Source organism: Humulus lupulus, chromosome 7, assembly GCF_963169125.1.
Source record: "Humulus lupulus chromosome 7, drHumLupu1.1, whole genome shotgun sequence".
In the NCBI taxonomy this organism is placed as follows: domain Eukaryota; kingdom Viridiplantae; phylum Streptophyta; class Magnoliopsida; order Rosales; family Cannabaceae; genus Humulus; species Humulus lupulus.
This window is the reverse complement of record NC_084799.1, coordinates 4,554,739-4,626,827: the sequence shown is the minus strand read 5'-3', so window position 1 is coordinate 4,626,827 and position 72,089 is coordinate 4,554,739. Positions and strand designations below refer to the sequence as shown.

The following is a 72,089-nucleotide window of genomic DNA, read 5'->3' as shown; positions in this document are numbered from 1 at the left end:
AGCATTCTTTAAACCTTTAATAACTCATTATTAAATATTTTGTCTATCTTCAAAATATTTTAACAAATTCCAATTTTAATTGTGATTTTAGGAAAAATTCATTTATCCAGAAGACAATCCAGTAATCAACGATGCCATGGTAAGACAAATGCAAAAACATCTGACTGATTGGCGCCACACGATGAAGAAACACTGGGTAGATGTTGGAGGAGAGGTGGACAATGAGAGAGCGAAGTCAAAACCTTTTGTGTCGATCACTTCTTCTGATTGGGCAGTTCTGTGTGATTTTTGGGTTTCTGATTCTCACCAGGTATGCCGTACATTTTACATTAATTTTTAATTATAAAATTACAATTTAGATTAATGAGTACTATTTTCTTTTTGAAGCGTATATCGAAGAAAAATAAAGAAGCTCGAGCTAAAATGACCATACCAGGAGGACACGGTTCCAAATCCATCGTTGCCCATGTTTATGATCACGTAAATTATAATAACTTATATCCTTACATTTACGAAAATATTATAAATGTCACAATGTTTAAATAATTTGCTTTTTTAGATGGACCCATCTACTGGCCAGCTCCCGAGCATGATCGACACATTCGAGCACCTGCACAAGAAGAAGGATAAGTGGATTAGTGATGCAGCGGCGAAAAAACATGTAAGTTGCATAACCTTAACTAATTTATGATCATTTAACTTTAAAAAAGTTTAGTAAATAATTAATAAATATTAATTATTAATTGTTGTTGTCAATTAGTAATTATTTATTAATTATTAATTAAATTTTTAACAATGAAATCTTTATAATCTATGTGCCAATATTTTTATGATTAATGATTGTGGACTAAGATAAAAAAAGAATGTAATTAATGTTGTCCCCGTATCAGGGAGCTTGTGGACTAAAGTAAATTTGGTCATGAAAATCCATATCTGAATCAAAAACATGTAAATATAGTTGATGTATATGTTTGGAGACGTAAATTCCTCATTAATGGAATTAACTGCACTTACCGTATATATCAACAACATCTTCATGATTTTGATTCAGATATGGATTTTCATGACCAAATTTACTTTAGCCCACTTGCTCCCTGATACGGGAACAAAATTAATTACATTCTTTTTCAGTCACTGGTCTGCAGTCATTAATGATAGGATGTTGGCAGATAGATAATAAAGTTATATTTTATATGTTGTTATATTAAAAATTTATAAGTTAGGTTTTCAAATAATGTTATATTGGAATTCGAAATACGTGCTTTTTATTGTGCAGAATGAGATGACCGAACGTCGAGCATCGCAGAGTACGGCCCCTGCATCATCTGCTGCTTCTTGTGTCGGCGATAATGTCGACGGTCATTTCCCGCCTGATATGGATATTGTCACGGATGTCCTTGGACCCCGCTCGCGTTATAAGAAAGGGTTTGGGGGGTTGCCTAGGTTGAAGGCAATTGGCGCAAAGAGGGCAGCATCTTCGTCAACTTCTCAAATGTCCGGGCAATTGCCACCTGAAGTGGACACCATTTTGCAGCAAAATCAGGACATTATGCTAGAAAATCAGAACCTAAAGAAGCATACGACTAAACTTGAGAGTCGTCAACGGCGTCAAGATCTCCTGCTCAGTGCTTTGTTGAAGCAGGTTGGTCAATTGGCTCCTGGTTTTACTGTTGACTTACCAGACCAGGATTCGGACGAGGACGATGATGCTGATGGGGGCGGGAATGATGAGGCGGCCAGTACTCATTTGTAGAACTTTTTTTCTATTTATTTAAAATTTAATTTATGAGACATTTATTTTACTAAATTACTTTTATATTTTAATGTTTGGTGGAGACAATAAATATTAATAGTTGTAATTTTTTGTTTATTTATTTATAAAATTTTAATTTTATTTTTATTTCTAATTAAATAATATTACTAAAAAATTAAATAATTATTAATATATTAAAATTGAAAATTATTAATTAATATTAATATATTGAAAATAATATTAATAATTTAATAAAAATTATTATTTTAAAAATACTTTTACCGGCGCAAAATTACGTCGGCAAAGAGTTTCAATCTTACCTTCACATATACACTTTTACCGGCGCAAAAATGCGCCACTAAAAAATTAAACTATTGCCGGCGCATTATTGCGCCGCTAAAAGTGTTTTCCACAATATCGTGACAGATTTTTTTACCGGCGCATTTATATTTTCACCGGCGTATTTTTTCGTCGCCAAAAAAGTCCATTGCCGGCGCATTATATTTGCGTCGGCAAAAGTGACATTAGCGACGGAGATACGACGCAATTCTTTGCCGGCGCAAAACCATACTTTTGCCGGCGCAAATTTGCGCCGGCAAAAGTCTCCTTTTTTGTAGTGTTTATTGCTTGTATTATGATGTTGATTGAACTGGTTGATCTAAGTTCACTATGCATATATTGTTGCTTTCTATGCTTGTTGAGTTTAGTTTTTCTGATGGGTCTTGGCTCACGGGTGCTACATGGTGCAGGTAAAGGCAAGGAAAAAATGGATCAGCCATGAGTTTGAGACTTTAGGGGTTGTGTGTACATCGACAGCTGCTCAACTGCCACTGCCGAGGAATTTACAGAGACTCGAACCAAAACTATATTTTGCATTTAGGCTGACTTCAATTGTAATTAACCTTCGAGGGTTGTAACCACCTTGTAAACATTACTTTTTGGATCATGTGTACCAAACTCTTATTTTAATGAAAGTCAACGATTTTACGGTCAAACTCTTTTAACCCTAACCTGTCAGTTGACTTTAGAAATACATTTATGTCCAAATGACTTGATTAGCAAGTCTTGTATTATTTAAAATACACCGTGTAACGGTCTTGGTTACCCAGGACGTTACACAACTTATATTTTCCTAACAATTTGTTTAATCAACAAAACATGTTGGAGTTATTAGAAACTTTCAGTTTGATTAATGGAAAAGCCATCAGGACGTATGAGAACGTTAATTTTTTTAATTGTAGCAATACAAATTATAACATGGATATCATATATATATATATGACTTATATTATATAAATCAATTTTTATAAGTCAATATAGGCAATGGGGAAAATAATTTTATTGATATTATGAACCATATATGAAAAGAAAAGAGAAGAGTTTTTGTCGCCCTGCTCCAGTCAATACTAATTTGTTCTTATATAATTTAATTTATTTAAGCTGTATGAGGAATCTATATATTTCATAGCTCGTTCATGAAATCATCCATGGTGGTACTCCTTGATTTAATCATTTAGCTAGCTTTGCTGTGATAAGCTAGCATAACCATACAATATTACTATCTCAATATACTCTATCATGAGTCATTTGCACTCACCTTAATTGGTTTGAGTACAAGTTGCCTATGGATATATAAAATTTATGGAGAAACGTTGGTGTTCGTAATTCGTAATATAATTCGATAATTCATTTACTAACTATATTTTGTTTTTAAAAGTTAATTATCAGATTCATTATTCATTTTTAGAAGAGTACGTATGCATGCTAACTTTGTTTAGTATAATGGGGAAAATATATTATATTATCATTGTCTTTTTTTAATGCGTATATTAAATAGTATAGTGTTAAAGAAACGACAACAAGTGAGACAAGAAATCATAAACATCAAATATTAGTGGTTTCATTCCATAAAAGAAATAATAAAATTTATAAAACTTCCCTAAAAGGAACTCACACCTTTAATTATTGCCAACAAAAAGTATATAAAATGAACGAAATTATTAGATACGCAAACAAATGCTGCAAATTCTTCAAACCCGAACATGCATAAAAGAATGCAAAGTTATTGGAGCTCTAGGTTTGAAGTTATAACCATAGCGAACTTAGTAGTATTTAGGAGGTGGAGCTGAACTGTAGACGTATGGCTTGTGAGACGGCGGTGGTGGTGATTTATAGTCATACTTGGGAGTTGGGGGTGGAGGAGATTTGTAAGAGTGTGAAGGACGATGTACTATCTTTGATGGAGGTGGAGGAGTACTTTAAATGTAAGGAGGTGGCGGTGAGTGAACTGGTGGAGGTGGGGACTTATAAATGTATGGAGGAGGTGGTGACGGTGATGGTGGAGGTGGAGATTTGTAGATGTAGGGAGGTGGGGGAGAGTGAACTGGTGGGGGTGGAGACTTGTAGATGTAAGGAGGTGGTGGTGAGTGAACTGGTGGTGGTGGGGATTTATAGATGTATGGAGGTGGTGGGGGTGGGGGTGGGGGTGGAAACTTGTAAATGTACAGAGGTGGAGGAGAGTGTACTGGTGGAGGTGGAGACTTGTAAATGTATGGGGGTGGTGGTGAGTGGACTGGTAGGGGTGGAGATTTGTAAATGTAAGGAGGTGGTGGTGAGTGGACTGGAGGTGGTGGGGACTTGTAAATGTATGGAGGTGGTGGTGAGTGAACTGGTGGAGGAGGGGACTTGTAGATATATGGAGGGGGTGGTGATGGAGAAGGTGGAGGTTTAGATATATGGAGGGGGTGGTGATGGAGAAGGTGGATGTGGAGACTTGTAAACATATGGTGGGTGGCTTATTTCCTTAGGTGGTGGTGGAGATTTATAGATGTAGGGAGGTGGGGGTGACTGGATTGGTGGTGGTGGGGATTTGTAGATGTAAGGAGGTGGAGGTGAGTGCACTGGTGGAGGTGGGGACTTGTAAATGTATGGAGGTGGGGGTGAGTGGACTGGTGGAGGAGGGGACTTGTAGATATATGGAGGAGGTGGTGACGGAGATGGTGGAGGTGGAGACTTGTAAACATAGGGTGGGTGGCTTATTTCCTTAGGTGGTGGTGGAGATTTATAGATGTAGGGAGGTGGTGGTGAGTGCACTGGTGGAGGTGGGGACTTGTAAATGTATGGAGGTGGTGGCGAGTGGACTAGTGGGGGTGGGGATTTGTAGATGTAAGGAGGTGGTGGCGAGTGAACTGGTGGAGGGGGAGACTTGTAAATGTAAGGAGGTGGTGGCGAGTGAACTGGTGGTGGAGGGGACTTGTAGACATAAGGAGGAGGCGGTGAAGGAGATGGAGGAGGTGGAGACTTATAGATATAAGGAGGTGGAGGCGAGTGGACTGGTGGAGGAGGAGACTTATAGACGTAAGGAGGTGGTGGTGATGGGGATGGTGGAGGAGACTTGTAGACATAAGGTGGGTGGCTAACATGCTTTGGTGGAGGTGGAGACTTGTAAACATAAGGAGGTGGTGGTGAAGGAGATGGTGGAGGTGGGGAGTTGTATTGATATGGTGGGTGGATTACGTGCTTTGGTGGTGGTGGAGGAGACTTGTAAACATAGGGAGGAGAGTGTTCAACCTTCTTTGGTGGTGGTGGAGAAGCATAAATATAAGGGTTGTTGTAATCAGCAACTACACTAGTTGCTATGAGACAAATTGCCATAGCAAAAACTAGTCGAGGCCAATGCCTCGGCTATCCTTGGCATGATTGTAAACATGATTTAAACTTAAATGAAATTAAATAAATAAATAATTAAACAAATTAAAATATTATATTTTTGAGATATTTTACAATAATAATTATTTAAAAATAATAAAACCATATATTTTATAACTTAAATAAAATTTAATTAAACTTAAACTTAATATTATATTAAACATATAATATAATTTTTTTTTGTCACGACTAAATTCAAAAACTAGAACAAACATAAATAAATAAATTAATTAAAATAGGGTATTTTTAAGATATTTTATGATAATATAAACAATTAAATCATATTTATTTAAAAATAATAAAGACATACATATCATTTTTTTTATCTTATAAATTTGTGTAATAGTTTGTTTTTTATCAAGTGATTGAAGCTTTGTTTTCTTCATCAAATTTATCAAAAGACATTGTAAGATACATTAGAAACTAAAAATAATTTATGCATGTAAACTATTGTCTACACTATGACTTTTTCTATTCTTATTTTATTTCTAGTATTAATTTATTTTTAAATATTATTGTATTTTGTATATATGTTATGTAGTCGTGTAAATATATATACACGTTTTGTTTAGACGTTATAAATATAGAGAACTATAATTCTAGAACTATTGACATAAATATTTATATATATTATAGAACTATAATTCTTTTTATTATATATACTTTAAAATAGTGAACTAGTTTTTATTAAAATTATGGACAATGTTTACAACTTTAAAACTAAACAAACGTGTAATACACATTATTTTTACCCAGTATATATATAATAATAACTTGTTAATTTTCCATATACACTATAAATATAGACTAATTTGGGAGAATGAAAGTCCTGATTTTTTATATATCTATGGATAAATTATTAATTACTTCAAAAATGTTCTTACGTACAATTATAAAAAGAAAGGAGATAAATATATAAGTGAATGTTGATTAATTGTTGTAGCTTTACAGTAATAACTAAAGCCCAAAAGTAATTAATTAGTATGAGCGTAATTTAAAGATATATATAAACATTTCAACTAGATTTCAACTAAGAACAAATTAGATTGGCTCATTAGTTCTATGCATACGAAAGCCACGAACTGGTGTAATACCATAGATATTTATGATTGACCAACATCCCATTGTGGTACGGATGGTGCCAATAATTTCATGATAATCCCATAATTAATTATATTTTTATATGTAATAATTAATAAACTTGTTCCTGTTTTTCTGCAACAAACTTGTTCCTGTTTTATATATATATATATATATATATTGTAAAATAATGTATGTGTGTGTCAATTTTCAGACTTGCCCCCACTTTAAAAAGGGCCGCCTGCTTTTTCTCTATATAGGACAATTTTGGGTGACAAATTTCGAGCTAATTAATTTGATTCAAATCTTTATTAATTGTAATTAATACTGTATATAATATATATATATGTATATATTATAGGTTATTATGCGAGGTGACATCTTGTCCTCAAAAAGTGCATAAAATGATAATTAAAATCAATTATAAAATCAATTATCAGATGCGCAAATAATGCTTGAATTTTCTTCAAACGTTAACGTGCATAAAAGAGTTCATATAATAACCACGGCAAAGCTAGGGGGACTAGGCCATGGTCCTCTAATTTGTTTTTCTATATTTTTGTATAGTTTATTTTTGAAAAATATTATTATAAATATATGTGAAAATATATATTAGCGAAAAAAAATTATACAGTTATATATATTGTATATATTTAGTATAATTTTATTAAAAAAAATTGGTTCATATTTATGTTTTAGTCCTGGCTATTTCATTGATGGGGTGGGACGAGACAACCTGCTAGGATAGCGGTGAACTAACGAACTCCGACCTGTGGACCCGCTTTTTTTTTTTTTTAAATAAATAAATCATTTATACTAGTACTAACATAAAAAGAACATCATGTAAGCTATATATTATTATTGCTAAATGGTCCTAACTCTGATTATCAATAATATATAACTTTTGAACACCATAAACGAAACTCACCCAACAGATATATGTATGGAGAAGCAAATTGAATTATTAATCTATAATAATTATCTCCAAAAATTTTGGAACATGATTATGGCAACATTGAACTTGTTCAAGTACTTCATTAATTATTCAAGTCTGTACTTTCAGAGTCAAAAGCTTACGAAAAGAAGAAAATTGAGATTATTATTTATTACTAACCCACCCACTGATGACCCGTTTTGACATCCCTAGATGGGTGGAAGTGATGATAAAAGTTGAGGATTCTTAATAATATATATATATATATAAATACTTTAGCAGTGGTGGAGCTATGTGGCAAAATAATGCCATGGCATAATAAACCAGTAGTACCAGCCTGATCTCATCATATTCGGCCAACTCAACTCTTAATCTTTCTTAATTAAATATATCTACTACTGTGTATAGTGATCGATATAATTGAATGATAAGGGCTGAGGGAGTAGCCTCTTCATATAATGGTCTCTATGATTAGGCATGGCAAAATGGGGCGGTAAGGCATGGCGGAGTTGGGCTCCGACCCTATAAGAACCAATATTTACAGTATGACATGCAAATTAAGTCCAGTTGTGTCTGGAATGGTCTTATGTTATGTCTGGAGTTTGTTCGTTTTTAGTAAGTGTCCACATCAGCATGTGTGTACAACAAGGTTGTTAGTGATTAACATATGTTGGTTGTTTCTGATTTATACCTAATTGCAGCTAAGTATATATATTTGCCTGGTTAATTAGTTATAACCAACTCTCTTAGATCAGACGATTGGATATTGTGCTTTGTATTTTCTCTTCTCTTTCTTCTATTGATTTTTGCAGGTTCTTGCAAGAAACTCCATTGATGGTGGTTGAAGATTTCTGTGCAAGTTCTAATGAAGTCAAGCCGTGATTGCTGAAGGAGTTAATCTGGCTCTGATACCAATGGAAAAACCTAAGTTTTTGCCTATCTTTCCAATTCTACAATATTCATCTAGATTTTTATCTTGATTTATGCTTGAACATTAACAACAAAATCATAAGAGTCAACACACGAAATTACAAGCTTCGTCTGTACTGAAAACTTATTCCAGCTGACTAGTGCTTGGGTTCCCCGAACCAGGGTAATAACTCTCACTATATCAAGAAGTAATTTTACAATAACCAATTCAAGAATCAATCTGTCTATTGATCTTTCTACTCTCATCTATGATCGAATTTTTGATGTGGCTTCCTCCACGGGTACTCGTAACAAGTTGTCTTATTAAAGCCTGATTCAGAAGATTATTCAGCCTGCCAAACCGCCATTGACCACACATGACTTCCAGGTTGCGAATCCTGTTTTGTCTAAAAGTTTTTCTGGCAGTTCTCAACAAGAAGGTTTCTTCCACCGCTCCCTCTTCTTTGAAGTCGTCTATGCTCAAAGCTCCTTTGTTTAAAGGTTTGTCTGATTCTAGTTGGCAAGTATAGTTGTATACCGAGTTCAAGGACTTCACTAAGAGTTATAAGAAAGATCAGAAGCGGCAATTAGCATTTGAAGCATCTATGTACAAGCTTGTTCAGGTTGTCAAAGCTATGGTTGTTCATACTGAGTATGGCTCTCAGTTATCACCTTCGATTGATGTCTCTCCACCTGCATTTCATCGAGACTCCTTTGGCGAGTTTCTGTTGCTCCTGAGTCTTCTGTTCCTATTCAGGGGGAGTCTACTAGTCCTGATCAGGTTTAATCTCAGGTGCCCCCAGTCTCATCTACAGTGCCTCCTGCTGACACAGAGTTGGACACATCAGTTCCACCAAAGCTTTCTGATGCCCTTCCTCAGGCTCCTGATTCAACTGCACCTCTCCAGGGGGAGCAATATGATGCAATTGTCAATTGATTGTGGTCAAAGATTATGCTCAATGAAGGGGGAGATGATCTTATATTACTTCTCTTGTTGTTTTGTTCACGTGTTGTTCTTTGTTATTTTGGTCGTTTAAAAATTTGTTTACTGTTTCTACAGACTCTTTCATATTTTGTTCATATTTTGGCTGTTTATTAATACTATGTTTACTGTTTGTCCAGACTATTGTTGGTTGCGTGGTTAATATTTTGATTTACATTGATTTTTTTGTCATTGACCATAATTTGTCAAGGGGGAGATTGTAAGGACCAATATTTTCAGTATGACAAATTAGGTCCAGTCGTGTCTGGAATGGTCTTATGTTATGTCTTGAGTTTGTTCGTTTTTAGTAAGTGTCTACGTCAGCCTGTGTGTACAAGGTTGTTAGTGATTAACAGTTGTTGGTTGTTTCTGGTTTATACCTAATTGCAACTAAGTATATATATTGACCTGGTTAATTAGTTATAACCAACTCTCTTAGATCGGATGATTGGATATTGTGCTTTTTATTTTCTCTTCTCTTTCTTCTATTGATTTGTGCAGGTTCTTGCAAGAAACTCCATTGATGGTGGTTGAATTTTTCTGTGCAAGTTCTGAAGTCAAGCCGTGATTGCTGAAGGAGTTCAGCTAGGTCTTGATGCCATAGATCCAAAGGTGTTTAGATATGAGATATTGTTGAAGGGAGTTCAACATTGAAGCAAGGGGATCTTGCATCTATAACCAATGGATTTGGTTATTTAGGGTAAAAAGCTTCACTGTATTTTGAGATAGATTGTATAGTTTTACAGGTTGATTCTTGAACTGGTTATTGTAAAATTACTTCTTGATATAGTGAGAGTTATTACCCTGGTTTAAGGAACCCAAGCACTAGTCGGCTGGAATAGGAAAAGATATGGATAGACCTAGACGTTACTTGAAGAAAGAGGTATGTATATATATAAATTTATAAAAAGTTTACGATTTATTTATTATTAAAGTAGATATAATCAAATAATAATAATTAAATAATATATTGTACTTTATATTTTTTGTAGCTGAACACTCCGCCATATACACCAGCACAGATTAATGAAATGTGACAACAGCGGGCGAACGATATGGTGCCGATAGTTCAAAGTCATCATCCCGAAAAATAGGTTTTTATTGTTTATTTTTTGTATCTTACTATATGTCTAGCTAGCTACTGTAACATTTGTTAATTTTGTATGTTTAACAACAAATATTATAATTTTGTATATTTAGCTAGCAAAAACATATTAGATACACATTTCGGTTTTATTAATGAAAATTCAAATTTTAAATTTGCATATAATTTAGATTTTTTAATTAATATATTTAATTCTATTTAAAAAAAATTAATATATTTAATTCTATTAATTAATATACTGAAAATAATTAATTTTTTAAAAAAAAAATACAAAAATCAATGATGACTTGTTATATGAGTCATTGAATGTCTACAAAGTCTCCCCATGGGAGACGTTGTCCCATGGGAGACGTCATAGGTACCTACAACGTCTCCCATGGGGAGACTTTGTAGACATCCAATGTCCCCCCTGGGAGACGTCATTATATATATACAACATTATCATAGGCTTTAGGCCCGTGAAATTTTCCATTTGATTATAAGACCGTTGAACTTAAAATCAAGGTCTGCATTATTTTCTATTGATTTAATTAATTAAATAATTATATAAATCATTTGTGAAATTAATTATTTATAATTTGAACCTTGATTTAAACTTATTTATTAATTTAGATATCAATTTATCTTAATTAATAAATCTGTCATAATTTTTCTTTTCTTCTCTAAATTACGAAACTCTGTGAAACTATCCAAAATTGACATAGTCAACATTGATAATTCTAATTGATAATTAAATCAATTAATTGAGACTATCTAGATGATTTTATCCAAGGTACAGTGGGGACCATGGGCCTATGAAATCAAGCTTCAATAAGTTATCATAAATCTAACAAATAAATTTAGTAACTTATAAATTACTCATGACTCTACTAAATACTTGGAATTGCACTCTTGAATTCATAGAACGCTCTATAACAAATATAGATACGCTATTAATTATCCATTGTTACAACCATAATTGTCACTCAATCCTCTATAGACAGTCTACAATGAGATGTGACTAAAATCCTGTTTTACCCCTCATTGTATATTATCCTTAAAACACTTAGTTCCTTGTAAATGATATTTCAGTAGACTAATACTAATTACTGAAATGAGATCTCAATCATTTAACACCTTGAGCCAAACTAAAAGAAAACCATCATTTCACTTCTTCATCAGAAGCTATAGATGTTCATATCTATGATTAACACTCTCACTCAATTATACTACCAAGTTCCCAAGATGTAAGTATGGGCTAGTCTGTAGGGTAAGCTGGTAACAAACAAGTCAAAGAACTCAAATAATACAATCAGTTAGAATACTAACCACTCAGAATTGAGATTGAATTGACCTATGGTCAACTATATGATATGACTAGAATAGATAATAACGGTATGTTTACTTATCCTATCAACTGTCAATATCGGTCCAGTTTGATGTAACAAATACACCCGATCTTATCTACTTTGCTAATGTTCTGGAAAGAACATAACACTACAATGTGTAAGTAGATCATATCGTAGATTGGCAAGTCAGTGTAAATCATGTGCATTGACTAATCTTAGGACTAACTTATTTTGAACATATAATCATATTTATATTCCACTGTGATTACATCACTATAAATACAATTAGCTATATGTTCGGGATTTAATAGAAGTTTATATCAAACAAATAATCATGAAAATAAAACATGTGAGCAAAGTGATTGACCAAGTCAAAAAATAATTTCTATTCTTTTATTGATAATAAATGAGATTACAAAGAAATTGAGTTTTAATTAGGGCATAAAACCCTAACACATCAAGGGTCTCCGCCTGCGCAAAATGAGCAGATTGGGTCCAATGTGGAAGAACGGGGCTGGAGAAGATGGTGGAAGGTGGCGGTGGTGGCTGTTGAGAACACTGGGATTGAAAGAGATGAAATTGGAGAAATGATAGAAAAATTAGGGTTTTGAATTAACCATTTCAGTAATTTTTTTAACTTCCATTTTTTCTTATATTACAAAAATAGAGAATAAAATAGGTTTTAGTTTTTATAAATTTTATATAAAATTTTTATTAATTTTTAATTAAGTGATATTTTTTAAATTATTTTTATTTTAAAATCTATTTAAGATTATTTAATCAATTCAATAGTTAAAATACATTAGGGCATTTTGGTCATATTAAAAAATATTTTGATCAAAATTGGTTTCAGGGTCCAAATTGTACCGTTTTGCAAAACACATAATCTGAATTATCATTTAACAAAATATAAGAGTCAATCGAGTATTCGGGCAAAATACAGGAACCAAACTGGTATTTTCCTTATGAATTATACAAGGGTGTGCCTGAGATGGGTGAAGCCCAAGACAAATAAAGAAAAAATGTTATTTTTCTAATTTTTACTCATAAAATGATTTTTTTCTAAAATTTGGGAGTCTTTTATAGTGGGGGCCCAAGGTGTGGGTCTAGCCAGCCTATACTGACTATTAGTAAAGAAGAGAGGTCATGTCGCCTGATTCTATTTTTTTCTTTTTTTCTTTTTTTTTTTCGTGAGAAATTTTTATTTCATGTAACACGCTCTTGAAGGTACCCATTTAACCCTTGCTTTAATCATTTAGCTAGTTTTGGTTTTTTAAGAGTAATTAATTTCATTATTCATTTTTGGAGTATGTGGACTTGTTTAGTAAAGAGGTCATCGCGTACGTAATCAAGTGACAACATATTTAATTGTTATCAGTGTCTTTTTTAATGAGTATATATTTTGTGATCAGTAGTGCAAAGAAACTACAACGACAGAGACAAGGGCTCATAATAATAAGACCAAATTATCATTGGTTTCATTCCATAAAAAAAATTAATACAATCAGTCATGCCTTTCTCAAAGGAACTCACACTATTAGATAATAGATACGCAATTACAAACGTTGAAAATTTCTTCAAACTCGAACGTGCATAAAAGAAAGCATAGTTGTTAAAGTTCTAAGTTTGAAATTACAACCATAGTGAACTCAGTAATATTTAGGAGGTGGAGGTGAACTTTAGAGAGATAGCTTGCGAGATGGCGGTGGCGGTGATCTATAATAATACCTGTTAACTGGGAGTGGAGGAGATTTGTTTGAGTGTGAAGGAGGTGGCGTGTAGATGTAAGGAGGTGGGGGTGAGTGGACTGGCAGAGGAGGGTACTTGTAGACATAAGGTGGGTGGCTTACATGCTTTGGTGGTGGTGGTGACTTGTAGACATAAGCGGGTGGTGGCGAAGGAGATGGTGGAGGTGGGGTTTTGTAGCGGTAATGAGGTGACAGTGAAGTAGATGGTGGAGGTGGTGGGGATTTGTAGTGGTACGGTGGGTGGATAACGTGCTTTGGTGGCAGAGGAGGAGACTTAAAAAGATGAGGAGAGTGTGCAACCTTCTTTGGTGGTGGAGGAGAAGCATAAACATAAGGCTTGTTGTAATCGGCGACAACACTTGTGGCTATGAAGCAAATTGCCATAGCAAAAACTAGTCGAGGCCAATGCCTCGGCTGTCCTTGGTCTCTCATTTCCAGCAACTCTTAGCTTCTTTAGATCTACAACTTATTGGTGTGTAGTGACTTGCATGGTAAAGATGATAGAAGCTCATTTATATAGTAACTCTCCACAATCACGGTTGACTGTTGACTAGGAAATATATGTTTAATAACCAAGGTTCACGGCATATTTTAATTGCCATGGTTCTCTATTTTGTTTAAATAATAATTAATAGATCCAACTCTCTTCTAGTGAATTGTAATTCTCTTCATTTATTTTGTGCTTTCACAGTCAAAATGTCTTCATGGAGGCCACGAGCATTTAACAATGCCAAGTTGGTATGAAGAAGTGGGCTGAATAAGTCAAAGCGTGTTTTAAGTAATAAATCACTGCTGCTCGTGACTTTTGTTTTTCTTTTCCAAAAATAAAAATTAAAAAATAAAATGGAAAGAGCAAGGGAAACTTCTAAACTACCATTTGTTGCATAGCATATGGAGAGTTAGAAGAGATTGTTTTTGTCACGACCCGAGCCCTAGGCCGTGGCAGATTTGTAATATCCATAACTTGGGTGGTCAAAGGTCAAACTTTGACCCTCGTTAAAAAGTAGTATTTATAAATGATCATTTAATTTATATTAAATCATACTATAATTATAAGTTAAAATAATGAAATGACTCCTGTAATTATATATAAAAATATTATTAATAAAAGTATGATCATTTATCATTATACATAAAACAATAATATTCCCACAGTTATGTAATCACCAAATAGTTAAATTTAATAAGTCATAAACACCCAAAATAATACTTAGCATCCACCATTCCTCATCCTTAACTATTTCATAGCTCATTTAGATATACCGATCATTAGATTCGAAGTCGAATACTTAAATAATGCTCAAAAGATAAGACAATGACCTGAAATAGAAATAGGCTAAACACACTGGCTTCATCGATAATTCATCTTGTTATCCAAAAAGCAGGCACGGATGACATGGCAGGCGATTTTTGAACACGTGGCTGACACCTGACAGAGTTCTATTAGAGTATCGATCAGTAAGACATTACAGGCGCGGCAGTTGAGTTTTTATCACGACCAGCATGGTCGTACATTCCGGATATTTCAAGATAATCTTGTAGAGATCATAACTAATTCTGAGATTATCTCCAATGATTCCTGATTATCCGATTAATTAGGAGAGAATATCTATAACAAATTCATGTAATCCTCCTTGAGCCTATAAATAGAGAAAGATAGCTCAAGGGAGGGACTTTTGGGCTTTTGCTTAATTAAAATTACATATTTACGAGAGAATTAGAGCTATTGTATTACGATTGTACTGTTTATCTCTCTCATGTTTGTGAAACTCGGAGAACCCTATCTCTTTGATCACCCCCTTGAGATCTCACATCAATAATAGCTTAAGTGGACGTAGGTCATTACTAGTTCTTGGGGCCGAACCACTATAATTTCTTGTGTCCTTTACTGTTTTTATCATTATATTCATTCCAACACATCTATCCACATCAAGCTTTTTGACTCCGTGTCAGTTGACCAAAACAAGGGTCAACATTATGGTGCTTTCATTGAGAGCTTGACACGAAATCGTTGATACAGTAATGGTGAAAACAACAAAGAAGAATGGACAGGCGGCTAGCGCGACACCATCTCAACCGCCTCCTCCTCCTCCAAACATGGCTGAAAATGAGCCACATTTGGAATTTGATGAGGAAGAATTGGATTCTGAGACGCTGAGAAATATCCTGGGGGTATTGCAGGATGAACTGGCCAATCTGAGGGCCAGCCAAGAAAATGTTGTTGAGATTATGGCGCGGCAGCAACAAGAGATTGAGCGACAGCGCCAGGAACTGAGTGAAAGACAGGCAGAGATGGACCGTCGTCAGAGGGAGGCCATGGCAGCCCTCCAGTTGGCTAGGAATCAGGCTGCACTTGCCTCACAGCCTGATCAACCTGCAAATGGGCCACCCCAAAGGGGTCCCAATCCTAGCCTGCCGATCCAACCCTTGAGCCCACAAAGGCCCAAGAAGCCACCAATGCCTCAGGATGATGTCCCACCAAGGGATCCTGAAGCGCAGCCTCCATCCCAGGCTGGTCGAGGCAATCCCCCGCAGCCAAGGCAGAATAGGGCCGGGCAGCAGCCCTGTAGTCCTAGACGCCACAAAGGCGAAGAGCCGAACCCACCGAGTAGGGGGCAGCATCTTTCTGGCAACAGAAGGAACTCAGAGATAAGCTCTGTGGTCTGGGGCCCCCCACGGCATGATAATGCACGGGGACCTACCGACCAACGCAGGCCACCCTCTAACGCTCGGGAAGTTCCGGCCCGAGGAGGCAACCGAGGGGACAGTCGATCCCACCATAGCCAGTCAAGGTTTAGAGATGGCCATGGTTACAATGAGGCCGACTCAGGCAGAGGAAATGCGGGTCAGAGAAATGGAGAGAGAGGAAGGGGCAGAAGCCCACCACCTAGGGAAGACCAACCCGAGAGACGTGACGTTGGGGGGCAGCCCAGGCAAAATAACGTCTTTAACCAGCTCGGAGCAAGCGAGCAACGGCGAAGAGATGAAGATTTAAGAGATGTACTCAACGATCGCCGGGAACGGCCTGACGAGTACATTCCCCCAGCAGCAGAGGCCCCGACGATTCCTGACGTCGTGCAAGCCCAAATAGATGCCCTGAACCAGGCAGTACAACAGCTGGTCGGGGGAAGAACGTCTCATATCGAGTACGACAGGAGAAGGGGCACTCCTTTCGTTCAGAGGATAGCTGTGGCAGAAACTCCCAGCAAGTTTAAGATGCCCACGCTTCCAAAATTTGACGGGTATGGTGACCCAGTATCTCATGTTAACAAGTTTGAGATACAGATGGACATTCAAAAAGTATCCGAAGACACTCAGTGCAGGATCTTTCCTGCAACACTTTCTGATGCTGCACAGGAGTGGTTTTTCAAATTCCCTCCTACAAGTATTGTTTCTTGGGAGATGTTCGTAAAAGAATTTTACGGGCAATTCTATGCAGGTCGTGTGCACCCAACCGAGGTGAATCAGCTGGTGGAGATACGCCAACAAGAGGGAGAGCCACTGAAGGATTACGTCCAGCGCTTTATGCAAGCAGTAGCTGGAGCCAAAACAGTGGGTGATGAGGGCAAGATGATGGCCCTAACTACGGGAGTTAGGCGATGCACACCTTTGAGGAGTAGCCTTAGAAAGCATGGAGTTAAGACTACTCAAGAATTTTTGGATAGAGCTGATCGATACATCAAGCTCGAGGATGCCATCACCAGCGAAGGGAAATCCCCAGGCAAGGATAAGGGGACTGCCGAGCCCGCGAAAGCCGCTAATGGGTCAAAACCCAACAACAACGGCAATGGCAATGGCAAGAATGGGGGGAAACGGCCCCATAATGAGCCTTCCACCTCTGAAAATAAACACGCCAAGGGCAATCGTTATGATTTTTTAGCACAAAAAATGCGATGTTTTTCCAAACGGTTCCAAACCCTCCCAAATGATTTTTTAACTCCCAAAACAGATTATTGGGGTTAAAATCATATCTCTAACAGCCATATCACATATGGCTTTATGAAATTCATCTCAATATTGTGTAACAACAAATTTACACATTATAGGGTAATATTTGGAAGTTACAAATTTGTAACACCAAATATGTTACATTATTTGGATATATCTTATATATCTAAATATTGTAACTCTCTATAATATGTTACAATATGTGACATACTTTGTCACATTTATTTAATCTAAAACATTATATTATAATATAATATAATATTACATTATATTATAAAATAATATAACATTCCCCCACTAGATTAAATAGTTATCTATTGTAACACTTATTTGATCAATCATTATATTTTGAAATATAACATATCCCCCACTTGATTAAATAAGAACTCTCTCTTATAGGAGTCATTGCATTAGTGCATAAAGCAAAGTGTTTTTCAACTTGAACTTTACTATAGTGTAATTATCACAAAATTTGTCGAAAATTAGGTTGCACTAGGCATTGAACCATCGTTTCATGATGACAAATCGGTGATAACACACACACCTTTGCGATGTTCACTTGAGACCTCTATGTCTCGCTTTGCACCGTTAATGGCCATGTGCACTTTCCATTCATGGACGTTCTTGAGAATACTCCCAATTCTCATGAGAGGCGGCACCACCCTTAGGTCCATATAGGTAGAATTCTTACAGTATTTCGTTACCAAAAATACTTGTCTTTACAAGACTGAATTCTATTAAAAATTCTTTCGGTTTTAACCCTCCGCTTGGTAACACACAAGTACTCAATATCTCAGATGGGACTTGTTTTGAGTACAACTAATATTCACTTGATTGACTTGTCGTTACCTATTGAACCTAACACTAGTTGAATAACTAGTGTTAAGATAGGTTACCATCAATCGTGAATCTCTTTAGGGAGTTTAAGTCCCATCCCTCCAGATGATGCAACCACTAAATCCCTCGTTAGTGGCTTAGTGAAAGGATCCGCCAGATTTTCACTTGTTCTCACATAGGATATTGAGATGACTCCTCTTTGAATCAATTCTCTTACATATCCATGTCTTAGACTAATGTGTCTAGACTTCCCATTATACATTCCGCTGTATGCTCTAGCCAATGTCGCTTGGCTATCACAATGTATCGATATAGTAGATACATTATCTTTGATTAGGGGAATCTCTATCAACAGATCCCTTAACCATTCGGCCTCTTTGCCGGTAGCAGCTAGAGCTATGAACTTTGCTTCCATAGTGGAATGAGATATACAGGTTTGTTTCTTGGAACCCCAAGAAATTGCACCTCCACCAAGTGTAAATACCCAACCAGTTGTGGACAAGTTGTCCCCAAGATTGGATATCCATCTTGCATCTGTATATCCTTCTAAAATCGAAGGAAATTTGGAGTAGTGAAGGCTTAGTCCTTTGGTTTTCTTAAGATAACCTACGACTCTTCCAATTGCCTTCCAGTGATCCACACTTGGATTACTTGTAAACCTACTAAGTTTACTTACCGCAAATGTTATATCAGGTCTAGTACACTGGGCAGCGTATATTAGACTCCCTATAGAACTAGCGTACTCCAATTGAGCCACTGCTCTTCCTTCATTCTTCTCTAGTTTTACACTATGATCGAATGGAGTATTGGCATCTTTAACCTTGTGATGGTTAAATTTGTTCAATACTTTCTCAACATAGTGGGCTTGCCCTAACGCAAAACCCCCACTATGTTTCTTTACTTTGATACCGAGTATGGTATCAACTTCTCCAAGATATTTCATCTTGAAGGTTGATGATAGAAACCTCTTCGTTTCTTCTATCCCTTTCATGCTCTTACTTAGAATAAGCATGTCATCCACATATAAGCAAACAATGATCACATATCCCTTACAAGTTTTGGAATACAAACACTTGTCTCCATTGTTATGTCTAAACCCATTAGACATGATGGCTTGATTAAATTTCTCATGCCATTGCTTAGGAGCTTGTTTCAATCCATATAAGGATTTTACAAGTCTACAAACTTTATGTTCATATTTTGGTAGGACAAACCCTTCAGGTTGTTCCATATAGACCTCCTCATTGAGGACACCATTAAGGAATGCCATTTTGACATCCATTTGATGAAAATACAAGTTGTGTATAGAAGCTAAAGCGAACAAAATTCTTATAGAAATTGTTCTTGCAACAGGCGCATAGGTATCGAAATAATCGATACCCTCTTTTTTCCTAAACCCTTTAGCTACTAATCTAGCTTTAAAGGTTTGGATAGTGTCGTCAGTGTGATATTTTCTCCTAAATACCCACTTACATTGTAGAGTCCAAGAACTTTACTTAGCTAGTTAGATAGTAGTATTATAGTATTAATAGTATTATCTTTATGACTGTGGATTTTTGGTTCAGACCGAGATTTATTTGGACGCTCATAGTAGTACTTGTAGATTTTCTAAGTTTAACCTATAGTTTAAGAATATTAATTTTAACATATGGTTTGATTAATATGACTGATATTGAGGATAATATTTATTATACTATAAGGTTTAGATAAGAACCAATAGGATTTTAAGCACATGTTATGTATGGGTTATTAATGATTAAGTATTTTGAGGATTAAATTTATTAAGGGTAAAATTTGAATGCTCTAAGGTCAGTCAGCAGCTTTGAAAACGTAAAAGGGCTTAGTCAAGGCTGTTTACTCAATTTGAATTAAGCTAAAAATGTGTAATTTCGTGTTTAAATAATCAGCGTATGCCGATATATCGCAGCTATAGGGGGCGATATATCGCAGTACGAAGATACGAAAAACACAAAACGATGCACGTTTGTCTCGGGCATAATGCTCCAGGCGATATATCGCCTCCTTCAGCATATTTTGAATGTTTTCAAAATCGTTTCCCATTCAAACCTTCAACCTCTTGATAAGTCCAGCACCTTTCTGAACGAGTCTTCAGCCTCTGTTGAACGATGATTCAAATTATTTTCACTTAAAAAAGCCATTATTTTTATTCAAGTTAAATTAAGATCCCTTCATTCCTAAACTCTATAAATAGGACCTAGTACCCAGCCATTATTCATCTTTTACTCTAAGTTCAGAGGCTGCAAGTTGCTAGGTGAGTGTGAGAGTGTAAACACTTGGGTTGGGAATCATAAGCTTGATCATCATAAGCTTATCAAACACTTGGGAAGTAAGATTTTATAGCATTTCGGTTCAAGGTTTAGATTGGTCTTATAAGTCTTCAAGGTATCCCAAACTCTAGTTCGTTTCTGTACTTTTTCTTTAAAAGCTCTCATAGTCTTCTACTCATTCTAACCTTATTCTTATTTTGGTTAGGAAATCTAAGTTCTTGAGCCAAAAGATTTTGGTAAGTATATTTTAAAAGTATAGTTCCTTCATCTCTTTCATCTCTTTTTCTTCAGTAGACTCACCCCTTTCATAAATGGTTTTTAGGAGTGTTCCAAAGTCCCAACTCTGTCCTCATATCCCGGTATTTTGGTAAGGAAAATAGGATAGAATTTATATGTTATATGCTTTTATATGTTATCTTATGTTTTTATGTTATGAGATATGTTATGTTATGTATGTTTGTAGGCTTGGGCATATGACCCATATGACTAACAAGCCCCAAATGGATTATGGGCATATGACCTGCTTAGCTAATAGGACCCCACTAATCTCATGGGCATATGACTTGTTTAGTCTATGGGACCCCAAGTAATAATGGCCATTATAGTATGTGTATGATATAAGTGTTATGTTATGTTTTTATGTTTCTTATGAAATTTATGTATATGAACTATGTGTAAGATTTTTCCTTGCTGGGCATTAGGCTCATTCCTTTTTTGTTTATATGTGCAGGAAAATAAGTCTTAGAGGCGGGAAAGGTTCTTGGAAGCTTGGAGAATTTGTATTGAGGCGGAATGGATTCAAGAGCCGAGCGTTTCGATTCGAGGATGTAGTTTTGTTTTTATGGTTTTTACATGTATTTCTCTGCACTTGTTATGTAATTCCTTTTTATTTTAAATTATGTTTTGTTTTTAAAACAATGGGATCCCATATCCTAATTTGAATTTTATGTAAGTTTAACATTTATTTTTACAAGTTTCTTAATAAAGTTATGGTATTTTCATTTGTAAGTTTTTTTAAGGATTAGTATGTATAGTTTTCGTTAATGGTCCAAAAGTCTAGAGTAGTTGGGTCATTACATACACCCAATTGGCTTAGACCCCGGTGGGAGGTCTACCAATTCCCAAGTGTTATTGGAAAGAATGGAATCCATCTCATCATTGATGGCTTCTTTCCAAAATGCACTATCTCTCGATTGCATAGCTTCTCTATAAGTCTTAGGATCATCCTCAACGAGAAGTACAATAGGAATTTTCCTAATGATTTCCTCTCTATTTCCTTTTACCATGTAGAATGAAATTCGTTGAGAATCTATCTTATCCACTACTAGACTTTTATGATTTTTAAGCCTTTGACTTCTTCTAGGTTCAAAGGGCTGCTTTACATCCTTTTGAGAATTCTTCTCTTGAGAATCAACTTTGGATGTAGAAGCTTGAGAATTGTTCTCATATAAAAAATTCTCCTTTAGAGATGTTGAAGCTTGAGAATTGTTGTCACATAACATATTCTCAAAGAATTCAACTTCTCTAGATTCAATCATAATATTAGACTCTAAGTCTAATAGCCTATAAGCTTTACTATTATTGGCATAACCAACAAAAGCACACTTTATGGCTCTTGAACCTAACTTTGTTCTATTAGGTTCGTTTTTCTTGCAATATGCAAGACACCCCCACACTTTGAAGTACCCTATGTTGGGTTTTCTTCCTTTCTGTTGACTGTGTTTTTAGCCAACGACGTGAGAACGTCAAAAACGATGAACCTTCAAGAGAATGTAAACGACATAGACGGTTTATGAACAAGAAGTAAATAACACAAGAGATTTTTATAGTGGTTCAGCCCCGATTGTCGGTAATAGCCTAATCCACTTAGAGTTGTGATTTATAGATCTGTACTCAAGATCAGATGGACTGAGCCAACTGAGTTTCTTCAGTACAGATTGCAAAAATACAAGAATTCTTTCAAGTGCCAGCACTTTCTCTCTCTAGAATACTCAGACCCAAGTTTCTCTCTCTAGAAAGAATAATCAGAAGAAGCCCCTCTCTCATCCCATAAGCCCTCTATTTATAGGCTTAGGGTCATACATACGGTATCCCTTAGAACCGGGATATTTTATTATATTTATTACATTTAAATTACAAAGAAACATACAAAATTCAAAATGTAACAAACCCCCCATTTGTGGGAAGAATGAGAGATTCCCGCATATCTTGTTGAAGTTGTTTCTAGGAATCTTGAATTAGTCTCCTCTAGCTAGTTGATCCACCTCCTACTGACCACTCATGCAAGTGTTGGTCGGATGTGCATGGTGGTAGGTCATGCATGGTGGTAGGACATGTTTTTGTGGGTCGAACATGCATGGTGGTAGGACATGCACTTCTCTCCTCTAACATGGCACTCTCCTCTAGCATGCCATGTTTCTCCTTAAACCAATATCCTTGCCTTCTCACCTTGGATAGGTCCGAGGCAACCTCCTTGAAGCTTCTTACCTCGGATAGGTTCGAGGCAATCTCCTTGAAGCTTCTCACCTCAGATAGGTCCGAGGCAACCTCCTTGGCATCTCATCCTTGGGGTCTCCTAGGATCACTCTCTTGGGGTCTCCTAGGACCACATCCTCCTTGGGGTCTCCTAGGACCACTTTCTTGAGTTCTCCTCTGACCTCATCCTTGGGGTCTCCTAGGATCACTCTCTTGGGGTCTCCTAGGACCACATCCTCCTTGAGGTCTCCTAGGACCACTTTCTTAGCTCTCCTAGGATGCATTCTCCTTAGCCTCCTAGGATGCACTTTCCTTAGCTTTCCTCGGACCAAGGTGCACTTGGCTTGGTTATGACATCTTTCAAGCAGTCCAAATTCTTCGTCAGTCTACCGGGTCCCTTTATCACAACTCTGATGAGTCAACGTATTAATTGACTATTAAAGTGTCTTTTACTGACCATGCACTGCCACTTGTCACCTTTATTGCCTCATCATTGATCTCCAATTTTTGGGTATAACACTTTCCATAACTCATATGGAGATATCTCATTTTTCTTCATCGGTATTCGATTAAGAATGTGACAAGCGGTTAAAAGCGCTTCACCCCATAAGTTGAAGTTCAACTTAGAAAACACCAACATAGAATTTATCATCTCTAGATAAGTCCTATTTTTCCTTTCGGCAACACCATTGTGTTGTGGTGTATAAGGTGCAGTGCACTCATGAATTATACCATTTTCTTCACAAAATGTATTGAATTCATTAGAGAAGTACTCTCCTCCTCTATCACTTCTTAGCACCTTAATCTTTTTATTTTGTTGATTTTCAACTTCTAATTTATACAATTTAAAAGCATCAAAAGTTTCATCTTTATGCTTTAAAAGAAACACATAGGTATATCTACTAAAATCATCTATAAAAGTAAGAAAATACCTTTTACCACCTCTAGCTAAAACACCATTTAATTCACAAAGATCACTATGGATTAAATCTAGTAAATTAGATGATCTTTCTACACTAGGAAATGGTTTCTTAATCATTTTTGCCTTAACACATGTTTCACATTTACCATAGTTTTTAATATTGCATGCAATCATACCACATTTTACTACTCTTTTCATGGTAGAAAAACTTATATGCGATAGTCTAAGATGCCACAAAAATAAAGAATCATACTCAACAATATAGGCGGAATTAGCATTTATATTGATAACATTGAAAGTTACATCATTGGTGCAAAATTTAACCATACCCTCACAAGAGTACCCCTTTCGCAAAAATACATTTGATTTGGTAAGTATAAGTTTACTGAACTCAAAAACGGCTTTAATGTCGGGCTTGCCAAGCAAATCACCACTTACCAAGTTTCTACTCATTTCGGGAACATAAAGTACATTCACTAATGTAACTTTCTTGCCGAAGGTGAAGTAGACATCAATAGTACCTTTGCCACGTACCTTTGATTTGCCCTCATTGCCCATTTGTATCTCATGGTTTCCATTTGATTCTTCAAAGGTCTTGAACAATGATTTGTCATAGGTGACATGGACGGTGGCACATGTATCATACCACCACCCTTTAAACTTGCCTTGGACCGCATTCACCTCGCTAAGGGTAGCAACTATGTTTTCCTCTTGAGTTGCGTTCACCTTAGGTCCTTGTTGATCTTTTCTATGTCTACACTCTCTAGCATAGTGACCTTTTTTCCCACACACAAAGCAATGACCTTTCTCGCCCTTAAACTAGTTTGAGTTGATTTTTGGACCCAAAGGTTTCTCATTACCCTTTTTCCCTTTGTTTATGGGATGTTTTGGTAGTGACACCGCATTTGCCTTGGAAGTCTCTCCATTAGACCCCTCCACAAGTTTATCTCTACATATCGATTCCTCTTCGATTCGAATATGCTTTTGGATCTCCTCCAAAGAATAATCCTCATTTTTATGAAGGATTCTTTTCCTATAACTCTTTGATGGCTGTCGTATACCACACAAATTTAACAATAATTTTTCTTTCAATACTTCCAATTATTTCAGTATAATAGCAAGTACAGGTCGAACCCACGAGGACTATCGTTCACTTTATTATTCAAGAATTAACACTAAAACTTAAAAGGGGATTTTGATTTTTTTTTATGCAAAATTAAATAACATAAATTAGAAAGCAAAATAAAGATTTGGATTACGATATTAAAAAGCAGTTAAAGGTTAATCTCCACCCTCAACAATCATTCCTAATCACTAATAATAAATATTATTCCAATTTCTCAATTAAATTATTAACCCCGCAGATAATGCTGAAGCAGTCAATTATCTTAGTCTCCCTATTATAAGTAATCAAGGCAAAGCGCTCAATAATTAACTCTTTTATCTAAGCAATAAATCTATGAAGCATACAATCTATTTAACTTAGATAAAGCATTAAGTTCTATGGAAACAAGTTAATCTAGGCAATAAATTAATGAAGCATATAATTCATTTAACCTAGGTTCTATTTTTCATCACAATCAACAATTCTTTTGACTTAACTATCAATTGCAATTTATCACACACACTTAGAATCCTAGTCTATTAGGTGAGTAGTAATTCTAAGATGACAATTGAACAATGTAAAACCTTAATTAGTTGGCCACCTAACAAGAAATTACAAGATTCATAACATTCAATTGGAAAAATAGAAACAATCTAATGTTAAGAGAAATTGAAGAACAATATTCATTATTAATAATCAAGAATTCATGTCTTGGGTTTTGAATTAACCCTTAACCTAAAAAGAATCTACTCCATAATTGTAATCATAATCACAAACATAATTATAATTCAAATTAAAGAGATAAAGGGAAGAAAAGAACTAGATTGATGAACAAAAGTAATGTAGTCTTGTAGTCTTTTCTTCAGCCTCTTTTCAGTCTTTTTTTGTCTCTCTAAACCGTAATCAAAACTTAATCTAAAATTAACCCTAATAATTATTTATAGTCTCAATTAAATTCTAATTAAAAAAGAAACAAAAAATCTGAAAACGACGTCGCAAGCCGCGGCCTGAAAAATGCGAGCCGTGGCCTAGAACAAAACTGTGCCTAAATCTGTCCCTCAGGCAGCGGCCTGTCTGGAAGAAAAATCCTGAAAATGCAATTTCCACTTAAAGTGCCGCGGCCTGAGTTTTATGAGCCGCGACCTACCTCAAAATTCTTCAATTCTTGATCTTACAAAGCTTCCACAATGCCACCACTTCCACATTTCAATCCCGAAAGCTTTGAATACTCCTAAAACTTTATTTTAACTACACTTGCCATCAAAATATCAGATTTATCATCATAAAACGCAACGTAGAAAATATGTGGTAGAATCACAAAACTTAGTGAAAACTACTAAAAATGCTATCATAATACCATCCAAGCATAGAAAAACTTAGCAAATATTAATACAAAAATGACCTTATCAAATTCCCCTACACTTGAATATTGCTAGTCCCTTAGCAAAACACTAAAATAACAAAACTAAAAATAAAACAAACTAACCTAGACTCACTAAACAACGGTCTTGTCAAAAGCTTGAATGTCTCTGAGAATCACACAAATAAGTAATGCCAAAACAATTCAGATTTTCATACTCATTAGAATTTCAACTCCATATGTAATTTACCATTTGATTTTCAAAAATAATATACTAAGCACTTAATCACAACACCAACTCAAATGCATCAAACTTAATCCATACTTGCCAAATCATTTTCTTTTAAATCAGTCCCTATATACCAAAATGTTTTTCAATGAAAAGCATCCACTCCATAGACATTAACCAATCATTCTCCACTAATATAAACACACAATGATCAAAAATCAAAAGGTCTTTATAGGCTTGTAATGTAAGGCTAAGGTTAAGGGTAGTTGAGAAAGATACATTTAAGCTCAAATCACACCATAGCATACATCAATTTCATTCTTTGAATTTGCACCAAATTTTCCCATACAAATCAAGAAGTACCTATTTTTTTTTTCTTACTCTTCATAATGATCTCACTATTTCCCCCACACTTATACTTTTGCAAAATTTGCATATATACATTTTCTTTCATTGCAAATCATTTTTTTCTCTTTTGTTTTTTTTTTCTTCATAATATTCCAATGAGAGAAATAGAGATCATACACCAATTACAACCAAACAAATAACCCATAAGTATTTCCCCTTTTTTTTTTAAACCATCCCACAACAAACCATCCCACAAGATCAAATCATATATATAACTATGGTGTAATGGGTGACTAAAAGAAATATTTTTCAAGGAAGTATAAGGTCAAAAATTTCGGTTCATAGAAGAAAAGAAATAGTCATCATGGCTCAAACATGGGAAACTAGGGATTATCATATAATAGGTTGGCTTGAACGGCTCAAACGATCCAAAGAACTGCCTTAATCATCTTCCTAATCATGTGTACTTATGATTTCGCCTCAAACAATTGACTAATGATTTCTAGAGTGGTTGGGACTTCAAAAAAAAAAAATTCAACAAGCATAAATTTTTTTCAACACATTTAAGTGGTGAATTCAATTGTGCATAGAATGAAAAAAAACAACATAAATCAAAATAGCAATTCACATAGGAGTCAAGCACACAAATCATACAAAATTCCTCATTGTCTGACATCACTTTAAGCATAATTCAAAGTTTCATCATCGACCAATGCTTTCAACAAGACCAACACAACTGACACTAAATAAAACAAAAAGAACTGAAAATTAACCAACCAGAGCAAAACATGAATTTTCTCTCCCCCCCCCCCCCCCCCCCCCACACACACTTAAACAGTACATTGTCCTCAATGGACTTAGGAAAATAGAAAAGAAAGTGAAAAGAGAAGAAAGAAAAACTCCCTCATAACACATCATTCCTCAGGAATATCCATATCTGCCGCTCCAGCAACATCCTCATCATCAGGGGCCTGATATGGCACCATGGGCATGGGAACCGGTGGTGGGTATGGCTGCAACCAAGTAGGAGCGGGTGGATATGTAGACATATCAACGTTCAAACGAGCCTGATCCATTCTGTAACAAATATCCTGATAGCTTGCATATTCGACAAACCTCTAGTTGTGGTCCAGGATATGCTGAGTATTCGCCCGAATATCAAGGCGACCATAATAAACCTCCTGCTCCAAAGCTTGTAAGCGCTGCTGGGTGGCCCTTCTACTATCGTTCAAAGGAGGAACAGGGGCCGGAGTAGAAGATTGACCTTGATCATTAACTTGAACAACAGTTTTCCCCTTCAATCTATCAAGGGTATTATGATCAATGATGCGCAATGGATGCACCTTGTCTTCAGACTCATCCCACTGAACACCGGCCTGCTTACATAACGCTGTGATTAAAGAGGGAACATAAAAACCATTCGTCACTTGATTCATACTTCGGATGATAGAAGCATGAATAATTTGGCCCACATTAATGGTTTTGTCTGTCAGAATTGCATAAAGAAGAATTGCTTCGTGAATATCCACATGACCAAGTTGTGCCATTGGCATTAATTTGGCCCCAATGAACCGCTGTCATGCCTTTGTATTACTATCCAGGTACGCTTCTTTGATGTAGCGAGGAGCCCCATTATTATATCGTAGAGTCCCAGAATTTACTTAGCTAGATAGTAGTAGTAGTAGTATCTTTATAACTGTGGATTTTTTGTTCAGACCGGAATTTATTTGGACACTCATAGTAACACTTGTAGATTTTCTAAGTTTAACCTATAGTTTAAGAATATTAATTTTAACCTAAGGTTTGATTAATATGACTGATATTGATGGTGATATTTATTATATTATAAGGTTTAGATAGACCCAATAAGATAGTAACACTTATCATATGTATGATTATTAAGAAATTATTATTTTAATGATAAAATAAGAGAAATATAAGACTTAGTCTTCACCAAAATCTGATAGGAGCATGACATTTATCACAATTTTATTTATTTGTGGATTAGGTTGATATTTAGATAATTAAATAGATTTTTCGTAACTTTAGGGTACTGTAACTTCCGACCTGTTTTTGACCCAGTTATATTATGAATTTCGAAAAATAGTATTTCTTAAAAGTTGTAGATAATTTAATGATCTTTCTAACGGTATAAAGAGAGTCCAAATATGAGTTTTACAGCTCCAGATATGTTGATTTTACTGAAGGGGAGTTTAGAGTTACGAGATTTAGGGAGATAGAAGTTAGGATTCTATTTGTTTTTATTATTTTAAAAATCAAGCTTTGAATCCTTAAATCTCTCTGAAAAATTTGAACAATTCCTAAGCCTTTAGCCGAAGGATATTCAAATGTTTTCAATTAAATTTATTATTTTTATTCAAAGCCAAAAAGAAGATTTTTATTCCTAGAACTCTATAAATAAGACCTAGCACCAAGCATTTTTCATTCATTCATCAAGCTAAGTTCAGAGGCTGCAAGTTGCTAGATTATTGTGAGAGTGTAAACACTTGGGTTGGGAATTATAAGCTTGATCACTATAAGCTTACCAAACACTTGGGAAGTAAGGTTCTATTCACATTTCGGTTCAAGGTTTAGATTGATCATAGAAGTACTCAAGGTATCCCAAACTCTAGTCCATTTCGGTATTATTTCGGATTTATGGGGTCCTACTGGCTAAGCAGGTCATATGACCCATATGACTAACAAGCCCCAAATAGATTATGGGCATATGACCTGCTTAGCCAGTAGGACCCCAAATAGATTATGGGCATATGACCTGCTTAGCTAGTAAGACCCCACTAATCTAATGGGCATATGACTTGTTTAGTCTATGGGACCCCAAGTAATAATGGCCATTATAGTATGTGTTATATGTGTTATGATATGTTTTTATGTTGCACTATGAATTCTTATGTATATGGCTATATGTTAGATTTTCCTTGCTGGGCATTAGGCTCATTCCTTTTTGTCTATATGTGCAGGAAAATAGGTCTTAGTGGCGGGGAAGGTTCTTGGAAGCTTAGAGAATGTGTATTGACACTACTACAAAAAAGGTTTTTTAGGACTAGCATTGCGAGTCCTAAAAAATTTTTTAGGACTCGCGGGGCGCAAGTCCTCTATGTGAGAGCCTTAAAAAATCTGTGCGAGTCCAATGCGAGTCCTAAAAACTTAATTAAAGGCACTCAACCAAATTTTTTAGGACTCACGGGTAATTTTTTAGGACTCGCTTTGCATGCCCTTAAAAGTAATTTTTTTAAAAAAAAAATACAGCTACATTTTTAATTTTTATTTAAAAATATATATCCATTTGAGTGTCGAATATGTATCAAAAGAATTTTGAAAAGAAAATACTAAAAAATTGGCAAAAAAATTTTACGAAATAAATTTAAAATTTCTAAACATGTATTGTAATTAGCTAGCTATAATATCATTCATTTTGCTCTAACCAATTGTAAAAATGACATTGCCCATTCTTCTCTAACTTCGTCAATTTCTTGAGTAGTATATGGTTTGTCGGAGGTGAACTGAAAAAAAAAAAAGAAAACAAAAATTTAATTATAATTATATTAGTGGTAATAAATTCAAAGCATATATAAAAATTGTACTAGATTAATACTATGTAGTTGTATATTGTTTATTACCTGTTTCGACAACAAAAGTTTGATATTATTACCCTATATTATAAATAGAAAATTATTAGCCTATATTATTTTTAGTGTTTTAAACATTTTAGTTCCCTATATTATTTATTTGTATAACCATTAATTAAACTCTCTGGGAAAACAATGAAATGTATCCAAACAATTAAAGTATTCATACAAGAAAACTCTAAAAATATTGTATCTAGCCTCACTTCAAGGTGGAACAGCCCGAGGAAGCTCAAGGAAGAATCATTCTCTAGAAGGAATGAGAATGAAATTTATAGATAATGTGTGGAATTAGAATGTTACAGGCATTAACTGTCTTAACCGAAATTTATCAACTCGTCACTACAACAAATTTGATAAACAATGACTCCCTACAATGTCTTACACCATTGGTGTAAGACATTAAAACTTATCAGGGGTTTTAAATGTCTAATGGTGTAAGACATTGAAAGTGCATATTAATGGCTACAATTGGAAGACATTAAAAATAGTGGAAGACGTTGGAAATAGGCTGGGGTGGTGTTTAAGGGTACATCCAACGTCTCCCCTTGGGAGACGTGGGACACGTGGCACGTCTCCCAGTGGGAGAATTTGGATGTGCATGGGACTACATCCAATGTCTCCCACTGGGAGACGTGCCACGTGTCCCACGTCTCCCAATGGGAGACGTTGGATGTCTCCCTTTTATTATACCCATCTTCTTCCTCTTCCTCCCCACACCAACCCAAGAGCATGCACAAACCAGAGAGGCGAATTGGGGCTGCGATTTTAGGGCTCTAAGGTAAGCTTTTTTTATTTTATTTTAATGATTTTTAGTTAATTATTTTGCAAATAAATCATAGGTTTTGCATTAGGATGAGTAATATACATGATTTTGTGTTAGTTTTACATTTTTATGCATTTTTTTTATATACATTGTAGGATTTTGTGGTTTTTCCATGGAAGTTTTTAGGGATTTATGATTTTTTAGTTTTTTTTTTAATTTAACCTATCACATTGTATAGATTTCATTAGAGTATATATGTTCATGATTTTTTTAAATTTTTATCATTTTTTATTTCGAAATTTAGATATATTTTTGTATATATTTGAATTTTTTTTTTTAAATTGTAACTATTTTGTTATATATATAGTTATGTTAAAATAAATTTATCAAATAATTTATAAAATATAAATATATGAAAATTTTTATGTTTTTGTTTATTATTAAGTTTTTAGGTTATGAAATTTTATATTGATTTTTTGTTGAGGTTATAATTAGCGGCACATTGAGATTTTTTTTATTTGTTTACCAATATCATTTACTATTATTAGATATTTAGTGATATTTGTTTAGTAATGTTTAAGATATTAATTAATTTAATTTCATAGGTTGTGATTTTTGTGGTGAGATTTTAGAGAGTATTTTGCATCAAAATTCCTATATCAATCACACATTTGAGGTAATTAAGTTTCTAAAATTACAATAATACGATATATATTGCTAGATATTTAGTGATGTTTTATTTATTATTTATTAATTTAATTTTATTGGTTTGTGGATTTAATAGCGAATTTGATTACTAAGTGAAGTAATTTTGCTAGCTTTTGGATTAAAGATTGCAAGAGGTACATATATATTCTCTTACTTCTACTTTTAATATTATTAAACAAATGTTAGAGGAGTTTGAATATCTTAAATATTCATCCATAGTGAAATAGGTTCTGAGATTAAAATTGTGTACTGCGGTGATAACGGAAGGTTGAGAACTTGTGTGTATTAGTGAAGTAGGTTCTGAGAAATTTGACTGTGTGCTGCGGAGCTATAAGGAAGAAACTTATTGTATGTTGTTTGAATTGTTTGTTTTGCTATTCACATGCAGATGGTTAGGTCACTATTATAGGGGAAATGCTGCCCGATTTTATCTAGGATAATAAACAATTAGTTTTATATAGACATTCTATAAGGAAGAAACTTATTGTATGTTATTTGAATTGTTTGTTTTGATATTCACATGCAGATGGTTAGGTCACTATTATAGGGGAAATGCGGCCCGATTTTATCTTGGATAATAAAAAATTAGTTTTATATAGACATACAAATTTATCACGTGCTTATTTAGTGTTGTTTCTTTTCTTTTCCATAGACATAGGAGAATATATGGATAAACAGTGGATGTCAGCGAATAGGTTATCTGCGGAATATAGGAACGGGGTCGATTTGTTCTTAAGGTTTTGTTCAGAAAATGTGAAAGACCCAAATTTTACTTATTGTCCATGTCTTAAGTGTGGAAATGTTAAAAAGATGGATCTTAAAAAGATTAAAGAACACTTATATTTCAATGGGATCGACAAGAGTTACACAATTTGGTATTACCATGGGGAGATAGCTCCGATTGCTCCAACTCTGCCAAGTAGACCAAAAGGAGTGAGGAGGAATATAGTGGAGGAGAACTGGGATCCATTAGATGAAATGATTGACGACGCACATTATGGATCAGGAGTAGACCCAAATAAGTTTGAGACACTCCTTAATGATGCCGAGAAACCAATTTACCCTGGTTGTACAAGATTTACAAAATTATCTGCGCTTCTTAGGTTGTACAATCTAAAATCTAAACATGGCTGGAGTGATAAAAGCATTACTGAGTTATTTGGTTTCTTGAAGGTGTTATTGCCTGAAGATAATGAAATTCCAATTTCATTTTATGAGGCAAAGAAGACGTTATGCTCATTAGGCATGCAGTACGAAAAAATTCATGCATGTCCTAATGATTGCATATTATATCGAAATAGTTTTGCAGATGCAAAATCGTGTCCTACTTGTGGTGAGTCACGATGGCAAAAGAAAAGAAATGGTGACGATGTCAAGGAAGGAGTACCTGCCAAAGTTTTGTGGTACCTTCCGCCAATTCCTCGTTTCATCCGATTGTTTAGAAATGCTGAACATGCTAAAAGTTTGTCGTGGCATGCTAATGAAAGAATAAAGGATGGTAAATTAAGACATCCAGCTGACACCCTTGCTTGGAAGAGAGTTGATTTGAAGTGGCCTTCTTTTGGAAATGAATCTCGTAATATTCGTCTAGGTCTTTCGACTGACGGGTTTAATCCACACGCATCCCTTAGCAGTAAGTATAGTTGTTGGCCTGTTATGCTTGTTATTTACAATCTACCCCCATGGTTGTGTATGAAGAGAAAGTTTACGATTTTGACCTTGTTGATATCAGGACCTAAACAACCTGGTAATGATATTGACGTCTATCTAGCTCCTCTTATAGATGACTTGAAAACTTTGTGGGATGAAGGGGTTAAGGTTTATGATGTGTATAGGCAGGAAGAATTTAATCTTAGAGCGGTCTTATTGTGGACAATTAATGACTTTCCTGCTTATGGAAATTTATCTGGGTTTAGTGTGAAAGGATATAAAGCTTGCCCCGTTTGTCAAGAAAAAACATGTTCTGAATACTTGAAACACTCTCGGAAAATATGTTATATGGGACATAGGAAGTTCTTGCCTAATACGCATAAACTTCGGACTTGGAAGAAGGCATTCAATGGTAAACAAGAGTTTGAAGAGGCTCCTGAGTTTCAAAAGGTAGCTCCCAATTTGGTGGCTGAATTATAGGAGCTGTAGTCAGAGACTCTTTTAATAAGTTGAAAGCCACTAAACAATTCTCATTAAATTCAAACTTTACGTCTTTTTGGAGAAGGTTGCATAGTGGTGTGGAAATTGTAGAGAAATCCTTAATAAATCTCCGATAAAACCCAGCATGCCCAAGGAATGATCGCACTTCTTTCACACTAGTCGGAGATGGTAGAGAACGAATTAAATCAATCTTTGCCTTATCGACCTCTATTCCCTTGACTGAAATCACATGACCCAAAACTATACCTTGGTTTACCATAAAATGGCATTTTTCCCAATTAAGCACAAGGTTAGTTTCAATACACCGCTGAAGTACCAAAGTGAGATTATGAAGGCAGCGATCAAATGAGTCACCATAAACACTAAAATCATCCATATAAACCTCAATGATGTTTTCAATATATTCTGAAAAAATGCTCATCATACATCGCTGAAATGTGGCCGGAGCATTACATAACCCAAACGGCATTCGTCGGAAAGCGAATGTACCAAAAGGGCATGTGAAGGTTGTCTTCTCTTGATCTTCAGGAGCTATAACAATCTGATTATATCCCGAATAACCGTTAAGAAAACAATAATAAGGATGACCCGCTAACCTCCCAAGCATCTTATCAATGAACGGTAATGGAAAGTGATCCTTACGGGTTGCCGCATTCAACTTTCGGTAGTCTATACAAACTCGCCACCCGGTTTGCATTCTTTTTGGTACCAGCTCGTTTTCATCATTCTTTACCACTGTGATTCCAGACTTCTTTGGCACTACCTGAACAGGACTCACCCATTGACTGTCTGAAATTGGGTAAATAATACCCACACTAAGGAGCTTCGGTATCTCCTTTTTCACAACCTCCATCATAGGTGGATTCAATCTCCGTTGCGCCTCACGTGTTTGTTTAGACCCTTCTTCAAGTAAAATTCGGTGCATGCACATGGAAGGGCTAATCCCCATAATATCCGCAATAGACCAACCAATGGCTGTTTTATACTCTTGGAGTACTCTCATTAATTTTTCTTCTTGGACTTTATTAAGATCTCGTGCAATTATAACCGGAAGTGTCTCGTTCCTCCCCAAGTAAACATATTTGAGATGCTCCGGAAGTGGCTTCAATTCAAGTGTAGGAGCTTGAACAATTGATGGCTGCAATTTCTCATTAGAAATCGGCAAATTAAGAAATGCAACCTTCTTAAAAGTCTTGTCAAAACCACTATTGAGTGTGGTTATGACATCCTTGATCTCATGAGACAAATCTTCATCGGTCAACACAAGATGCTCTCTCAACGCAACCTCCAAACAATCTTCATTATGCAAATCTAAAACTCATTGAGAAAGGATATCCAACACATCAAGAGAGTAAACAGCGTGCACATCACTTGGATATCTCATAGCCTCAAAAATATTAAATCGAATTGTCTCCCCATCAAATTCCATGGTCAACGTACCGTCATGCACATCAATCTTAGTTCTCGCAGTCTTCATGAATGGTCTCCCCAAAAAAATTGGAGTGGAGCATGGAATAGATTCATCTTCCATATCAAGAACATAAAAATCAGCCGGAAACACCAATTCATTTACTTGAACTAAAACATCTTCTATTACACCCCTGGGATAAGCATTCAACCTATCAGCAAGTTGAATAATCACCCCCGTTTCTTCAAGTGCACCGAGATTCAATGAAGCATAAATGGAGAATGGCATGACATTGATAGAGGCTCCCAAATCCAACATACACCGCTCAATTCTTTTATTACCAATAGTGCAAGGGATGGTAAAAGTACCAGGATCCTTACACTTTGGTGGGAGCTTCTTTTGAAGAACTGCGGAAACATTCTCCCCCACACTAACTTTTTCATTACCCCTCAACTTACGCTTATTAGTGCACAACTCTTTCAGAAACTTGGCATAGCGCGGCACTTGTTTAATAGCGTCAAGAAGAGGAATATTCACTTTTACCTTTCGGAATGTATCAAGAATTTCCTTGTCAACCTCTTCCTTTTTAGTCTTCTTCAGCCTGCTTGGGAATGGAGGTGGAATGACAAAAGTAGGCTTAGGGCTGAGTTGTGTAGGGGTGGTTGGCTTTGGAGGAACATCTTCATTAACTGAGCAATCAACTTGTGGCTTGGATGACAATTTACTGGGCATTGGAGGACTAGGTGGATCATATTGCGTCCCACTTCGCAAAGTTACTGCACTAGCATTCTCCTTGGGATTCATCTCAGGTTGTGAAGGCAATTAATTTGACAGATGAGCCTCCAACCGGTTATATGATGCTGCTAATTGTCCCACCTGATTCTCCAAACTTTTGATGGAAGCTTGGGTGGTTTGCTGAAATTGAAGAGTATTTATAGCAAGTGCATTGATTAAATCCTCAGTAGAAGGTTTGGCACTTGGTGGTGGAGCAGCTTGCGGTGGTTGTGATGGTCTAGGTACATAATTATTCGGAGACCTCTGTTGTGTAGTGAAACCAGGTGGTCTTGCTGCTGGTGGTTGTGGAGCTATTTGTTGTTGATTCCCATATCGAAGGTTTGGATGATCACGCCAACCAGGATTATAAGTTTGTGAAAATGGTTCATAATACATCTGACGTAATTGACCAGGGAAATTTCCTACAGCGTTAACACCCTCAGTTTCTCCCTCCCCTAGAGTAGGGCACGTATCAGTAGGGTGCCCCACTACTTGACAGATTCCACATGGCCGCACCTGTTGACCCAAAGCTAATTGTTGTACCACTGCAGTTAATTGAGCCAATTGTTGACCCAGCTAATTAGCATTAGAGATGCTCACTTCATTAGCTGATTTGGGCGGTGGAACAGGATCTTGACGAATGCCAAACTGTTGTGAGTTAGCAACCATATTAGAAATCAAGCTCCTGGCTACAGCAAGAGTCTTATCAACTAGTGCACCCCCACTGGCTGCATCAATCATACTCATATCCAATGATTGTAATCCTTCATAAAAGTACTGAATGAGGAGCTGTTCACTTATCTGATGATGAGGGCAGCTAGCACACAACCTCTTAAATCTCTTCCAATACTCATACAAAGACTCTCCTGTATACTGCCTTATACCACAGATCTCTTTCCTGATGCTTCCAACTTTAGATGCCGGAAAGTATCGTTCTAGGAACATAGTCTTCATACCATTCCAAGTTTCAACAGTACCAAGTGGAAGATAGTACAACCACTCTTTGGCTGCATCCTTTAGGGAGAAAGGAAAGGCTCGCAACTTAATCTGTTCCTCAGTCACTGCAGCGGGTTTCATACTAGAACAGACAATATGAAACTCCTTCAAATGTTTATTCGGATCCTCACCAGGCAGCCCATGGAAAGAAGGCAATAAGTGGATGAGGCCCGACTTGAGTTCAAAGTTTACATCCAACGGTGGATATTGGATGCATAGTGGTTGTTGGTCAAGATTTGGTGTTGCCAACTCTTTCAATGTCCTTTGCTGAGCCATTGTTCTATAGGACCGAACTGAATCGTCAGAATCAGTTTCGTTGTCAGACGGTAATGGCACTTTAACAGGATTTTCTTGCGGAGCAAGACGTTGAAAGAGCGGATTATCAGTAAGAATTCTTGAAGACCGAGAAGCTGACGATGACTCAAGATATTGTTTAAGCCGAGATAACCTTTCTTGAGTATCGTCTTCACCAGACATATACACCTGATAATTCCACAGTAAGAACTAATTAGTCACAAATAAATAAATTTGAATAACAAAGAGAATAACAATAGTCCTCGGCAACGGCGCCAAAAATTTGATGGCTGTCGTATGCCACACAAATTTAACAATAATTTTTCTTTCAATACTTCCAATTATTTCAGTATAATAGCAAGTACAGGTCGAACCCACGAGGACTATCGTTCACTTTATTATTCAAGAATTAACACTAAAACTTAAAAGGGGATTTTGATTTTTTTTATGCAAAATTAAATAACATAAATTAGAAAGCAAAATAAAGATTTGGATTACGATATTAAAAAGCAGTTAAAGGTTAATCTCCACCCTCAACAATCATTCCTAATCACTAATAATAAATATTATTCCAATTTCTCAATTAAACTATTAACCCCGCAGATAATGCTGAAGCAGTCAATTATCCCAGTCTCCCTATTATAAGTAATCAAGGCAAAGCGCTCAATAATTAACTCTTTTATCTAAGAATTAAATCTATGAAGCATACAATCTATTTAACTTAGATAAAGCATTAAGTTCTATGGAAACAAGTTAATCTAGGCAATAAATTAATGAAGCATATAATTCATTTAACCTAGGTTCTATTTTTCATCACAATCAACAATTCTTTTGACTTAACTATCAATTGCAATTTATCACACACACTTAGAATCCTAAACTATTAGGTAAGTAGTAATTCTAAGATGACAATTGAACAATGTAAAACCTTAATTAGTTGGCCACCTAACAAGAAATTACAAGATTCATAACATTCAATTGGAAAAATGGAAACAATCTAATGTTGAGAGAAATTGAAGAACAATATTCATTATTAATAATCAAGAATTCATGTCTTGGGTTTTGAATTAACCCTTAACCTAAAAAGAATCTACTCCATAATTGTAATCATAATCACAAACATAATTATAATTCAAATTAAAGAGATAAAGGGAAGAAAAGAACTAGATTGATGAACAAAAGTAATGTAGTCTTGTAGTCTTTTCTTCAGCCTCCTTTCAGTCTTTTTTTGTCTCTCTAAACCGTAATCAAAACTTAATCTAAAATTAACCCTAATAATTATTTATAGTCTCAATTAAATTCTAATTAAAAAAGAAACAAAAAATCTGAAAACGACGTCGCAAGCCGCGGCCTGAAAAATGCGAGCCGCGGCCTAGAACAAAACTGTGCCTAAATCTGTCCCTCAGGCAGCGGCCTGAAATTTTCGCGCAGCGGCCTGTCACCATAGGCAGTGGCCTGAAATTTTCGTGCAGCGGCCTGTCTGGAAGAAAAATCCTGAAAATGCAATTTCCACTTAAAGTGCCGCGGCCTGAGTTTTATGAGCCGCGGCCTACCTCAAAATTCTTCAATTCTTGATCTTACAAAGCTTCCACAATGCCACCACTTCCACATTTCAATCCCGAAAGCTTTGAATACTCCTAAAACTTTATTTTAACTACACTTGCCATCAAAATGTCAGATTTATCATCATAAAACGCAACGTAGAAAATATGTGGTAGAATCACAAAACTTAGTGAAAACTACTAAAAATGCTATCATAACACCATCCAAGCATAGAAAAACTTAGCAAATATTAATACAAAAATGACCTTATCACTCTTCCAAATTGGTGGTAATTTAGCCACTATAGCACCAACTTGAAAGGCATCGGGAAGCTCAATCTTTAACACTTTCACTTTATTAACAATAATTTGCAAGTCATGAATTTGAGGAAGAATAGGCTTATCACCAAAAAATTTGAAATCGAAGTATTGAGATATCAAAAACTTTTTGGTACCTTCCTCTTCCGCCTTAAACTTTTTCTCAAGTGCATCCCATATCTCCTTGCCCGATTGGTTTCGGTGTAGAGGTCATAGAGCCTATCGGAAAGGGCGTTGAGGATATGACCCCTACAAAGGAGATTGTCCTCCTCCCTCTTCCTTCTCTTCTCCACCTCCTCGGGAGTGTCTTTATCGGATGGCTTGGCTAGAGGTGCCAAGGAAGACTCAAGGATGTAGGCGATTTTGAGAGTGGTTAATAGAAACCTCACCTTGTCTTGCCACCTAGTAAAATTGGATCCATCAAACCTATCCAATCTCACTAGGTCTTGGTTCATGATCTTGATTGTCTCCCCTTCCATTGAAACAAAAAAAGGGCTAAGCTTTTGAATGTTGGGAAAAATTGTTTTGCCTCAATGAAAATTGATAATAATATTACAACTCTATGCAATATATTACAAATAAATAATGATTGATTAAAAGGAGTTACAACTCTATAACTGAAAATTACAAATAAACAAAGGAAATGAAGAAGATGATGAAGAAGAAGAGAATAGTAAAATACAACTCTAAGAAAAAGGTTACAAATAAAGTAAAGTGTTTGAAACAAAAGAAAAGAAAAGATTACAACTCTTGAACAAGAAATACAAGTAAAAAGAACAAGAGAATAAGAAGAAAACAATACAATAGAAAGAAGAACAGAAATACAAGAAACTCTCACTTACACAACCTAAGTGAAGAGGGTTGAGGATCACCAACTTGAACAAGGTTTAAAACCTTTGTCCAAAAGCTCATTTCCCCCTAACTCAAGCACTAAGGGATCTCTCTCAGATATTGGAAAAGCTTTATGGAATTATCAAGCCTCAAGGTGTTTCTAGCCAAGTGCTCTAATGGATAGAAATGTTGTGTCTTTCAAGTGAGCTATAGGCTCCTATTTATAGAGTTTAGAGACACCCTTTGAATTTCAAATTCCACCAACCCCCATGGCTGTTACCAATGTTTAATTGGATTAATATGGAATTAAAAATGAGATTTGGGAGTTCTTTGGGTTTTTTGAGCCGTTCAAAAAATATTGAAAAAATTGAAAATTGGTCAGTTATGGCCTGTGGCCGCGGCCACTAGTCTCTGACCCACAGGCCGTGGCCACCGACCAATTTCAGCACAAAAAATGTGATGTTTTTCCAAACGGTTCCAAACCCTCCCAAATGATTTTGTAACTCCCAAAACACATTATTGGGGTTAAAATCATATCTTTAACAGCCATATCACATATGGCTTTATGAAATTCATCCCAATATTGTGTAACAACAAATTTACACAATAAAGGGTAATATTTGGAAGTTACAAATTTGTAACACCAAATATGTTACATTATTTGGATATATCTTATATATCTAAATATTGTAACTCTCTATTATATGTTACAATATGTGACACACTTTGTCACATTTATTTAATCTAAAACATTATATTATAATATAATATAATATAATATTACATTATATTATAAAATAATATAACAGTATATAATGGTCGATGGTGTTCTTTACCGAAGAGGATACTCCATGCCACTGCTCAGATGTATTACACCAGAAAAGGCTAAAGAGATGATGAGGGAAGTACATGAAGGCTTCTGTGGGGATCACGCTGGGGAGTAGAGCTTGTCGAAAAAGATTATGAGGCAGGGTTATTTCTCGCCGACTATGAACGAAGACTCAATGAAGTTTGTGCGAAAATGCGATAAGTGTCAGAGATTTTCCAAGATCCCACGCGCAGCTCCCAACGAGTTAAAGCAAATGCAAAGTCCATGGCCCTTCGCAGTATGGGGTATCGATTTAATTGGATCCTTGCCAACGGGAAATGGTGGAGTAAAATACGCAGTTGTAGCAGTCGACTACTTCACCAAATGGGCCGAAGCTGAGCCACTTGCTACCATAACGACAAAGAAAGTTCTTGACTTTGTCATCAAGAACATTGTTTGCCAATATGGTTTGCCTCGAAAAATTGTCTCAGACAACGACACCCAGTTTGACAGTGACCTATTCACAGACTTCTGCGAAAGGCATGGAATCGTCAAAAGCTTTTCTTTGGTCGCACATCCACAAGAAAATGGGCAAGTCGAAGCAGTGAATAAAACACTTAAGGATACCCTGAAGAAAAGGCTCGAAGAAGCTAAAGGAGCATGGCCGGAACAGCTGCCCAAAGTACTCTGGTCATATAGAACTTCTCATCGAACAGCAACAAGTCATACCACGTTTTCCTTAGCATACGGGTATGAAGCCATGTTGCTAATCGAGTTAGATCCGCCCTCACATCGAAGAATCACATACGACCAAGACCAGAATAGCCAACTATTGATGGAGACCCTAGACTCGCTTGAAGAGAAACGAGAAAAAGCCCAACTCCGAGTAGCTGCGTACCAGCAAAAAATCGCCCGGTATTTTAACTCAAAAGTAAAAGAAAGAAAGTTTAGTGTCGGAGACCTAGTACTTCGACAAGTTTTCTTAAACACCCGCGACCCAGCTGCTGGAGTACTCGGACCAAACTGGGAAGGACATTACCAGATTGAAGAAATCATTCACCCAGGCACGTACAAACTTGCACGCTTAAATGGAGATCTCGTTCGGCGCTATTGGAATGGAGAACACCTGTGCACGTATTATCATTAAACAGTCCTTCTTAAAGGACTGGCTTGTATTAATTTTTACTTTTTACAAGTTTTGAAAAATGGTCAGTCACGTTGTATGACTGATCGCTTATAAGTGTAAGATCTTTTTTTAAAAAAAAAAAAGATCACTCGTAAAGACATGTCTAGTCCATTTTAATGCGAGAATTATAAGGGACTGTGCGCAGCCAGTCATTCTTGCCAACCTTTGTAAATTTTATTTACAAGTATTTGTTCATTACGTGTGTTGTTTTGCTGTATTATAAGTGTTACATTTTATATCGAGCAGTAATGTTCGCACAGGTCGTGGTCAAGGCAAGTGACCAAGGACCTAAAGCTCCTCAGTCACTTGGGGGGCATATAAGGTACATCGATAGCAAAGCATACCAAGAGGTATGTAAACACATGAACAAAATAAGTGAAAGCATGCTACGACACTTAGAGTATTTTTCAAAATTTATATTTTGTTAAATCAAGCCAAATTACTATGCTTAGTTCAGTCATTCGAACAGATGTTATAATAACCAGAAATATTATAATATCAAAAGGAATTCTTTTACACCGCAAGCAGTACTGCTTGGATGTAATTGTTCAAAGTAAAAGGAAAATATGCTGCCCATGCAGCAAAATTAAAAAGAAAAATTTAGTCTTTACATCACGACCCGTAGGTCGTGTAATTAAAGATAAGTAAAAGAACAAAAAACTCTAAGGAGCTTGAGGAGCAGGAGGATCTGTTCGAGCATTTTGCTCGACTACATCCCCTCCAGCTTCTCCTCCCTCCACTTCGGCGGCTGACTGAATGCTTGGGGAAGCATGGACCCTAGCTCTCTCTTCGGCAGCTTACCGAGCAGAACAACGGGCTAGCTCGGCCTTCCTAGCGTCTTCTAGGAGGTAACTGGAATCGGCACTCTGGTTGTGTTTCCAAAAATCGTAGAAACACTGAAGTGTCGCGTTCTTATACCTCTCCAGGTCTTTGGCATTGGTGAGCTTAAACTGTTCCACCTGGCTTTTGAGAACAGCAATGGTCGCGTCCGTAGCGAGATGCTCCTCCCTAAGTTTCTTAACTTCGCGCCATTGGATTCGGCTGGACTCCAAGTAGTCATCCCTTTGCTTCCTCAGAGTTTCCTGAGAAGCTTGATTCTCTGCCAGTTCTACCACCAAAGCATCCTTCTACTGGGTGACCACTTCCAACTCCCCAGCATGCCCAGCCTCTGTGGCCTGAAGCTCCTCGATGACCTTCGCCCGAGACTGCTCGATGCTGGCACTAGCACAAGTACGAGCCGCGGTCATTGTCAGCATGGCCTGCAGTCAAAGAATAAAAGTTAGGCTATATTACAAGAAGGAAAGATAAAAGCCAAGAGAAAGAGTACTTACACTGGCTACTTCGTTAAGAGCCCTGTTGAGGATCTGATCGACCCCCATGTTCTCAGCCTCAGCCATTGCCTCCCTGCAATGATCATGCTTCAGGATGTGAGCAAGGCGATCTTTAGCTGATCGTAGGGAACAGATCGAGAGTCTGGTCCCAGGAAGTTCGGCTTGTTAAGCTTGTTCTTTTTGAGCCGCAGGCGGAGGGTTGGTGGCGGCAGGTGGGGCCTCCTTCTCAGCAGAGGCAGGTGTTTGAGCAGAAGGTTGGCCAGAGGGCCCATCCTTGGGAGGATCAGTTGCTCGACCCTTCTTGGCTGAGGGTGCTTGGCTAGATTCGCCGTCGTGTCTCCTGGCCGATTTCTTCCGTCGGACCAGGGGGACCTCCTCCTCCTCCTGAGTCTGGTATAAGTCGAAAACATTGGGGGAGGCCATTTTTGTAGAAAAAGATAAGCATGCAGATAGTAAGACAAAATTAGATGACAAATGATGGTACATCAGGAAAGAAGTAAGGAAAATTACAAAGTTCAATACTCGAGCTACTACTACTTGTCGCTACATAACTGACTCTACTAGTCATACACACACACTCTGGCACGAAGAAGTCTGGCCCTAGATTTGGAGTATACATAAAATTGTCATCCCCGTCAAATAAGTGATAGGGAATTGGCAAGCTATTTAAAAGTGAAATAACAGTACCGTTTTTGTTTGAAGACTCATCCAAGTCTACGACAACTTCTGATGCCTTTTGTTTCCCCTTCCATTGGGGGGCAGAAGGCCTTTCTGCTTGGGGGGCACCAGTTGGTTCCCTGATCATAACCCCAGTCGGTCTCCTTCGAGGAGGAGACACTGAGGGTTGCTGCTCGGGATGCCCCTCGGCAGTGGCGTCTGCCACCACGGGTTCCCTCGTTTCCTGACGAGGAGCAAGGAGGCCAGACAGCCTCAGTTTTTCATCAGTGACCAGAGACTTAACGCTTTTTTCAGTGTCAGCCATCTTGGTCAATGTGTTGGACCTCAACACCATGTCAGGTTTTGGGTTCGGGCGTAACCATGGTCCTGAAAGGCACAAGATACTTTAGAGAAGCGCAAAGGAATTTGTTAAGAAAAGTAGCGACCAGTGGAAAAAGGACATTTACCTCCTCGAGCGAAGGCCAAGTTGTTTGTAGTCATGTCTGGCGTGAGGAAATACTCCTGATTGTATTTCCCCACATTGGAGATATGAGTAGTGTCACTCAGGAACGTGCGGTTTGTTTCCTGGTGACAAAAGTGAAAAAAGCCCGTCCCGTATTGTTGAGGGTTGGACGTAAGGTCAAAAAGGAAGTTGACCTCATGGGGAGTGGGCTCTGGCCATTTTTTGAGTATGTAAAGGATATAGAGTGCAACGAGCATTCTATGTCCATTTGGGGTAATTTGAAAGGGGGCAACACCAAAGTAGTTTGCTACCCCCTGGTAAAATGGATGTAGAGGAAGGGTAGCCCCCGCCTCTATGTGGTATCTTGACCAAGCACTGTAGATGCCCCCAGGCAGATTAGCTCTCTAGTCAGCGGCAGGGATCTTGAGATTGACCCCGGTAAGAGGATACTTCCTAAGGTAATTGGCAAGCATCCGGGGAGTCACCGGGCTGGTGGGAGAAAGATACCACTCGACATCAGGAAGGTTTGAATGTCGAGGGCAAGCCTTGACCTGAATGCGAAGGTCAGGGGAAATGTTTTCTCGACCACTGGTCGAGGGAACCCTAGCCTACGAATCAGGCTGGGCAGGAGGATTTGGATTATTTTCAGCGTTTGGTTTCTTTTTGCCTGGAGATTTAGAGCGGGCCATTTGAGGTGGTGACGGTTGAGGTCTGGAAGAAGAAACTCTTGAAAATGGAATATCTTGAACGCGATGGGCCGGCTGTTCTTCGCCTTCAAGCAGTTGTGCAAGAAGATCGTCGTCGATTGGCCGCACACCTCCCCACAAATTTGGCATTAAAATCTGCGAACAGGAGAATGGGGAGGTGAGGATGAAGAATCTAAAAAGTTTTTTAGAATAACGCTGGTCGTGTACAAAAGTCAATCTTTTATACAACAGCATTCTAGCAAAAAACTAATTTTTTCACACGAACAGTTTGAAAAGCAGATCAAAAAGTGAAAGTAAAAAGTTTTTGAAAAAGCTTTTTCAACTCCTTTAAGGGCGGGAAAAACTCAGTTTTTCAACTAGCATAAAAATCAAATTTTTACTTCGGTTTTACGTCCTAAATTCATGATCTCGGCTATCAAACTAACTCGTAACTTCTAAATGGAAAAGAAACATCATCCTATCTACTATCACCCAATAAATTCCATACCTCCATGCATTTCAACCCAGAAACACAGACAACACCAGAACTTAACAGTTAACCCACAGAGGCATGCATGGCAAAGATAAAAAAGCATAAAGGTTCTAAAACTTACCAAAGCAAAGGTCGTGGAGATTTGGAAGAGCTTCAAGCGAAGACGAACGGACGGCTTGTTCTTGAAACACTGAAAGATGGTCTTCGGAGAGATTGAAGGTTCTGGTTTTAGGGTTTCTTGAAGGAGAAATAACTTGCGTAAATAGGAAAAGAAGACTATGAGAAGGCTATTTTTTTTTTCCGTGGCATGAAAGAGGAAGTAATCATCAGTTTCCTCTTTTCGAAGCATGGGGAAGGGTGATAGCCGTCAATAGGTTACTTGGGAACAGAAAAGCCGTGATTGACAGGCGATTTTTGAACACGTGGCTGACACCTGGCAGAGTTCTGTTAGAGTATCGACCAGCAAGACATTACAGGCGCGGCAGTTGAGTTTTTATCACGACCAGCATGGTCGTACATTCCGGATATTTCAAGATAATCTTGTAGAGATCATAACTAATTCCGAGATTATCTCCAATGATTCCTGATTATCCGATTAATTAGGAGAGAATATCTATAACAAATTCATGTAATCCTCCTTGAGCCTATAAATAGAGAAAGATAGCTCAAGGGAGGGACTTTTGGGCTTTTGCTTAATTAAAATTACATATTTACAAGAGAATTAGAGCTATTGTATTACGATTGTACTGTTTATCTCTCTCAGGATTGTGAAACTCGGAGAACCCTAGTTCTTTGATCACCCCTTTGAGATCTCACATCAATAATAGCTTAAGTGGACGTAGGTCATTACCAGTTCTTGGGGCCTAACCACTATAATTTCTTGTGTCCTTTACTGTTTTTGTCATTATATTCATTCCAACACATCTATCCACATCAAGCTTTTTAACTCCGTGTCAGTTGACCAAAACAAGGGTCAACACATCTTTTCCACGTTCGCATCACTAGGCTCCTGGAATGGGAGAGATAGAGGGTGAGCTTATAAAGCCTAGTAGGGAAGCAACTACTAACATAGGACCCAAAAGTTTAATACCACCCCTGCATGGTTAGCTTTGAAAACAAAACATACATCATCATGTATAAAACAAAATAGAGAGAAACCACAATTAATCATAAGAGCATAGCTACCAGTGCACATCACACCGTCCACTAGAACCCTAGTTCTCGTTACCCTCCATAGAAAAACAGACATCCTAAACCGGGTAGTCGGACCTGATAACCACCCCAATGGGGAGGCTCAGAAGACTTCCTGTATACAGATGCTACGTCTTTACACCTACAGGTGAGTGGACACCTGATCTACCTATGATGACACAGAGACTAGGTCGTGAAACAACAACATGCACAAATCATGATCACTATGGCTTTCATCGGTATAACCAAATGCAGGTAAACATGAAAAGAAAGAAACATATTCCCTTTATATTTTAGAAAATTGGGCAGCATAACAACTGCATTTGAATAAAATCCAAAAATCATAACCTGCATAAATAAGTGAACAAAAAATATATTTGGCACCCAGTGCCCTCAGAACAGATCAGAAAATATGCAGATTAAGTTTTCAATTTTTCAAACATTTTATAAATATCAAAATTGGAATATGTTTAATGCAATTCAATACGAGTAAAATAAGTCCAATAGTCAAGTTGAGTCCCTACCTTAGAATTTTTCAATCCAAGCCCAAAGCGACGCTCTTATGCTTAACGATGATCGTAGAGTGATTTAGTCCGATTTTAATATCACGTTTTTCCTACGTGCACCAAATGAGCAAACGATTATCATCATTGCATTCTTTATTCAAAATCGTGTCCAATGACATATAATATGACCATATTTAAAATTTCAAGTTTCAGAACCTCACCCACGCGGTGCACTATAGCAGTTGGTGGCGGTACCGGAAACGTCGACGAATATATGCATGGCATATATCAAAACGATCCTCTCGATGAGTACATCATGAAAGTACAGCTCCTTCGCCCAAGTGACCTCCGATGTCGCCGGAAAACGCTTCCAAATGGCGGAGATACCCAAAATCTTGTCGTAGAAAAACGGTGAGTTGACCGGAATGACTTAGTGGGTTTTTTTCCTCTCTCCACGCTGGTTCCAAGGGTATCAACCACTCGTCAAGAGGTGGTCAGAGTTTGCCGAAAAACACAGTCAAAGTTGACGGACCAAAACTTTGACTGGCGATTCCGAACGATTGACGGCGAGTTGGGCGGTATCGCTTGGCAGTTGAGGTCGCCGGAGCAAGGCGAAACCGAGGAGCTAACGCGCGTCAAAAATGGTGGCCGGTGGTGGTTGGGTCTGGTGCCTTGCCATGGTCTGCCGAGAGAAGAAGAAGAAGAAGAGTGTCGGGGAGAGAGAAAGAAAAAGAAGAAAAATATGTATATATAATTTTTTTTTCCTCCCCTTTTTTACTTTTCTACCTGAAATTTTTTTCAGGTTTTACATTTTTCCCTTCTTAAATAAATTTCGTCTCGAAATTTTTCAAAGTACAACCTCAAGCTGCAAATTACACAAATGAGGATACCTCTCATACATATCCGACTCTAACTCCCAAGTAGCCCCGTCTTCTCTATGGTTCTGCCATAAGACCTCGACTACGGGAATCTCTCTATTTCTTAGCACCTTTAACTCTCTTGCTAGGATTCTGATAGGTTGTTATTCACATGTCACATCCTCTTGAAGAGGGATAGCCTCATACTTAATGATGTGTGATGGGTCTGGAGTATATTTCCTCAGCATTGACACATGGAACACATTGTGAACATGCCCCAACCGCGCTGTTAAGTTCAATCGATAAGAGACTTCCCCATCCCTCTTGATAACATCGAAAGGCCCAATCTACCTCGGGGCTAACTTACCCTTCACTCTAAATATCGTCACACCAAGCATGGGAGTAACTTTCAAGAAGGCATAGTCACCAACCTCAAACTCAACTTCCCAAAGGAGGAGATCAACTTGAACAACCTTAAGTCTCTGAAAAAAAAATACTTTGATCTTCCCAGTAGTACTAGCAATTTGAGATCCAATTGTGACAAGCTAATCTGGTTTTGCCCAACACAAAGGTGATCTGCATGGTCTCCCATATAAGGCATCATAAGGAGTCATGCCTATATTGGCCTGGTAGCTATTTTTATAAGTGAATTCCACCAATGACAAGTGTTCTCCCTAGCTACCCCCAAAATCCAAAATACAAGAACGAAGCATGTCCTCCAAGGTTTGGATGGTCCTCTCAGACTGTCTATCTGTCTGAGGGTGGTGAGCGGTGCTCAAGTTAAGTTCAGTTCATAAAGCTTCTTGCAATCCTCGCATAAACCTTGATATAAATCGAGGATCTCTATCAGAAACAATGCTGGAAGGCAACCCATACAGTCAAAGTATATTACCCACATAAGGTCGAGCTAGTTTAGAAACCTTACAATACTTTCTAATTAGAATGAAATGAGCAGATTTGGTCAAACAATCGACAATCACCCAAACAATGTCATGCTTTAATGGTGTTAATGGTGATCCCATCACAAAGTCCATCGTGATCTTGTCCCACTTACCCTGAAGGTCTCTGGTGCTCAGCTTTAACTTGCTGGAAAACCATACACTTAGCTACAAAGTTAGCCACATCTCTCTTCATACCTTCCCACCAGTATTTTTTTTTCAAGCTTGGTACATTTTTGTGCTTCCAGGATGTACAACAAATTGAAACCTATGGGCCTTGATCATAACAAACTCTCTAAGATCAGGGATATTTGCAACGACTAATCTTCCCTTATGGTATAAGAATCCTTCATCATTTACTGTCCATCCATCTAACTGCTCACCATTTTGGATTCGATTCCAGATAAGTCTCAATTTCTCATCTTGCCACTGACATTGCTTAACATGTTGAAGTAGCACTGTGTAGCAACCACATTAGAAACGCGAGCAATCTCTTTTCCTTCATAGTGCTCCAAATTATAATCACCCACCGTGATCGTTCTTTTCCAATCCTCAAGAGCCAAACAAGCCAAAGTACCATGAGGTTTTCTACTTAATGCATCAGTGACCACATTTGCTTTTCCATGATGATATTACAAAGTGAAATCATAATTTTCCATTTACTCGACCCATCTTCTTTGCCTCAAATTCAAGTCTCTTTGAGTAAAGAGATACTTTAAACTTTTATAATCATAATATAATTCAAACTTTGCCCCATATAAGTAACATCTCCAAATTTTCAAGGCAAAAATCACTGCTGCAAGTTCCAAGTCTTGTGTAGGGTAGTTTTTCTCACGTGGCTTCAATTGGCGTGAAGCATGGGCAACAATCTTGCCACTTTGCATGAGAACTCATCCTAAACCAGTACCAGAAGCGTCAGTGAATACCACAAACAGTTCATCACTATTAGGCACAACGAGAACAGGCGTCAAAGTCAATCTTGGCTTAAGTTCTCTAAAAGTTTCTTAGCAACTGTCATCCCACATGAACTTTAAACCCTTTCTTGTTAGCTTTGTCAAAGGCATAGCAATTCGAAAAAAATTCTCCACAAAGCAACGATAATAACCTGCTAACCCAAGAAACTTCGAACCCTAGTAACGCTCTTTGGTCTTTCCCACTACAAGCTAGAGCCTATCTTTGCAGGATCCATAGTAATGTCTTCTTGAGATATTACAGGCCCTAAGAATTTGACCTCGGTCATCCATAAGTCACATTTCTCTTCCAGCATATAATTGACGATCTCTCAAAGTTTACAACACAATTGCTAAGTGCTCTGCGTAGTCCTCAAGTGTCTTGTTATACACCAAAATGTCATCAATGAAAACTAACACAAACTTATCCAAATAGGGTCTAAAGATTCTATTCATAAGGTCCATAAATGTTGCAGGTGCATTTGTCACTCCAAATGACATCACCAAAAATTCAAGTGTCCATAACGTGTTCTGAAAGTCATTTCAGGAATATTCTCTTCGTTAATCCTCAATTGATGATAGCCTGACCTCAAATCAATCTTGGAAAAATACTTTGAATCTCTGAGCAGATCAAACAACTCATCTATCCTTGCCAAAGGATATTTCTTCTTAATTGTCATCTGATTCAATTTCCGATAATCGACGCACAGTCGCAATGATCCATCAGCTTTCTTGGCAAACAAAACTGGAGCTCCCTATTGGGAAGTACTGTTCCTGATGTACCTTTATCCATTAGCTCACCCAATTTCTTTTTCAATTCAGCCAACTCTGCAGGTGCCATGCGATAAGGTGCAATAGAAACTAGTTGAGTCTCGGGAATCAAATCAATGTAAAACTTGATCTCTCTATCAGGTGGTAGTCCTGGAAAATCCTCAGGAAAGACATTTGGGAAGCCACTAACCACTGATATCCAAGGAAACACTACAAGAAAATGGGATCTTTACCTAGCAATTGTAAGTGTAGGTAAAACTAGTCTAATGGTGTAATATGGTTTACCTACCAATATTGAATTGGTAGAGATTGGTAGGTAAAGGTTAGTGGGGAAAGAGTCTTTACCTACACTTATTAATATTGGTAGGTAAAAGAATCAGTGGACCCCACTAAGTTATAAATCAATTGATGAGTCAGCAGATGACGTGTTTGATGATGTGGCATCCTACATGTCTGCTGACATGGTTTCCATAGTTTATGTGTCTGATGACGTGGCATCCTACGTGGCATACATCAAAACTGCCACTTGGCATCTTGTGGTTGCTCCACGTGTCAGACAAGAATTTATCCACGTGCTACAAGAAATTCGAATGATTGTGTTACTTATCCCATTTTTATCGATTATGTGGCACTAAATGATTGGTCCACGTGACATGTTGTAGTATACTTATTTTTACCTACACTTATTTATTTGTGTGTAAATATAATATTTCTATGTAGGTAATTTTAATTATATATAAATTTTATTTAATATAAATAATAAATGAAAGTAATTAATTTGAAAAATATTTAACATTATTAATCAAATAAATTATTTAACTTTAATAAAAAAAAATAAGCAAACATATATTATACAATATTCATTGTTTATTAAGAAGCACATTTCATAAAAAAAATATCTATACATTATTTTTAGGTCATTGAAAACTCAATAATGTCATTTTTCTTGACATTCTTTCTATTCTTCACTTTGGGATCATTGCATGAGAGCCTCCTTTTCTCTGACTGAACTTATTGTGAATGTCGATGATGACTTTGGGAGGTGGACACCGACAATGGCCGGAGGTGGGGTTCGAATTGGCGCCAGTGAGAAGGACTTTATAATTAATTTTAGCAAAATAAATATCCTCAATTTAATCATCATAAGGATTTCAGAAAATATATGACTTATTATTATGGGCATTTACGACACTTGAGATACCAACATATATTAAAAATAAAAATAAAATATGAGCACATCAAGTGTCATAATCACCAACATAAAATAAGTATATTTATTCTTGAACATCATAAGCCAAAATAATTCAAAGTAACAATGACACCTACCACAACAGATTGCCTAAAAATAAATCAGAATACAAAAATATGGTGATATGAAACACTAAAGAACTAAACACAACAAACCAGAGCAACAAAAAATGATCGATACATATTATAAAAAATTACCTCAAACAGAGCATAAAAAAAATTTCCTCAAAAAAATCAATCATCATAAACCCTTCAAATTATTAGGGATTTAATCAACATAAATCATAAAAGTTACATCAAAGCCACCAAGCCAACAATCCAAAACTCATAAAGCCACAAATTTGAAATTAACTCTTAAAGCCACCACAATTAAATTTAATCGCACAATAAAATCAAAGAACATATCAAAAACATACTAAACAAACAAGATCATGGACTAAGAGAAACCAGTCTATGACCTTAGACAAAAACAAAATAGGAAAATACAACTCAAAGCCTCAGAACAGATAAAGCTACAAAAACTTCTGGCCTTGTAGGATCAGTGACCAACAAATCATGCACCAATTTATTTAGCTTTGAAAAATCAGACTTTATCTTTATAAGCATTGCATACTCATCCATATAAGTCACCAGATACGGATCAATTGATCGAGCCTGCACGGACCAATAATTTCTTATTTTTATATTAAGGATGGATTTGTCTTCATTTTTTATGAAGGCGACAGAAGAATGAACAAGCACTCCAGCATAACAAAAACAAGTTTACCTTCTCAAAATTCATAATGGCCTCATCATTTTTTCCAATGATTGCTTCAACCTTCAAAATTTGTGTTACACAGAAAAATAAGTAATCAATGGTAGGATTTAATTGAAGAAGCAGAGCAACAAAGAAGGCATATTCTCGTTAATTTTGCATAGAAATAAATCAATATTTAAATTTTTTTACAGTCACTAACTACATCAGACATTTCTCAACAGGCTCTCAGTAAAAACCAATTCAAATAAGGTCAATACCCACCTCTCAAAAACGAGGATTTTTTTTTTTCAAGTAACAAAATAGGCCACAAAAAGCTATCAAACGTAGAATATGAGCTTCGAAATGCAATTCATTACTAACTAAACTTTGCAATCTCAAGTAATAAGTGTATATTATTAGGGAAACGCTGTGAAAGATCTGTAAATAGTTCCAGACCACCTCAAACACACATGAAAAACAAGATGATGTGGTTCAAAATTAGACACTGGCACACTTTTTATTTTTTAGAAGTTGCATTTACTTAGACTTGAACCCAGACCACTTACCAGCACAGCCACTTGAGCTTAGCCTCAAGTGGCTGCACTTAGATCTTGGTTAGATGTTAGAATTTCTAAACTTTGCATGGAGTTTGAAGCACATAGGTCATGTTTGAATCTGAACAAAATAGATATATGTTGTACATGAAACTTGACTTTTGGTCATTAATTAATTACATATAACTTATCCAAGCAAATATTTTCCTGGTTATCACATATACACATAAAAGGTGGGTTTATTACCTTTGTAGTCATTTGAAGCAATGCAACACTGGGCCTCAACATACCGCTGCATTGAATATTGTTGTATGAAATGTGTAAGACTATTATAGAGTAACTAGTTCTAGTCTATGCAAAGCTCAAAAGGCAAGTTGTTGGAAGATGAAATGCGTCAGATTAGCAGACAAAAAGGCTTATGCCTTTGTTCAAGTAGCAACTTGCAAAATTCTCCAATGTGTTGTACAAAAGAATGTCGATGGTTAAATATATATATATATCATATATGTATATATAACTAATGACTATATACATTAGCAAGTAGCAACTTGCACAGTACTTACTTGAAGCCAACGACTTGAGTCAAAACAATCAAAGGGAGCCCTACCACTTCTGTTTGTAGTCTGGATTGAATAATACAAAGATGATAAATGTTTGAGTGGAAGAATCTTGAATTTTCACAGTCTAAAACTAATAAATTACTTAATAAGTTGAATATAAATCATTCTCTGATAAAGAAACAAACCTGAGGAGATAGTGAAACAATCTCTTTGGCAGAAACCCCTAGCTCTGCTAAAGCTGTGACAGATCCGTTCATACCCAATGACCTAAAAATCAACTTAAAACATTAAATTATAAACTGAGATTTCAGAAAGGAAAAAAAGAGAAAAAAATACCTCCATCCCAGACGCACCCACGGCACCGTCGAAGCCACTCCTCTGCTAAGCACCCAGATTGGTGCATCCACTCCTTCGCACCTGAGAGAGGAAGAACGAATGAGAGAATGAGAAAGAGAGGGAGTGCGAGTGCGAGTGCGAGTGCGGGTGCGAGTGCGAGTGCGAGTGCGAGTGCAAGTGATGTGAGAGAGAAGAGTATGCAATACATAAATTTCAACGTGTTACTGTGAGTGGAAAGGAAAAAAAATAGAAAAATAAAACTAAACCTAGAGTGTTGATTATTCGGTCGAGCCTCGTCCCCGTCGCCGTCGCTATCTCCGTCGAGACTCCTACGCCAGCCACCTGCAAGAGAATACTTGGAAAGAGATCTGAGAGGTTAGATGTGAGGGAGATAAAAAGACGAGAAGAGAGAGGGTGAGGCTAAGAGAAGAGAGTTGAGGGAATGAGATAGGTTACTTTAGAGAGAATAAAAAAAGGAAATTTGTATTTCAATTGCCTCCTATTATTTCAATTGCCGCCAGTTATTTCATTTGGCTCCAAAATTTTGCCACCTATATATATTCATATATATAATTTAGACTATTCAAGAATAATATAGTTAATAATATAATTAATTTTATAAATAGGATAAAGAATAATAAATTTAAATGTTGATATAAAAATTATTATAAATACAAAAGTTAATAATATGAAAAATTTAGAAACAAAAAAAATCTAGTTTTAAAAGTTTTTATGCTCTTTTATTTAACAATTTTAAGGACTTTCTTTGAGAGTCTTTAATACTCTTTTAGGACTCGCAAAGCGATTCTTTAAAAGTCACCATTCCTAATTTTTCAGCCCAGGTGTTTTTATTAGGACTCGCAAAGCGAGTCCTTAAAGAGTATTAAGGACTCCCAAAGCAAGTCCTTAAAATTGTTAAATAAAACACTCATTTTTTAGCCCAGATTTTTTTAGGACTCGCATATATTTTTAGGACATTCATTGTGAGTCCTAAATTGTATTTTTTCATGACTCTCAATGAGTGTCCTAAAAACTCCATAAATATTTTTAAGGACTTGCATTTATGTGCGTGTCCTAAAAGAGTGTCCCGTAAAGGGTATTTTGTAGTAGTGAAAAGAAAAAAACGTGGGTAGGTAGAATTTTTAGTTTTTATTTTAATTTTAAATACAAATTTATTATAAATATATTTTATCAACTATGTACACACGTGGCATGCCACATGTTATACAATGTGTACACATTATATTATTTACTCCACATAAGCTTCCAAATAAGCATTTATAATAATAAAATAATATAATGAAAATAAAAAATAGGGGGAAAATTGAGCGGGAATGGTTAAAAAATTTCCCTCCATAATATACGTAGGTAAAGATCATTACTTACTGATATTATTGGTAGGTAAAGCTATGTTCCGAAATATAATATAATGGACTAGCATTTACCTACTAATATTATCTACCAATAAATATTGGTAGGCAAAACATTACTTTCCCTACCAATATATATTGGTAGGTAAAGATCAGATTTCTTGTAGTGAAACTTGTCTAGAGGCCTAGACTCATCCTCAATTGCAAACAGACTCCCATAACACTCTAAGTTTCTTTTCCCACCTAAACATGCCTTAAGGATTGGATCCTGCCTTACTGCATTCATATTGGCTCGATATACAATGAAATCTCCACTTGGAGTTAAAAGAGTCACCCTTTTGCGTGAGCAATCAACAATGGCTTGGTACTTAGACAGCCAATCCATGCCAAGAATCACATCAAATTGTCCTATAGGTAACACCATCAGGTTTCCTAATAAATTATGCCCTTCAAACACAATACAACCGATTTGCAGATGGTTGATACTTCACCATGCCCTCCTATAGGTACACTCAACTGCAATGTAGGACTAAAAGTTCCCCAACTCAAACCCAGCATGCTAGCAAACATTAATGATATACAAGAATGGGATGCACCAGTATCAAATAATACATGAGCCCAAGAGTGTGAGATAAGAACCATACCATCCACAACTCCTTGGCATGTTCTTCCTTGCACATCATCACCACCTAGAGCATAGGCTTGACCAGAAGCTTTTTCCTTTGCTTTCCCTTTTCCTTGACCAGGATGGTCTGTGCTTGCACCAGAGCCTCCTCCTTGATTGAACCCTCTCTGACTCCCAGCAGAAATAGGAGATTGGAAACTTTGTGAGTACCCTGGTTGAATCCTGAACCTTGGGGCTTGAACTGATGTTGATATTGGGATTGTTGCCATGGTGCGGGTGTGAAACCATAGGAGGAAGATTGAGACTGGTTATTCTTAGGTTGTCCTGTGAAAGGAGTAGACCTAGCATAACTCCCTATGGGTCCTCCAGGTGATGGTTGGAACCTCTGTTGTCGTGTGGGCAATTTTTCTTCTTATGACCCTGTTGGCCACAACTGAAACACCCATACGACCCAATTCGAGTCTTTCCTGAATATCTGGTACTATTGCTACCCCCACTAAGTTATTGTCCTTGGGATAACCATCGCCCTTGGCTCTTCTTGTTCATTTTCATATCATTTCCTCTTTCTCTGGTCAGATTCTTTCTTTCAATTCCTTCTTGATGAGCCTTAGTCTGTAAGGCTGCTGTCACACACTCATTCAAATTTCCAAAGGTCATAGGGCAAGTGGACTCAGCATTGAAGGGAGTAAGCGACGAAGGAACTGCTCAATTAAAAGAGGTTGATCGACCGTACCGGCATAAACATAGGAAGATAACTCTACAAACTTCATGTAGAATTCATTCACTCACATCCATCATTATCTAGTCATTCTGTGATCTCATCAACCTATCATTGATCTTAAGCAATCAAATGGTCCAATCAAGTCCTCCTATGAGATGGGTTAAAATGTTGTTCTTCGAGAACCCATCTCAAAATTTCCTCAAGTCATCCCATCAGTTCCACTCATCCTACTTAAGGCTTCCTACCAATCTGGTGCGCTCATTTCCAACTTGGGCACATTAATATTAACATGATACTCCTTAGGTGTTCCCACAATGTTTAAACTCTTCTTTATTTGCCTCGACCATCTTTCAGCAACAATGGAATCCTTTCCACCTTTAAACTTAGGCATTTGAATCCGATGGAAGATCTGGAAGTGATTGCTCTGTCAGGCAGCTGGATCCATCTTTTGGGCAGGAATGCCTCTCAAAGCCTCAAGAATGGCGTTCACAGGGAATGCAACTGGCGGAGAGGGAACCTCAGCCTCAAGGACATCATCTGCAAGCCTTCTCCTTGTTGTCCTTCCTTTCAGAGGCATTTTCTTAGGCCAGGAAATCAAAAGCTAACTAGTTAGTGAGGAATGGATGCTATCTATATACATACACCTTTATAGATCAAAATACATTATTTTAAAATAAATTTAATCTATTTGGTGACACACTTCGAGGTATTTAAAATCGGTGCTCTGATACCATTTTTCTGTCACGACCCGAGCCCTAGGCCGTGGCAGATTTGTAATATCCATAACTTGGGTGGTCAAAGGTCAAACTTTGACCCTCGTTAAAAAGTAGTCTTTATAAATGATCATTTAATTTATATTAAATCATACTATAATTATAAGTTAAAATAATGAAATGACTCCTATAATTATATATAAAAATATTAGTAATAAAAGTATGATCATTTATCATTATACATAAAACAATAATATTCCCACAGTTATGTAATCACCAAATAGTTAAATTTAATAAGTCATAAACACCCAAAATAATACTTAGCATCCACCATTCCTCATTCCTAACTATTTCATAGCTCATTTAGATATACATATCATTAGATTCGAAGTCGAATACTTAAATAATGCTCAAAAGATAAGACAATGACCCAAAATTGAAATAGGCTAAACACATTGGCTCCATCGATAATTCATCTTTTCCACGTTTGCGTCACTAGGCTCTTGGAATGGGAGAGATAGAGGGTGAGCTTATAAAGCCCAGTAAGGAAGCAACTACTAACATTGGACCCAAAAGTTTAATACCACCCCTGCATGGTTAGCTTTGAAAACAAAACATACATCATCATGTATAAAACAAAATAGAGAGAAACCACAATTAATCATAAGAGCATAGCTACCAGTGCACATCACACCGTCCACTAGACCCCTAGTTCTCGTTACCCTCCATAGAAAAACCGACATCCTAAACCGGGTAGTCAGACCTGATAACCACCCCAATGGGGAGGCTCAGAAGACTTCATGTATACAGATGCTAGGTCTTTACACCTACAGGTGAGTGCACACCTGATCTACCTATGATGACATAGACACTAGGTCGTGAAACAACAACATGCACAAATCATGATCACTATGGCTCTCATCGGTATAACCAAATGCAGGTAAACATGAAAAGAAAGAAACATATTCCCTTTGTATTTTAGAAAATTGGGCAGCATAACAACTGCATTTGAATAAAGCCCAAAAATCATAACCTGCATAAATAAGTGAACAAAAAATATATTTGGCACCCAGTGCCCTCAGAACAGATCAGAAAACATGCAGATTAAGTTTTCAATTTTTCAAACATTTTATAAATATCAAAATTGGAATATGTTTAATGCAATTCAATACGAGTAAAATAAGTCCAATAGTCAAGTTAAGTCCCTACCTCCGAATTTTTCAATCCAAGCCCAAAGCAACGCTCTTATGCTTAACGATGATCGTAGAGTGCTTTAGTCCAATTTTAATATCACGCTTTTCCTAGGTGCACCAAATGAGCAAACGATTATCATCATTGTGTTCCTTATTCAAAATCGTGTCCAATGACATATAATATGACCATATTTAAAATTTCAAGTTTCGGAACCTCACCCACGCGGTGCACTATAGCGGTTGGTGGTGGTACCGGAAACGTCAACGAATATATGCATGACATATATCAAAACGATCCTCTCGATGAGTACATCATGAAAGTACAACTCCTTCGCCCAAGTGACCTCCGGTGTCGCCGGAAAACGCTTCCAAAGGGCGGAGATACCCAAAATCTTGCCGGAGAAAAATGACGAGTTGACCGGAATGACTTAGTGGGTTTTTTTCCTCTCTCCATGCTGGTTCCAAGGGTATCAACCACTCATCAAGAGGTGGTCAGAGTTGGCCGAAAAACACAGTCAAAGTTGACGGACCAAAACTTTGACTGGCGATTCCGAACGATTGATGGCGAGTTGGGCGGTGCCGCTTGGCAGTTGAGGTCGCCGAAGCAAGGCGAAACAGAGAAGCTGTCGCGCGTCAAAAATGGTTGCCGGTGGTGGTTGGGTCTGGTGCCTTGCCATGGTTTGCCGAGAGAAGAAGAAGAGTGTCGGGGAGAGAGAAAGAAAAAGAAGAAAAATCTGTATATATAATTTTTTTTTCCTCTCCTTTTTGACTTTTCAACCTGAAATTTTTTCAGGTTTTAGAGTTTTGGTTTTCTAGTTTTCGAAAGCCGAAAGCGAAGTCGCCTGAGGAAGAAGTCCATGGCGATGAATTCTTTGTTGAAGAGAGTGTTGTGCCGACTATGATGTTGTTGCCATTGTTGTTGGTTTGAGCAAAAGCTGCGTTTGGTATGTAGAAGAAGAAGTAGAAAAGATTGGAAACTTAAGTGTACTATTATTGCATGAGAGATTAGTTTTTTTTTTCTAGAAAAGACTTTGGAGTCAATGGAATGGAATTTTTCTTTATATTATTGAAGTAGTCAGCTAATATTATTTGAAGGCCTGATATTTATTGGAAGAACATCATATTCATATTAATGAATTTTTCTCAGTCGTTTCCAAATTTTAGTGGATAGAAAAAATGGGTGAATAAAATCAAGGCCACATTATGTTACTATGGTCTATTACTAGTCAACAACGTTATTTAATTTAAGAATGGCTAATTGACAACTTAGGTAGTGTTTGATTTGAGGGAAATGAATTTGTTGACGCCGCTTTTCGTCAACTTAAATCGTAGAGCAATAATTAAACAATATGAACTATGGTGCGAATGAATAATATTGTGGAACAATAAGGTTTTACGTGGTTCAGCAGTTAAATCTGCCTAGTCCACGAGTCTATGTTATTAAGACTTTGAGTTTTCTGGAAATCTTTTAGAGATGAATTACCCAAAGTTTTCTATCCAGATATTCGCCCTCTACAAGTGATCATTACCTCTCTATTTATAGAGAGGTTACAGAGTTCATTCCCACATATTTCGGGAAGATACTCTGCATGTAAATTCAAATAATTACATTAAATGCTGTAACTCCTATATACAAGGAAACGTCCCCTGAAGACTCGGAAACGGATAACAAACTTGTTAATATCCCTTTAATGTTGGGATGTTACAACAATAAATATATTTAAACATACAGAACACGCTATATCAGATGACTCATCAAATCTCCGAGGTCAGGAACCAGCATCATGTCAGTCAAGGCTTACGGACTTGTTACGAACTGGCCATCTTATTCCAAGACCTGCTCGGAGCAGATAAATACCATCGAGGCTGTCACATTTCGAGCTTGTATTTTTTAAGCTCGAACTACTCGATGCGAAGGCACTCGATAACGAATGTACCCCGATGCTATGCCCTTTCGAGCCTAGAAAGGATCTCGAGGTTACATGTCTTCGAGATTGCCATCTTACTTCGGAGGTTTTACAACTAGGCCATAAACATGTATTTCATATATCTCGCGCTCATACTTGACGAGTCTAGTTTTCGAGGTCATAATCTCTGGTCTCGAATTCTGGGTGTAACAGAATGGAATGAAATGAAATGTGTTTTTATTCCATTTCATTGTTTGGTTGGTAAATTTAAATAGGAAAGAATTTTCCAATGGAATTATCATTACACATTTTGATGGAATTATTATTACACTCAAAATTGGGTGGAAAAACCATTCTATTCCATTATTTACATTATTATATCATTTTTATATTATTAAAAAAATATGATTATTATATTAATTACATTATGACCTCATATTTATTTTAACAACATTTTTATTATACTTGAAATAACCCATTCTTTCATATATATATATATATAAATACTAGATACAAACAACGTGCAATATGCACGTTTGCTTAGTTTTATTTATATAATTTATTAATTATTTTTATTAAATTTATATTAACGTCATATAAATTTTTAAATAAATATCTTATTTTAATTAAATAATTTATTTATTTTGTTTATGTTTGTTCTAGTTTTTGAATTTGGGAGTGACAACAAGAGATTATATATTATATGTTTCATGTAATATTACATATTATACATGGATTTTAAATTTAAGTTTCTTGCTAGTTTTTTTTTTAAAATTGTTGCTAATTTACAGTATATTATATTATATGTTTAATATGATATTATTCTAATAAGTGAGTTTAAGTTTAATTAAATTTTATTTATGTTATAAAACGTATGATTTTATTATTTTTAAATAATTATCATTGTAAAATATCTCAAAAATATCATATTTTAATTTGTTTAATTATTTATTATTTTTAAATAATTATCAATGTAAATTATCTCAAAAATATCGTATTTTAATTTTTCTAATTATTTATTTTATTTTATTTAAGTTTAAGTGTTTACAAATTACCGTTAAATATAAGAATATTCTGTTAAATATAAAAATATTCCGTCAAAGTTAACATTAGAAAAATAAAAAACCGATAAAATCAAGAATTTTCGTTATCTACACACTTATTATATAGAAGAGATATATTATATAATCATTTTTTTTTAATAAAATGTGATAATAAAGTTATATATACATTAAGCTTGAAATTGTATTATATCTTTTTTTCCACAAATTTGTGTATGTATAACTTGTGAATTTATATATTTTAAACAAGAAAAATAGTATATGTAATGCCCCGAATTCTCCGATGTGTTTAACGGCGTGAATAGTAGGCCGGGAGGGCCATACTTGCCTAATTATGTTATTAATTGATAAAATGCATGTATATGTTGATTATATTATAATATGATGTGAAATGCATGCATGTGAGTCCATATTTTTAATTACAGGGGTGTGATGATAATTTGGCCCGTTGAGGGTAATTTGTGTATTTGGGTGCATGATGTGATTTGTGAATGAGATTCCATTATTATGGAAATATATTCAAGCTATTCGGCATGAGACAGTCATTTTTAGTGGATTAGCGGTTTTGTCATAACGGGGTCAATTTTGGGGTAATAGGAATGTTTATTTGATGATAAATTGGGAATATTTGAGATCAGGGTGAAATTCTGGAGGTTTTGACTATAATGTCCCTGGGGGTGTTTTCGGGACCCCGAGCATTAGGTTTTATTTAAGGTTACTTAAGTTTGAAGTAGCTGTCACATAGAAAGTACGATAAGAAAACCTCCCGTTCTCTCTTTTCAAAGTCTGTTTTACCGTTTAAGCCTTTTTGAGGAAATCTCGAGTTTTAGGAGTCGGAATCGAGCAAGGATCGAGGCATAGCGATCCTAGGAAAGATTAGGAGCTTCTTAACCGAAGAATTCGACAGAAAACAACCCAATTGAAGGTAATCAAAGTTTAAGTTTTGAGTTTTTCCGAGTTTCTAAGCTTTGAATTGATTTTGTGAATTGTTGAGTTTCTGATCCGTTTGAACCTTGGGTTTTGAGGGTTTCGATGCATGGGGAAGCTTGGGAAATTTGATTTGATGATTGGGGAATGTTTAGGTATGTTTTTGGAGGCTTTGGAGTGTTAGAAACGCGGTTGGGAATGGCCCAGGGTGGAGCGCCGCGGCCTTGTTCTTGAGGCGCCGCGGCCCTTCTTTGAAGAATAGCAGGTGGAGCCTTTGTTCTTGCTGGGCGCCGTGGCCCTTGATGAAGGGCGCCGCGGCCCTTGCCTCTGGGAACCCTGGGGGCCGCAGCCCAAGGTGCTAGGGCCGCAGCCTTTGCCCTGTTTTCTCCCCGTTTGCTCGTTTTGACCCCAGGAACCTAGTTTTAGGCCTTGGGAGTGTCCTTACTACTTGGATTAGTTTGGATTGATCTCTTGGAGGCTAGATATTTGTTTGGAACCCTTGATTATCATGTTATTGATGGTATCCTATAATGTGTTGTGATTAGGTAACCGCTAAAGGACTAAAAGCTAAACCGTTCTCAAGAGTCATTCTTTTGTTCATTCTAGCTCGAATCAAAGGTAAGAAAACTGCGCCCAAAGTGTGACATGCATGGATATTCGTGAGGCATGTTGGTTGTGTAAATATGGACATGGATTTAATATAGAATGCTTAGCATATGTTGCTTACTTGTGCATGGTACTGACTCATTCGTCAGATTTGGCAAAGGTGCTGGTATCAACTGTGAAGCTGTGACTCATTAGTCAGGTTCGGCGGTGGTACTGGGCACTGGTCACATTGCGCTGACTCATTAGTCAGGACGGCCTTAGCGTGTTAACGCGAGCCAACAAGATTGGATCTAATCGACTATCAGCATTGAATGACTCAAAGATCATTAAAGCCAGACCGACCCCGAGGGTCGATGAAAGAAATAAGCGCTTGGAGGCTAGTGGCTTACCTAGCAGCCACTCTTCCATTTGAGTTAGTGACTTGCTTGTCAGCCACTCAGTATGGTTTATCAGGACCTCATGTAATGTTCACTCATTTTTTTGAAAGCTTTATGCTCAGTGTGGTTATAATGATAATCATTTGATAATGTTTATGAATAGTGTTATGTTTTCTTGCTGGGCTTTGGCTCATGGGTGCTATGTGGTGCAGGTAAAGGAAAAGAAAAGCTCACCTAGCCTTGAGTGGAGAGCTTAGGTGGCGATGTGTACATATGCGGCCGCTTGACCACCACGGCCAAGGAGTTCTCAGAGGAACTAGGGGGTTTACCCTATTTTTGCCGCTTAGGTTGGCGGGATTGTAAATTTAAAACAGTAATGACCATTTTGTATTGAGAACAACTTGTAAATGTTTTGTTTAGCTCTGCAGAGCAGTTTGTAATGAAAATATCCATTTCCTTTCTTTTTGGATTTATACCTTAACCTGTTAATTACACTTAGAGCACGTTTTTGACCAAAGGACTCGGGTAGCGAGTCAAATTTCCGGTCCACCGTTCACCGTAACTGTTCTGGGGTAACCAGGACGTTACAGTATATATATATATATGTGCGTGTATTATAAGCACAAAATATATGTGTATATAATATAAATATATATTTTTTTAAGAAGTCAGATTAAAATATATATAAAATCAATTTCAAATTATTAAAATTGATATAAATATATATATCTTACTACGATTTAAAATAAAATTAGATTTCATGAATTTTTTAATAAAATAAAAATTATCTTTTAATTAAGTACAATTTTTAAGTATTAATGATATTTTATTGTACTTTTTTCTACAAAATATTTTTGTTTTATTTGGATAATTTAATAAAAAAAATATGATGTAGAATAAAAATGAGAATTTGGTATATAATAAAAACTAATATTAAAAAATAATAATAATTTGATTAAAAATTATTTATGAAAATAAATATATTTTGGTCAAAATAATATAAATTTTATTGCATTCCATACTATACCAAACATAATAATTATTATTCAATTATTGATTCCAAAGTCTCAACCAAACAAAAGAATTAAAATTTCATTCCTATTATCATTACCATTCCATTTTTGTTTTGCAACCAAACACCACCTTAAGGTGCTAAAGAAGTTGCACCTTATAATTAACTACAAAAAATCTTAGTTTTAGTCACAATAAATTTTCTGACTACAAGTAAAAAATTTGAGACTAAAGAAAAATCATCTTACTTGTGTCATCACTAAAAAGTCTCTGACTAAAAGTATTAGTTACAAAAGTCACAATTTGTTGTCACTAAATGTATTTTTGATCACAACAAACTTTATCACTAAAAATAATAGGTTGTGACTAAAACTAAATAAGTGACAACTTGTGATTAAGTATGACTTTTTAGTCACTGATAATTTTTTGTTATGACTAAAAGTGATATTTAGTCGCACAAAATATATGTTGTGACTAAAAAATTGTCACTAAATATGGTACATTTATTTATGGTGTTGGCTAGCAATATCCTATAATAACTTTAAAATTAATTCAAATGTGTAGGATCTAATATTGGGTTTCACGAATATTAGAGTCTATGTTGGGCATCATGACTTGTGCCCCTTAGTAATTCTCTTAATTTAAAAAGAAAAATAAAATAGCTCTATTCAAAAATAGTATTCTCACACTGTAGATTTTGTGAATGGACGGCATGTATATCAGTATTTGACTATATAAATATTTTTCATTTTTGATATATTTTTTGAAGTACAAGGGCCGATTGGTTATTCATAATACAAGAGCAGATTGCGTATTCATAATAAATAATATTTTAAAAAAAAATAAGAGCTGATTATTAGTTATCAATTAGTACTTATATTTTGATGAGGCTTTTAATAGCCATGACCAACCAACCTACCCAATATGCATGGCCAAGTGGAAGCATGGTGCCCCCTAATTTATTTATTTTTTAATTTTTATAAATAATTTCTTTCCATTTTACTCTCTTTTTTTAAATTTTCTTACTACTATTCTCCCATTAAGAAAAGTTATTTAACTTTTACATATGATATGTGTTGACGCGATTTTTCGCCAACAGTGTATTAAGAAATAATAAAGTAGATTAGTGCTTAGTTATAAATCGTAATGAAAAATAAAATGAATTCACAAGAGCAAAAATATTTTACGTAGTTCACTGGTTCAAATCCACCTAGTCCACGAGTCTATATTATTGTTGTTTCACTCTATATTTTGGCAGAGTTTTAGTATTACAGAATAATCCGTGCCTTTTCTTGTCCAATATTTTCAGTATTTATAGAGAAATTCCATAGACAGATTTGGGTAACCACGTGAGTCAATCACGCATATAAATATTTATTACATTTAATACGTATATTTCCCATTTATAATGGGATATGATTTGATCATAGAGTAAATGTTCTCCTAATATCCGGGACATTAAATATGACAGCCTGGTCATAAATAACCGTATAATGGGATTCTAAGTCTCCAAAGATCCTTGAGTATGCAATACATTCGAGTTAGCACGAGCTGAACATCTCCTCCAAGCTCTTATTTCGAACGTCGTATGAATATTATGAGCTCACACTTCACAACTTTCGTGTCCGTAGCTCGGGTTAAACCCAGGATGCCTAACACCACACATGCCCATGTGAAACTAGAGTTACTTATTTAGATAATAAGCAGATATCATTCATTTGGTTATTTCTTCGTATATTTATTTGTTAGTTGTACCCGAACTGAGTGAATGACTCGAGCTAAAATTAGGGTACAACATTTTCCCCCCAAGCTCCTACTCGTGTATGACGTCATATGATTTTCTGACCTACACAGTAGGGGCTTTTAATCTTCTGTTACACAAAACCATGCATGCCCACTACTCGAGTACTGGACACGTGGGGTACTGCAATTGGCGTATGTTCGGGTTTCATGTAACAAGCTCTGAAGGTTACCCATTTAACCCTTGATTTAATCATTTAGCTAGTTTTGGTTTCTTAAGAGTAATCAATTTCATTATTCATTTTTGGAGTATGTGGACTTGTTTAGTATATAGGTCATCGCGTAGGTAATCAAGTGACAACATATTTAATTATTATCGGTGTCTTTTTTAATCCGTATATATTTTGTGATCAGTAGTACAAAGAAACTACAACGACAGAGACAAGGGCTCATAATAATAAGATCAAATTATTATTGGTTTCATTCCATAAAAAGAAATAATACAACCAGCCATGCTTCTCTCAAAGGAACTCACACTATTAGATAATAGATACGCAATTACAAACGTTGAAAATTTCTTCAAACTCGAACGTGCATATAACAAAGCATAGTTATTAAAGTTCTAAGTTTGAAATTATAACCATAGTGAACTCAGTAATATTTAGGAGGTGGAGGTGAACTGTAGACGTATAGCTTGATAGATAGCTTGCGAGAAGGCGGTGGTGGTGATCTATAATAATACCTGTTAAGGAGGATGTACTGTCGTTGGTGGAGCTGGAGGTTGCGCTGAATGAACTGGTGGAGGTGAGGACTTTATATTATTGAAGTAGTCAACTGATATTATTTGAAGGCCTGATTTTTATTGGAAGAACATCATATTCATATTAATGAATTTTTCTCAGTCGTTTTCTAATTTTAGTGGATAGAAAAAATGGGTGAATAAAATCAAGGCCACATTATGTTACTATGGTCTATCACTAGTCAACAACGTTATTTAATTTAAGAATGGCTAATTCACAACTTAGGTAGTGTTTGATGTGAGGGAAAGTAATGAAATGAAATGAAATGTGTTTTTATTCCATTTCATTGTTTGGTTAGTAAATTTAAATTTTTCCAATAGAATTATCATTACACATTTTGTTGGAATTGATATTACACTCAAAATTGGGTGGAAAAATCATTCTATTCCATTATTTACATTATTATATCATTTTTATATTATTAAAAAATGTGATTATTATATTAATTACATTATGACTTCATATTTATTTTAACAACATTTTTATTATACTTGAAATAACCCATTCTTTCATATATATATATATATAAATACTAGATACAAACAACGTGCAATATGCACGTTTGCTTAGTTTTATTTATAAAATTTATTAATTATTTTTATTAAATTTATATTAACGTCATATAATTTTGAAATAAATATCTTATTTTAATTAAATAATTTATTTATTTTGTTTATGTTTGTTCTAGTTTTTGAGTTTGGGAGTGACAACAAGAGATTATATATTATATGTTTAATGTAATATTAAATATTATACATAAGTCCTACTGAGTCGGTGCTCCAACATCGGGATCATCGGGTGGTGGTGGGGCACATTGAGATCCCGGGGTGATACAATGAGTCCGGACGTGCTCCTCTAATTGTCGAACACGCTCTCTCATCTCAGACATCTCTTCATCTCTAGTCTGTGAAGGATGAAAATCAAATGGAGTTTGGTCCCTTATGTTAAGGATACGTCCATATCCTTTCTGGTGGCCCCGCGTTTTCCGAAGCCAGTTTGTACCAAAGATATGTCTTCATCTTCAGGCGCACTCGAAATTGGTGTGGAACTCTCAATATCATTTGTCTGTGTCTGTTGTGTGTCGCGATATGCACGCAATTCCTCCTATGATACAATGTATAAAGTATAATGTAATTGTGTATTGTAAACAAACAATTAAAATTTTGAAAAATGTTTAAAAAAACTTAATGTACCCAAGTTTTTTTTTTCTATCTCTGTCACCCACCTTGTGCCTGATTTATGGTGAGTATCCATCCAGCTATCCGGGATGGGCTCAAGTTGCCCAGTCTCTAAATTGCGCTGTTACATACATATATTTTTATAAAAATAATAATTAAACGTAAATAAGAAAAACAAATTTAAAAAGAATTAATTAACTAGCTTTTTTATAGCGCATCGCTGGCATTGATTGAGAACCTCCATAGTTAAGCTCTTTTAGTTTCTTCCTATTTTCCTTGTTGACCCCAGAACATTTCTGCAAAAAGTTTCTATTAGTAATATATTTAGTTAAGATAGTTAAGTTTAGCAAGAAATTAATACCATAATTTATGGGCGTCGAAAAAATTCAACGACCTTTTGCCACTGCGTATCCGTGCAACCACCATAACGATTTTGTGGCCCATTAATCGTTAAATGCTCTTTAATATCGTACTTCCAATCAGAATATTTTTTAGCACACGGTGTATCAATGCATCTCAAGATCCCAGGCATGTGCCCTTGTCCATATCTGGTATGCCCGATATCAAACAAATCATCCTAAATTACAAACATTTATTAGTAAATATGATATATGACCTACAAATAGATTCTTTATCAATCACATTCTTCCTTAGGTTAGATCCAAAACCATCTGGAAACTTCACTGATTTAAGAAATCGACAAAACTTTTGACGATCTTCAACTGTGAAAGTGAATTTGGCCGCAGGCTTTTGTATCCGACCATTCAACTTCCTCAGCTGTAACTCTGGTCTCATCTTCATCTTCTCCAAGTCTACTCTGGCACTAACTGTGTCTTTGGTCTTATTCTCCAGGCCAACTATTGTGCCTACTAAATTGTCGCACACATTTTTCTCAACATGCATAACATCTAGATTATGTCACAACATTATGTTGGCCCAATATGGGAGCTCAAAAAATATACTTTTTTTCCGCCAACCTACTTGCTCTTTTGTACGCTTTCTTTTTTTGCCACCATAACTTACATGCTTACCAGGAAGAGAATCGGGTATAAAACCCATTTGTGTGAACATTTCTTGCATGGTTAATGGCTTTGGTGGTAGTCTTTTTTCAACGACACCATATGTCTTCTTGTCCGTCCAAAGGCATGTTTGATTGGTAAAAAATGTCTATGGCCATAAAAAGCAGCCTTCTTTTGTAAACGAATAGATGGTGTTGCCACATTGCAAGTAGAGCAAGCATGATAACCTTGGCCAGTCCATCCAGAAAGGCTACTCCTTGCTGGGTAATCGTTTATAGTCCACATCAAAGTTGCTCGAAGAGTGAAGAAACTACCATCGACTACATCTCAAGTCTGTACACTGGTCACCCATAATTCTTTTAACTCATCAATCAATGGTCTTAAGAAAACATCAAAGTCTTTTCCTAGCGAATGGGGTCCTGGAATTAATAAGCTCAACATGAAATTAGTTTCTCTCATGCACAACCATGGTGGCAAGTTATATGTCGTCAACACAACCGGCCACATACTATGAGAAAGACTCATATTACCAAAGGGATTGAATCCATCTGCAGCCAATCCAAGCCGCACATTCCTGGGTTCCATAGCAAACGTTGGATTATTTCGGTCAAAGTCCTTCCAATCTTTTCCATCAGCAGGATGACGCAATACACCATATTCTTTTATACGTTGCTCGTGATGCCATCTCATATGTTAAGCAATGTGCGTCGATGCATATTTTCGCATTAACCTAGGAGTTAAAGGAAAATAACGCATCACTTTATGAGGCACTTTCTTGCCCTTGGTGTTCTTGTCCACCCATCGATCCTCCCCACAAACAGGACATTTGCTTTTTCAGCATGTTCTTTACAAAACAGTGCGCAATCATGCTTGCAGGCATGGATTGACTCGTAGCCCAACCCAAGTTTTCGCAACAACCTTTTCGCAGCATAATGTGATTTCAGAAGCTTGTTTGGGGATGGAAATGCATCATGTAACAACTCCAGCATTCCATCAAATATTTTGTTAGGAATTTTGCCCAACACTTTGAAATGCATCAACTTCACTAGGAAATTCAATGATGTGTAATTTTGACACCTGGGGAATAATGGAGCCTCGATCTCAGCAAACAAATCGTTATAATGTTGCCCACCCATGTAGTCTGCTGTAGGTATCTCTTGATTACGCTCATTCTCTTCATATTCGTCATTGCCATTTTGCATAACATCATTGAGAACATCCATCATTTCATCTACATCATTTTGATCTATCACTTTCCTTATTGGTATTATTACATCCTCTCCATGCCAATGCCAATTGGTATATTTCCGTAGAAAACCATTTACAAAGAGATGATTTTCTAATACAACAATCGTCTGAAATTCAACGTTGACACACCTCCTACACGGACATTTCACCAATCCCCTTGAGTCAACACACTGCCGAGCTCTCTTGAGAAAATCCATCACACAAGCCTCATACTCATCAGATAATCGATCTGTCAAATTAATCCAGCTCTTGTCGATCAACATTGTATGAGTGTAGCACTGCACGGAATACTAATCATCAAACTTACAATCAAATTGTGTGTGTCCAAATTCAGAGAGAGGCAAATTTAAGAGTCTTCAATGACTCACCCTCTTCGAACGGGTCTAAGATATCTAATTATGATGTTTTATCACATCTAACTATAATATATATTTGAGTGTAAATATTATTAAAATTATTTAATTTTGACATATTTTTTTCTAACTTAAATTATTAATTTTATTTTTAATTACAAAAAATAGTGAAAATTATAAATGTTAATTAATGATTTATTAAATTAAATTTTACGCTTTTACTTTATTGAATAATTTAATTAATTTTCACACAATTTCTAGGATTTGGTCAAAAGTTATTTAATTACTTTATGATTCTTTTTACTAAACCTATTAAAAAATTTATTCAGTGTTTTTATTAATATTCACAAAATCTCTAAATTTTATAATTCTATGTAAAATTCGGCAGCATAACGACTGTATTGTCATCTATCCCAAAATTTAAAAACCTGCAAATAACACATAAAAAATATCCAGTCCCAGATCATGCAGACAAA

General features: G+C 36.2%; 1 protein-coding gene, 1 long non-coding RNA gene, 1 other non-coding gene and 1 pseudogene across 3 annotated transcripts; 1 reads left to right on the top strand and 3 right to left on the bottom strand.

Moving 5' to 3' along the window:
• Positions 1-3,855: 3,855 nt before the first annotated feature.
• LOC133789744 (extensin-2-like) lies at positions 3,856-14,100 on the bottom strand (annotated as a pseudogene).
• Positions 14,101-34,236: 20,136 nt separating this feature from the next.
• On the bottom strand, positions 34,237-36,543 carry LOC133789741 (uncharacterized). Its single transcript, XM_062227501.1, has 3 exons — positions 36,198-36,543; positions 35,772-35,855; positions 34,237-35,642 (listed from the first exon to the last, which is right to left on the bottom strand). Exons 1-3 carry the CDS (start codon positions 36,541-36,543, stop codon positions 34,237-34,239), a joined length of 1,836 nt encoding a protein of 611 aa, XP_062083485.1.
• A 769-nt stretch (positions 36,544-37,312) lies between these two features.
• Positions 37,313-37,419, top strand: LOC133793318 (small nucleolar RNA R71). Its single transcript, XR_009874767.1, has one exon. It is a non-coding gene; the product is annotated as a small nucleolar RNA R71 (small nucleolar RNA).
• Positions 37,420-53,695: 16,276 nt separating this feature from the next.
• On the bottom strand, positions 53,696-55,277 carry LOC133789370 (uncharacterized). Its single transcript, XR_009873540.1, has 5 exons — positions 55,031-55,277; positions 54,765-54,845; positions 54,432-54,695; positions 54,115-54,160; positions 53,696-53,773 (listed from the first exon to the last, which is right to left on the bottom strand). It is a non-coding gene; the product is annotated as an uncharacterized LOC133789370 (long non-coding RNA).
• Between the last annotated feature and the right edge of the window lie 16,812 nt (positions 55,278-72,089).

Bases quoted from the DNA above. Each gene is read 5' to 3' on its own strand.
- LOC133789741 (XM_062227501.1), bottom strand. From the start codon at position 36,543: ATGAATCCCAAGGAGAATGCTAGTGCAGTAACTTTGCGAAGTGGGACG. The intron at 35,856-36,197 runs GTAAGTTGAGGG...TTGATATGGAAG, and splicing joins AGAGTTGTGCACTAATAAGC to ATGAATCTATTCCATGCTCC. The intron at 35,643-35,771 runs GTACGTTGACCA...AATGAGTTTTAG, and splicing joins TAAGATTGATGTGCATGACG to ATTTGCATAATGAAGATTGT.